The sequence below is a fragment of the Arachis stenosperma genome, chromosome 9, assembly GCF_014773155.1.
Source record: "Arachis stenosperma cultivar V10309 chromosome 9, arast.V10309.gnm1.PFL2, whole genome shotgun sequence".
NCBI classification, from domain to species: domain Eukaryota; kingdom Viridiplantae; phylum Streptophyta; class Magnoliopsida; order Fabales; family Fabaceae; genus Arachis; species Arachis stenosperma.
In genome coordinates this window covers 113,523,643-113,587,078 of record NC_080385.1, presented here as the reverse complement: position 1 = coordinate 113,587,078, position 63,436 = coordinate 113,523,643, and the positions used below count along the sequence as shown (strand labels likewise).

General features: G+C 39.4%; 1 protein-coding gene and 5 non-coding genes across 6 annotated transcripts; 3 read left to right on the top strand and 3 right to left on the bottom strand.

Annotated features, from left to right (window-relative positions):
* The first annotated feature begins 9,026 nt into the window (after window positions 1-9,026).
* LOC130953884 (small nucleolar RNA R71) lies at window positions 9,027-9,134 on the top strand. Its single transcript, XR_009076044.1, has one exon. It is a non-coding gene; the product is annotated as a small nucleolar RNA R71 (small nucleolar RNA).
* An 18,126-nt stretch (window positions 9,135-27,260) lies between these two features.
* Window positions 27,261-27,364, bottom strand: LOC130953421 (small nucleolar RNA R71). Its single transcript, XR_009075591.1, has one exon. It is a non-coding gene; the product is annotated as a small nucleolar RNA R71 (small nucleolar RNA).
* Window positions 27,365-37,777: 10,413 nt separating this feature from the next.
* On the top strand, window positions 37,778-38,587 carry LOC130949826 (uncharacterized). The gene has a single exon (XM_057878446.1). The coding sequence runs from the start codon at window positions 37,778-37,780 to the stop codon at window positions 38,585-38,587; it is 810 nt and encodes a 269-aa protein (XP_057734429.1).
* A 4,440-nt stretch (window positions 38,588-43,027) lies between these two features.
* LOC130953741 (small nucleolar RNA R71) lies at window positions 43,028-43,135 on the bottom strand. Its single transcript, XR_009075902.1, has one exon. It is a non-coding gene; the product is annotated as a small nucleolar RNA R71 (small nucleolar RNA).
* A 7,371-nt stretch (window positions 43,136-50,506) lies between these two features.
* LOC130953740 (small nucleolar RNA R71) lies at window positions 50,507-50,614 on the bottom strand. Its single transcript, XR_009075901.1, has one exon. It is a non-coding gene; the product is annotated as a small nucleolar RNA R71 (small nucleolar RNA).
* An 11,405-nt stretch (window positions 50,615-62,019) lies between these two features.
* Window positions 62,020-62,127, top strand: LOC130953969 (small nucleolar RNA R71). The gene has a single exon (XR_009076128.1). It is a non-coding gene; the product is annotated as a small nucleolar RNA R71 (small nucleolar RNA).
* The last annotated feature ends 1,309 nt before the right edge of the window (window positions 62,128-63,436 follow it).

The window sequence follows — 63,436 nt, the reverse complement described above, 5'->3', positions numbered from 1 at the left end:
ACAACTTGGACAGGCTCACCCAGGGGCTATCAGAAATAGGATAAATATCCCAGCCTCTAGTAATTTGGTGACCTCTTTCTGCCCACCTCCTTCATGGCAGGATTTAGCCTCCTCTGTGGTTGAACCACTGGTTTTGGCATTATCCTCCAATAGGATCTTGTGCATGCATCTAGCTGGGCTAATGCCCTTAAGATCACTTATGGACCACCCAAGAGCTGTCTTGTGAGTCCTTAGCACTTTAATCAGTGCTTCCTCTTCCTGTGGATTTAACGCAGAGCTTATAATCACTGGAAAAGTGTCACCCTCTCCCAGAAATGCATATTTCAGGGATGGTGGTAGTGGTTTGAGTTCAGGCTTAGGAGGCTTATCCTCCTCCTGAGGAATTTTCGAAAATTCCTTTGCCTCCTCTGGCTCTTCCTGATCAGTTTGAGCATCTTTGAAGATGTCCTCAAGCTCTGATTCTAGGCTTTCAGCCATATTGATCTCTTCTACCAGAGAGTCAATAATATCAGCGTCCATGCAGTCCTCTGGTGTGTCTAGATGCTGCATAGCTTTTACAGCATTCAACTTGAACTCATCCTCATTGACTCTCAGGGTTACTTCCCCTTTTTGTACATCAATGAGAGTTCGTCCAGTTGCTAGGAAAGGTCTTTCTAGAATGAGAGTTGCACTCTTGTGCTCCTCCATTTCCAGCACCACAAAGTCAGTTGGAAAGGCAAATGGCCCAACCTTTACAATCATGTCCTCTATTATGCCTGATGGGTGTTTAATGGAGCCATCAGCAAGTTGGAGGCATATCCTGGTTGGTTTGACTTCTCCAATCAACCCAAGCTTTCTGATAGTGGATGCAGGTATTAGATTGATGCTTGCTCCAAGATCACATAAAGCTATCTTGGTGCAAGTGCCTTCTAATGTGCATGGTATCAGAAAGCTTCCAGGATCTTGAAGCTTTTCTGGTAAGCTTTTTAGAATGACTGCACTGCATTCTTCAGTGAGAAACACTTTTTCAGTTTCTCTCCAATCCTTCTTATGACTTAAGATTTCCTTCATGAACTTAGCATAAGAAGGTATTTGCTTAAGTGCCTCTGCAAAAGGAATCTTTATTTCAAGAGTCCTTAGATAGTCTGCAAAGCGGGCAAATTGCTTATCCTGTTCCGCTTTGCGGAGTTTCTGAGGATAAGGCATCTTGGCTTGATATTCTTCAACCTTAGATGCTGCAGGTTTATTCCTTACAGAAGTGGTTGAAGAAGCCTTGTTAGAAGGATTATTATCAGCACTCTCAGGTGTCTGATTCTCCCTTGGCGTTTGGACGCCAGGATTGGGAGGAAAATGGGCGTTTAACGCCAACTTTTCCCCCTTTTCTGGCGTTTGAACGCCAGAACTGGGCAGGGAGTGGGCGTTAAACGCCAGCTTTCCTTCCCTTTCTGGAGTTTGAACGCCAATATTCCTCTCTGGGCTCTTACTGTCCTCAGAGGGATTTTGAACAGTGGGTTGGTTGTCCTCTGTCATTTGTTCCTTATTTGGCTTTTTGCTCTTTTGAACAGTGTTATTCAAGGTCTTTCCACTCCTCAATTGAACTGCTTGACATCCTTCTGTTATCTGTTTAGATATTTGCTGTTTTGCTTGATTCAACTGCAGCTCTATGTTCTTGTTAGCAACCTTAGTATCATGGAGCATTTCTTTAAATTCTGCTAACTGTTCTGTCATCAGGAGCAATTGTTGATTAAGCTCATTCATCTGTTCTTGAGGATTAGGATCAGTGACTAAGGCCATGACCTCCTCTTTTGGAACGAACTCATTGCTAGAATATAAGTATTGGTTTCTAGCAACAGTGTCTATAAGCTCTTGAGCTTCTTCAATTGTTTTCCTCATGTGTATAAATCCACCAGCTGAGTGGTCTAAAGACATCTGAGCTTTTTCTGTAAGCCCAGTAGAAAATGTCTAACTGTACCACTCTGAAAACATTTCAGAGGGACATTTCTTAGCATACCTCTATACCTCTCCCAGGCATTATAAAGGGATTCATTATCCTCTTGTTTAAAGCCTTGGATGTCCAGCCTTAGCTGTGTCATCCTTTTTGGAGGGTAAAAATGATTCAGGAATTTGTCTGATAACTGTTTCCATGTCTTTATGCTTGCTGTAGGTTGGTTATTTAACCACCTTTTAGCTTGATCTTTTACAGCAAATGGAAACAGTAATAGTCTATAGACATCCTGATCTACCTCTTTATCATGTACTGTGTCAGCAATTTGTAAGAACTGTGCCAGAAACTCTGTAGGTTCTTCCTGTGGAAGACCGGAATACTGGCAATTTTGCTGCACTATGATAATGAGTTGAGGGTTTAGCTCAAAACTGCTTGCTTTGATGGGAGGTATACAGATGCTACTCCCATATGCAGCTGTAATGGGGTTGGCATATGACCCCAGAGTCCTTTTGGACTGATTAATTCCACTTGAGTCCATAATGGACAAAAGGGAAATGATAATGATTGCAAAGAGATAAATTTTGTTTGTTTGTTTTTTTTTTTTTTAATTAACCGAAAAAAATAAAAATAAAATAAAACAAAAGGAAAATAAAATAGAATTCGAAAATTAAAAATAAAATAAGATCAAAGCAAATTGAGAACTGAATCAATTAGTTAATTAAAAAGATTTTGAAAACAGCAATTAAAAAGATATGATTGAAATTTTTTTATGAAAAAGATTTGATTTTTAAAAAGAGGAAAGAGAAAAACACAAAATGACACCAAACTTAAAATTTTAGAAAATCAAACACTAATTTTTTCGAAAATTTTAAAGAGAAAAACACAAAGGGGACACCAAACTTAGAATTTTTATGAATCAAAAAGGGACTAAGAACATGCAAAAACGAAAAATCAAGAGAAAAATAAAAGCATGCAAAAGACACCAAACTTAAAATATGAAACTAGACTCAAATAGAAGACTCTAAACCAACAAAAATAAAACAGTCCTAATCTAAGCAACAAGACAAGCCGTCAGTTGTCCAAACTCGAACAATCCCCGGCAACGGCGCCAAAAACTTGGTGCACGAAATTGCAATAACACTTTTGCAATCCCGCACAACTAACCAGCAAGTGCACTGGGTCGTCCAAGTAATACCTTGCGTGAGCAAGGGTCGATCCCACAGAGATTGTCGGCTTGAAGCAAGCTATGGTTATCTTGTAAATCTTAGTCAGGATATCAGAAATTATCAGGATTGATTGTGAAAAGCAAAAGAACATGAAATGGTTACTTGTATTGCAGTAATGGAGAATAGGTTGAGGTTTGGAGATGCTCCATCTTCCGAATCTCTGCTTTCCTACTGTCATCTTCATCAAACACGCAAGTCTCCTTCCATGGCAAGCTCATGTAGGGTTTCACCGTTGTCAATGGCTACCTCCCATCCTCGCAGTGAAAGCTAATGCACGCACTCTGTCACAGTACTGCCAATCACCGGTTTGGTTCCCTCCCCTACCGGAATAGAATCCCTCTTTTGCGTCTGTCACTAACGCCCAGTAGGTTGCAGGTTTGAAGCACGTCACAGTCATTCAATCATTGAGTCCTACTCAGAATACCACAGACAAGGTTTAGACCTTCCGGACTCTCTTGAATGCCGCCATCAGGTCCTGCCTATACCACGAAGATTCCAATTAAAGAACCCAAGAGATAACTACTCAATCTAAGATAGAACAGAGGTGGTTGTCAGGCACGTGTTCATAGTTGAGAATGATGATGATTGTCACGGATCATCACATTCATCCGGATTAAGAACAAGTGTTATCTTAGAATGGAAGCAAGCATGATTGAATAAGAAACAGTAGTAATTGCATTAATCCATCAAGACACAGCAGAGCTCCTCACCTCCAACCATGGGGTTTAGAGGCTCATACTGTGGAAAGAAACGTGTACAAAATGTTATGGGGTCATAAGGTACGGATACAATGTCAAAAGATCCTATAAGTAGTAAACTAGTGTCCTAAGGTTTACAGAATTGAGTAAATGACAGAAAAATCCACTTCCGGGCCCACCTGGTGTGTGCTTGGGCTGAGCAATGAAGGAATTTCGTGTAGAGACCTTTTCTGGAGTTAAACGCCAGCTTTCATGCCAGTTTGGGCGTTTAACTCCAAATTTTATGCCAGTTCCGGCATTTAACGCTGGAATTTCTGTAGGTGACTTTGAGCGCCGGTTTGGGCCATCAAATCTTGGGCAAAGTATGGACTATTATATATTGCTGGAAAGCCTAGGATGTCTACTTTCCAATGCCGTTGAGAGCGCGCCAATTGGGCTTCTGTAGCTCCAGAAAATCCACTTTGAGTGCAGGGAGGTCAGAATCCAACAGCATCTGCAGTCCTTTTCAGTCTCTGGATCAGATTTTTGCTCAGGACCCTCAATTTCAGTCAGAAAATACCTGAAATCACAGAAAAACACACAAATTCATAGTAAAGTCCAGAAAAGTGAATTTTAATTAAAAACTAATAAAAATATACTAAAAACTAACTAAAAGATACTAAAAACATACTAAAAACAATGCCAAAAAGCATACAAATTATCCGCTCATCAGCCTCTGAATAGTTTTGGCATCTCACTCTATCCTTTGAAATTCAGAATGATTGGCTTCTTTAGGAACTCAGAATCCAGATAGTGTTATTGATTCTCCTACCTAAGTATGATGATTCTTGAACACAGCTACTTATTGAGTCTTGGCTGTGGCCCAAAGCACTCTGTCTTCCAGTATTACCACCGGATACATACATGCCACAGACACATAATTGGGTGAACCTTTTCAGATTGTGACTCAGCTTTGCTAGAGTCCCCAACTAGAGGTGTCCAGGGTTCTTAAGCACACTCTTATTGCCTTGGATCACAACTTTATTTCTTTCTTTTTCTTTCTTTTTCTCTTTCTTTTTCGTCTTTTTTTTTCTCGCCTCTTTTTTTTTTTTATTCACTGCTTTTTCTTGCTTCAAGAATCATTTTTATGATTTTTCAGATCCTCAATAACATGTCTCCTTTTTCATCATTCTTTCAAGAGCCAACATTCATGAACCCCAAATTCAAAAGACATATGCACTGTTTAAGCATACATTCAGAGAACAAAAGTGTTGCCACCACATCAAAATAATTAAACTGTTTTAAAATTCAAAATTCATGCAATTCTTATCTTTTTCAATTAAGAACAATGTTTATTTAAGAAAGGTGATGGATTCATAGGACATTCATAACTTTAAGGCATAGACACTAAGACACTAATGATCATAAGACACAAACATAGATAAACATAAGCACTAAAATTCGAAAAACAAGAAAATAAAGAACAAGGAAATTAAAGAACGGGTCCACCTTAGTGATGGCGGCTTGTTCTTCCTCTTGAAGGTCTTATGGAGTGCTTGAGCTCCTCAATGTCTCTTCCTTGTCTTTGTTGATCCTCTCTCATGATTCTTTGATCTTCTCTAATTTCATGGAGGAGAATGGAGTGTTCTTGATGCTCCACCCTTAGTTGTCCCATGTTGGAACTCAATTCTCCTAGGGAGGTGTTTAGTTGCTCCCAATAGTCTTGTGGAGGAAAGTGCATCCCTTGAGGCATCTCAGGGATCTCATGATGAGAGGGGTCTCTTGTTTGCTCCATCCTCTTCTTAGTGATGGGCTTGTCCTCATCAATGGGGATGTCTCCCTCTATGTCAACTCCCACTGAATAACAGAGGTGACAAATGAGGTGAGGAAAGGCTAACCTTGCTAAGGTAGAGGACTTGTCCGCCACCTTATAGAGTTCTTGGGCTATAACCTCATGAACTTCCACTTCTTCTCCAATCATGATGCTATGGATCATGATGGCCCGGTCTAGAGTAACTTTGGACCGGTTGCTAGTGGGAATGATTGAGCGTTGGATAAACTCCAACCATCCTCTAGCCATGGGCTTGAGGTCATGCCTTCTCAATTGAACCGGCTTCCCTCTTGAATCTGTCTTCCATTGGGCGCCCTCTTCACAAATGTCTGTGAGGACTTGGTCTAACCTTTGATCAAAGTTGACCCTTCTAGTGTAAGGATGTTCATCTCCTTGCATCATAGGCAAGTTGAATGCCAACCTTACATTTTCCGGACTAAAATCCAAGTATTTCCCCCGAACCATAGTAAGCCAATTCTTTGGGTTCGGGTTCACACTTTGGTCATGGCTCTTGGTGATCCATGCATTGGCATAGAACTCTTGAACTATTAAGATTCCGACTTGTTGAATGGGGTTGGTAAGAACTTCCCAACCTCTTCTTCGGATCTCATGTCGGATCTCTGGATATTCACTCTTTTTGAGTGAAAAAGGGACCTCGGGGATCACCTTCTTCAAGGCCACAACTTCATAGAAGTGGTCTTGATGCACCCTTGAGATGAATCTCTCCATCTCCCATGACTCGGAGGTGGAAGCTTTTGCCTTCCCTTTCCTCTTTCTAGAGGTTTCTCCGGCCTTAGATGCCATAAATGGTTACGGAAAAACGAAAAAGCAACGCTTTTACCACACCAAACTTAAAAGGTTTGCTCGTCCTCGAGCAAAAGAAGAAAGAAGAGAGTAGAAGAAGAAGAAATGAGGAAGAAGGGAGTGGCTTTGTATTCGGCCAAAGAGGGGAAGAAGTGGTGTTTAGGTTGTGTGAAAATGAAGGGGTGAAGAAGGGTTTATATAGGAGAGGGGGGCTCATGGTTCGGTCATGTATGGTTGGGTTTGGGAGGGAAAGTGGTTTGAATTTGAATGGTGAGGTAGGTGGGGTTTTATGAAGGATGGATGTGAGTGGTGAATAGAAAGATGGGATTTGATAGGTGAAGGGTTTTTGGGGAAGAGGTGTTGAGGTGATTGGTGAATGGGTGAAGAAGAGAGAGAGTGGTGGGGTTGGTGGGGATCCTGTGGGGTCCACAGATCCTGAGGTGTCAAGGAAAAGTCATCCCTGCACCAAATGGCATGCAAAATCACGTTTTGAGCCAATTCTGGCATTAAACGCCGGGCTGGTGCCCATTTCTGGCGTTTAACGCCAGGTTCTTGCCCTTTCCTGGCGTTTAACGCCAGTCTGGTGCCTCTTTCTAGCGTTAAACACCCAGAATGGTGCCAGACTGGGCGTTAAACGCCCACCTGCTAGCCTTACTGGCATTTAAACGCCAGTAAGTTCTTCCTCCAGGGTGTGCTGTTTTTCTTCCTGTTTTTCATTCTGTTTTTGCTTTTTTAATTGATTTTGTGACTTCTTATGATCATCAACCTACAAAGAAAAATAAAATAACAAAAGAAAATAGATAAAATATAACATTGGGTTGCCTCCCAACAAGCGCTTCTTTAATGTCAGTAGCTTGACAGAGGGCTCTCATGGAGCCTCACAGATACTCAGAGCAATGTTGGAACCTCCCAACACCAAACTTAGAGTTTGAATGTGGGGGTTCAACACCAAACTTAGAGTTTGGTTGTGGCCTCCCAACACCAAACTTAGAATTTGACTGTGGGGGCTCTGCTTGACTCTGATTTGAGAGAAGCTCTTCATGCTTCCTCTCCATGGTGACAGAGGGATATCCTTGAGCCTTAAACACAAAGGATTCTTCATTCACTTGAATGATCAGTTCTCCTCCATCAACATCAATCACAGCCTTTGCTGTGGCTAGGAAGGGTCTGCCAAGGATGATAGATTCATCCATGCACTTCCCAGTCTCTAGGACTATGAAATCAGTAGGGATGTAATGGTCTTCAATCTTTACCAAAACATCCTCTACAAGTCCATGAGCTTGTTTTCTTGAGTTGTCTGCCATCTCTAATGAGATTCTTGCAGCTTGCACCTCAAAGATCCCTAGCTTCTCCATTACAGAGAGAGGCATGAGGTTTACACTTGACCCTAAGTCACACAGAGCCTTTTTGAAGGTCATGGTGCCTATGGTACAAGGTATGGAAAGCTTCCCAGGATCTTGTCTCTTTTGAGGTAATTTCTGCCTAGACAAGTCATCCAATTCTTTGGTGAGCAAAGGAGGTTCATCCTCCCAAGTCTCATTTCCAAATAACTTGTCATTTAGTTTCATGATTGCTCCAAGGTATTTAGCAACTTGCTCTTCAGTGACATACTCATCCTCTTCAGAGGAGGAATACTCATCAGAGCTCATGAAAGGCAGAAGTAAGTCCAATGGAATCTCTATGGTCTCATTTTGAGCCTCAGATTCCCATGGTTCCTCATTGGGGAACTCAGTGGAGGTCAGTGCACGCCCATTGAGGTCTTCCTCAGTGGCGTTCACTTCCTCTCCTTCCTCTCCAAATTCGGCCATGTTTATGGCCTTGCACTCTCCTTTTGGGTTTTCTTCTGTATTGCTTGGAAGAGTACTTGGAGGGAGTTCAGTAACTTTCTTGCTCAGCTGTCCCACTTGTGCCTCCAAATTCCTAATGGAGGATCTTGTTTCAGTCATGAAACTTTGAGTGGTTTTGATTAGATCAGAGACCATGGTTGCTAAGTCAGAGGGGTTCTGCTTAGAATTCTCTGTCTGTTGCTGAGAAGATGATGGAAAAGGCTTGCCATTGTTAAACCTGTTTCTTCCACCATTATTGTTGAAACCTTGTTGAGGTCTCTCTTGATTCTTCCATGAGAAATTTGGGTGATTTCTCCATGAAGAATTATAGGTGTTTCCATAGGGTTCTCCTAGGTAATTCACCTCTTCCATTGAAGGGTTCTCAGGATCATAAGCTTCTTCTTCAGATGAAGCATCCTTAGTACTGCTTGGTGCATTTTGCATTCCAGACAGACTTTGAGAAATCAAATTGACTTGTTGAGTCAATATCTTGTTCTGAGCCAGAATGGCATTCAGAGTATCAATCTCAAGAACTTCTTTCTTCTGATTAGTCCCATTGTTCACAGGATTCCTTTCAGAAGTGTACATGAATTGGTTATTTGCAACCATTTCAATTAGCTCTTGAGCTTCTGTAGGCGTCTTCTTCAGATGAAGAGATCCTCCAGCAGAGCTATCCAAAGACATCTTGGATAGTTCAGAGAGACCATCATAGAAAATACCTATGATGCTCCATTCAGAAAGCATGTCAGAAGGACATTTTCTGATCAATTGTTTGTATCTTTCCCAAGCTTCATAGAGGGATTCTCCATCCTTCTGTCTGAAGGTTTGGACTTCCACTCTAAGCTTACTCAATTTTTGAGGTGGAAAGAACTTTGCTAAGAAGGCATTGACTAGCTTTTCCCAAGAGTCCAGGCTTTCTTTAGGTTGTGAGTCCAACCATATCCTAGCTCTGTCTCTTACAGCAAAAGGGAATAGCATAAGTCTGTAGACCTCAGGGTCAACCCCATTAGTCTTGACAGTGTCACAGATTTGCAAGAATTCAGCTAAGAACTGATGAGGATCTTCCAATGGAAGTCCATGGAACTTGCAATTCTGTTGCATTAGAGAAACTAATTGAGGCTTAAGCTCAAAGTTGTTTGCTCCAATGGCAGGGATAGAGATGCTTCTCCCATAGAAGTCGGGAGTAGGTGCAGTAAAGTCATCCAGCACCTTCCTTGCATTGTTTGCATTGTTGTTATTTTCGGCTGCCATGGGTTCTTCTTCTTTGAAGATTTCTGTTAGGTCCTCTACAGAGAGTTGTGCCTTAGCTTCTCTTAGCTTTCGCTTCAAGGTCCTTTCAGGTTCAGGGTCAGCTTCAACAAGAATGCCTTTGTCTTTGCTCCTGCTCATATGAAAGAGAAGAGAACAAGAAAACGTGGAATCCTCTATGTCACAGTATAGAGATTCCTTGAGGTGTCAGAGGAAGAAGAAAAATAGAAAGAAGAAGGAGAAGAATTCAAACTTAATTAGATGGAGTTCGAATTGTGCATTGAGAAGGAGTGATACTCCATAAATAGAAGGATGTGAGAAGAGGGGAAGAGATTTTTTGAAAATTAATTAAAAAGATTTTTAAAAATATTTTGAAAAACTTTAATTTGATTTTCGAAAATCAAGAGTGAGAAAGAGATCAAGTAATTTTTGAAAAAGATTTTGAAATTAGAAATTAAAAAGATTTGATTGAAAACTATTTTGAAAAAGATGTGATTAAAAAGATATGATTGAAAAGTTATGGTTTTAAAAAGATGTGATTGAGAAGATATGATTTGAAAAAAAATTTTAAAAAGATTTGATTTTAAAAATTAATGACTTGCCTAACAAGAAAAGATATGATTCAAACATTAAACCTTTCTCAACAGAAAAGGCAACATACTTGAAATGTTCAATCAAATCATTAATTGTTAACAAGTATCTTTGAAAAAGGAAAGAAATTGATTTTGAAAACATTTGATTGAAAAGATTTGATTTGAAAAAGATTTGATTTTGAAAAACTTTGAAAACTTGAAAAAAATTTAATTTGAAAACAGAATCTTCCCTCTTGTGCCATCCTGGCGTTAAACGCCCAGAATGGTATCCATTCTGGCGTTTAACGCCCAAAATGCTACCTTTTTGGGCGTTAAACGCCCAACCAGGTACCCTGGCTGGCGTTTAAACGCCAGTCTGTCCTTCTTCACTGGGCGTTTTGAACGCCCAGCTTTTTCTGTGTAGTTCCTCTGTTGCATGTTCTGAATCTTCAGTTCCCTATACTATTGACTTGAAAATAGAACCAAGATCAAATAAACAATGCATGCAAGACAACAAACTTAAAATTAGACACTAGACTCAAACAAGAAACATAAAATATTTTTTTTTGGTTTTTATGATTTTGAAATTTTTTTGTGCTTTTTCGAAAATTATATGAAAATAGAAAATGAAGGTTTCAGAATTCTCAATTTGAATTCCAGGAATCATTGCAATGCTAGTCTAAGACTCCGGTCCAGGAATTAGACATGGCTTCACAGCCAGCCAAGCTTTCAAAGAAAGCTTCGGTCCAAAACACTAGACATGGCCAATGGCCAGCCAAGCCTTAGCAGATCATTGCTTCAATAGCAAGATTAAAAGAAATCAACAAGCTATTGTGATGATCAGTTGAAACCTCGGTCCAATAAGATTAGACATGGCTTCTCAGCCAGCCAGATTTCAACAGATCATCATGAAACTCTAGAATTCATTTTTAAGAACTCTGAAAAAAATACCTAATCTAAGCAACAAGATGAACCGTCAGTTGTCCATACACAAAACAATCCCCGGCAACGGCGCCAAAAACTTGGTGCACGAAATTGTGATCACTACAACTCAAATAATCCCTAGTAATGGCTCCAAAGACTTGGTGCTCAATACCATGGCATAAACACAACTTCGCACAACTAACCAGCAAGTGCACTGGGTCGTCCAAGTAATAAACCTTACGCGAGTAAGGGTCGATCCCACGGAGATTGTTGGTATGAAGCAAGCTATGGTCACCTTGTAAATCTTAGTCAGGTAGACTCAAATGGGTATAGATGATGAATGAAACATAAAGATAAAGATAGAGATACTTATGTATATCATTGGTGAGAGCTTCAGATAAGCGTATGAAGATGATGTCCCTTCCGTCTCTCTGCTTTCCTACTGTCTTCATCCAATCCTTCTTACTCCTTTCCATGGCAAGCTTATGCAAGGGTTTCACCGTTGTCAGTGGCTACCTCCCATCATCTCATTGGAAATGTTCAACGCACCCTGTCATGGCACGGCTATCCATCTGTCGGTTCTCGGTCAGGCCGGAATAGAATCCATTGATTCTTTTGCGTCTGTCACTAACGCCCCGCCTGCTAGGAGTTTGAAGCACGTCACAGTCATTCAATCATTGAATCCTACTCAGAATACCACAGACAAGGTTAGACCTTCCGGATTCTCTTGAATGCCGCCATCAGTTCTTGCCTATACCACGAAGACTCTGATCTCACGGAATGGCTGGCTCGTTTGTCAGGCGAGCACTCGGTTGTCAGGCGATCAACCATGCATCGTGTATCAGGAATCCAAGAGATAAACACTAGAGCCTTGTTTGCTTGTAGAACAGAAGTGGTTGTCAGTCACTTTGTTCATAAGTGAGAATGATGATGAGTGTCACGGATCATCACATTCATCAAGTTGAGGAACAAGTGATATCTTGGACAAAGAACAAGCGGAATTGAATAGAAGAACAATAGTAATTGCATTAATACTCGAGGTACAGCAGAGCTCCACACCTTAATCTATGGTGTGTAGAAACTCCACCATTGAAAATACATAAGAACAAGGTCTAGGCATGGCCGAATGGCCAGCCTCCCAAAGTGATCAAAAGATCTAAAGATCAAAAGATTCCAAAGATCAGATGATTCAAATACAATAGTAAAAGGTCCTACTTATAGAGAACTAGTAGCCTAGGGTGTACAGAGATGAGTAAATGACATAAAAATCCACTTCCGGGCCCACTTGGTGTGTGCTTGGACTGAGCAATGAAGCATTTTTCGTGTAGAGACTCTTCTTGGAGTTAAACGCCAGCTTTTGTGCCAGTTTGGGCGTTTAACTCCCATTTTGGTGCCAGTTCCGGCGTTTAACGCTGGGAAATCTGAAGGTGACTTTGAACGCCGGTTTGGGCCATCAAATCTTGGGCAAAGTATGAACTATCATATATTTCTGGAAAGCCCAGGATGTCTACTTTCCAACGCCGTTGAGAGCGCGCCAATTGGATTTCTGTAGCTCCAGAAAATCCACTTCGAGTGCAGGGAGGTCAGAATCCAACAGCATCTGCAGTCCTTTTCAGTCTCTGAATCAGATTTTTGCTCAGGTCCCTCAATTTCAGCCAGAAAATACCTGAAATCACAGAAAAACACACAAACTCATAGTAAAGTCCAGAAAAGTGAATTTTAACTAAAAACTAATAAAAATATCCTAAGAACTCAACTAAAACTACCAAAAGCATACTAAAAACAATGCCAAAAAGCGTACAAATTATCCGCTCATCAAGAGTCCGAAGACTCACTCCTCCAAATGTGTCCAGCCTAATAGATAGCTCCCTAATTCTATGAAACTAAGGCCTTTATATAGGCTCTCCTAAATTACAAACTTAAATGAAATTAAAAGAAAATTACAATGAAATGAAAATAAACTATTCTAGATGCTTCTTGTGGGCTTGGTTGAAGGTTGGGAGCTGCAAGAAGAAGTTGGCGTGTGGTTCCAAGTGCCGCTCCCACTTTATTTTACCCTTTGGAGTACGACCCACTTTGCAACATTGAAAGTATGGAGTTGGTTGGGCCTCAAAATGAATGTCCACTATAAAGAATTATATATGGTTGGAAAGCCCTGGATGTCAACTTTCCAACGCTATTTGAATCAACTCATTTGAAATTATGTAGCTCAAGTTATACCCATTTGAAGGTGACTAGGCCAGTTTGTCAAGTAGCCCGGCGTGCCACGCCCACTTCTGGCGTGCCACACCCCATATGTTGTGAAACTGGCGTGCCACGCCCAAAACTGGCATTCCACGCCTTCAATAATGCACCAAAATCTTTTCTCTGGCCATTTGAACTGGTGTGCCACGCCCAAAACTCCAAGTGGCACGCCCATTGTATGAAAGGGATTAGCGTGCCACGCCTTCGATATCAAGTGGCACGCCCAGGTTTTGCAATGCTAAACTAATGGCCTTTTTCACCTTCTGTTTTAATGTTCACCCTAGAGTGGTATATATCATTGGAAAGCTCTTGATGTCATCTTTCCAACGCTATCAAGATTACCTCATTTGGACCTCTACAACGCAAGTTATGTTCCTCTGCAGTGATGTATTTTTCTCCTTATGATTTCGGGGTCAATATCTTCCTTAATTCCATTGTCCATTATAAAGTGTTATATATGGTTGGAAAGCCCTGGATGTCTACTTTCTAATGGCACTAAAATCACCGCATTTGGAGTTGTGTAGCTCAAGATATTTTCATTTGAATCAGAGGATATCAGGCTGGCATATGCCCCGGCGTGTCACGCCACTTCTTGGCGTGCCACGGCCATAGTAGGGATCAAAATAACTCCTCTGGAACTTAGTACTGTTGTGCCACGCTTAAGACACCAAGTGGCATACCCTCTTTGAGATCTTGGCTTCATAAACTTGGCATGCCACGCCCATAGCACCAAGTGGCACGCCCATGTTGGAACTTCATTCTTTCAAGCTTGGTGTGCCACACCTAGAACCCAAGTGGCATGCCCATTGTTGAGAGTTAGTTCAAAATCTTGGCATGCCACACCCAGAGCTTTAAGTGGCATGCCCGGCTTCATTTGTTATTTTCTTCCCCTTTTGTTGCTCTTTTCACCTAAAATTCAGCACAAACCCATTTCAAAGCAATGTACCATAATATATATCATTTGTTCCATGAAATTGCATTGATTCAATAAGATTATGCTATTTTTGTAGTCCTTTTAGATAAGAAAAAGGGTACGTGATGCACAGTCATCACACACCCTTGTGTATACACCCACACCCTATTTTTCAACTAAATTCTTGTTTTTGACTGCTTCACCTTCCCAACAAGCTTGTAAACTTTTGGGACACCTATTTAAGACTTTTTAGCTTATTTTTGGAAGTTAAACATAGAGAAGGTCTTGGGTGGAATTATTTGGGTATTACCTTGAAAAGTTAGAGAATGGAGGTTTAGGTTTCTGGTGTATTGAGGATGAGTTTAGTTGAGAGAGAAGGAAGAGTAGTGAACTTGGTGATTACTGACAACGAATTGAGAAACTGATGAACTAATGAATTCGGAATGGAATTAAGAACTGATGATGGTAATTATGAGTTTGATGGATATTAAAAGAAAGTGTGCCAGGCATTATATCCTAGGAATGTTGAGAATTGATAATTGAAAGTGATTTAAGATGAGAATGGTGATGACTAGAGTTGATTTAAGGTCGATGGACTTGTTGGATGTGGATAGTGTGCCATGCACTATATCCTTAGAATGATAGTGTGCCAGGCACTATATCCTTGGAATGATTTATGATGAAATAAATGTTGTTGTTTTCCTTCTCTGCCGCAAGAGTGTGCCAGGCACTATATCCTTGGAATGAGCATGCAAGTGTCGCAAGCACTATATCCTCAGAACGATAGTGTGCCAGGCACTATATCCTCGGAACAAAAGCTTGCCAGGTGCTATATCCTCAGACGTGGTAGAAAGGCGACATCTGAAAGGATGTGTCGGGTTGGCATTCATAGACCGACAAGTGATATCACGAGCTAATAGGACACGCATTCATCATGTGCATTTACTATGTGTTTTGTTTGCTTTGCCTAATTGCATCTCTTGCTTGGATGAATAATATGCTTATTTGCTAGTTGTTTTACTTGCTATACATGTATATTACTTGTGTTTTACTTACTTGTATTATTTGTAATTGTCTGGTGCTAAGGAGGTTAGGTAGGCAGTGGTGATGGGATCGCACGGAGGTTAGGTTGGCGAAGGCTGTAGGATACATCAGTGTGATCAGTATTAGTTAGAATTCCCCTAAGTTTAGATAACCCAGTTTATGGTTTAAGTTATTTATTTATTTTATTCTAAGCTTGAAAATCCGTATGCGATGTGAAGTTCTAGGATTGCCTCGGCGTCCCGGAGCCTTACATCTTACATTATTGAGCACTGTTACCATAGTAAGAACTTTCGGTTCTCATACCATATTCTTTTGTTGTTTTTCATATGTAGGTCGCAACCCACCTCGGTGAGTTATTTTGGTGGTGACAGAGCGGAGGATCTCTACCTGTTTTAAAGTCTTTTGATCTCTTTTGTTTATTCTCTCATCTTTTATATTTTACTTTGGCCTAGAGGCTTATCTTGAGAGAAAAGCTTGTATAAGCTATTTTAACATTCAGATTTCTGTTTTGTTTGTCAATATAACTAGCCAGCTTAAACTCTGCAAGCCATGGCTAGATTCTTATGCTATTATACTCTTATATTTGGTTATATCACATCTATCTTGTGTTTTAAGTTAGTAGCTTCTTTAGTATATTTTGCGCTTTTTAAATCCTGTTTTTGCGCTATATCCTTCATCGGGCTTCCAAACTATATTAATTCTTTCTATATATTATATGTATAGGCTTTAGACTTGTCGTAACCTTTTATTAACATTTGCTTTACGATGCGAGGTAAAGCTTAGGATAATTAGGGTGTTACATATGGTAATAAGAGAGGATTAAAAATTAGCATTTCTAAGGCTTAGGAAGCATGTTTTGAACCATGAAGCATAATTAGGAAGGAATCATAAAAACATGCAATTTACATGAATAAGTGTGACAAGAGTTGACAAAATCCACTCAATTCAATCCAAAATAAATAATAAAATTGTAGTTTATCAACCTCCCTGCAGAATTTGTGATACTTGACACTAGAGAGGATAAGAACGACTCCATCATCCTAGGAATGCCCTTCCTAGCTACTTAGAAGGCCTTAATTGATGTCGAGAGAGGTAAGTTAATTCTGAGGTTATGGGAGGACCATATAATATTTACAATGCCCAAACCTTAATCTTTCTCAGATAAAGGAGATACTACCATACAGCACTTAGTGTTTTAACCTTCTCTATGAGTGGAAAGCCATATAGAGCCTACTGACATCAAACCTAAGTTTGGTGTTGGGCATTCACCACCCACAATTGAAGGAGTAGGTCTCAAGAAGAAAGTATCCAAGGGCTGGAGGAACAAAAAGGATTCTACTGAAGACTTCCCACTGGCATGTGAGTGGTCTTCACAAGAAGCCTAGTGATATTGCACACTGTGAACTGGATCCTATTTTTGGAGCATGTTGAATTAATTCATGAGAGCATAGGGAGGAAGTTCAGAATGAGGGGTAAAGATTTGAGCCCCTATGAACCTCCATAAAGGAGCTGTCCATCAAGCTAATGACGGTAAAGAAGCGCTTGTTGGGAGGCAACCCAACCATACGTATCCTATAGTTTACTTTTACATTTTTCTATGATATTTTAGTATATTTGAGTTTGATTTGATATTATTTTTTCTATTAATTTTCATAGTTTTCCTTATTTTTGTAACGTTTGTGATCGTGTATAACACTTAGAACAGGAATATGAAAGCGCAGGAGGAAAAATAGAAAACCCTGGAGGAGACCCCCTGCTAACATTGAACGCCAGGCTGGCTTTCAGCGCCAGAGGGGGGGATGTGGTGCACGAATCTAGCTCCACAGTATTCATACAGATAGACCGACAAGTATACTGGGTCGTCCAAGTAATACCTCAGGTGAATGAAGGTCGATCGAATGGGGAATGTTGGTTTGAGCAAGCAATGGATACCATGTAGATCTTAGTCAGACGGATAGAAAAGATGATTGTTATTGTGAAGAACACATAAAACAAATAAATAAATAAAACTTTACTAGATAGGTGTGAAATCAATGGTGTGAGAGTGGTTGAGGCTTCGGAGATGCTTTTTCCTTTTGGATCAACTTTTCTCACCATCTACTCCAACTTTTGATTGATTCGTTCCATGGCAGGCTGTATATAATTAACGCCGGATCAGCAGTCATTAATCTCCTTTGCTTCAGATCAAATGCTGGGTCAGCCGTCATTAATTTGAATGAAGGTGAAGCTTTAGCAGTCCATTTCCTTGGTGATCCTACTCAAAATTCCACAAGGTCGGATCTTTCAGATCAGAGAACGTTGCTTCTTGGATTCTAGCCTATACCATAAAGGCCCTAATCACCTCGAACCTCGAATGAACTGATGTATTGAGAAGTCCCCAAGGAAGCTGTGGATTAGCCATCTAAGAGATGTATAATCAAGCTTGTGGTTCAGTACTATCCAATCAAGGACTCACAAGAACACATGTGAATAGGGATGACGGTCAAATTACACTCCTAATTCATTAGTATGAAGAACAAAGATACATCTTAGAATAGAATCAAGCATAGATTGAAATAGAATAGTGATATTGTTAATCGATAAGAATTAGCGAGCTCCTAACCTTAACCTTAGGAGGTTAGAGACTCATACTGTACAGAAAATAGTGTTCGAAAACAAAGTGGGGGAAGAAGAAGATCCTAAACAAGGGTGATCTCCTCCTATATATACTAATCTGATAACTAAGAATTACAGAAATAAGATAAACTAGTCTTGTAGTGCGAAAATCCACTTTTCGGGCCCACTTGGTGAGTCTTTGGGCAGATCTTAAGGGAAGCTACAAGATAAGTCTCCCTTTTGGGCATCCAACGCCAGCTTTGGACTCCTTAATGGGCGTGGATGCCAGCTGCTCCCCTGTGGGCATTGGACGCTAGGAATGGGGCTGGTGGCTGGCGTTGAATGCCTGTTTTGGGCCTTCACTTTCAAAGCAAAGTGTAGACTATTATATATTTCTGGAAAGTATTGAATGTTATATTTTTATAGCCATTGAGAGTGTGCTATTTGAACATCTGTAGCTCCAGAAATGCTCCTTTGAGTGCATGGAGGTCAGATCCTGACAGCATCTGCAGTCCTTTCTCTCTCTGAATCAGACTTTACCAAAACTCCTCAATTTTAGCCAGAAAATACCGGAAATCATCATAAAAGACACAAAATCAAACTAAAATCTAAAAATATGAATTTTTCACTAAAACCTATGAATATATAATAAAACATAAACAAAACATAATAAAAACTATATGAAAATGATGCCAAAAAGCGTATAAAATATCCGCTCATCAGGATACAAAGTTGGGCGTTAAGTGTCCAGTTGAGAGCAGTTTCATGCCATGTTTTAATCCCCCTAAGGCGATCAATGCCCATGCATTAAACACATGAAAAAAAAATAAAAGGGGATCCCCTTGGTGGCGTTGGACGCCAGCCCGGCTCTGAACGACTAGGGGGGAGGCAGCATGCTGAAATTCAAATTTTGAAGTCTTTGGCCAATGGATAACACCCAACCACCAACTACTTCACCATTTCCTCACTCTTATCCATTCTCTCTCCTCTTTCACGTACTTTTCCATCCACATTCATCCATCACATCACCCATCAATTCTCTTGATTCTCTCACCCCACCTTGCACTCCACCTAATCACCTCTCATTAATCCCATCTATCTCTCTTTCCAACAACCCCATTCAACTTCAAACTTTCCCATCCATTCCCTTCCCAAAACCGAACCCACCCCACCCACTTTCTATAAATACCCTTCTCTTCATCCACTTTTACCACACCTTCACTACTTCTCCTCTCTTACATACTCTTCACTATACACATTCACTTTCTTCATTTTCCCCCTTTTTCACCCTAAAGGCCGAAGCATACACCCCACCCCCTCTATCTCTTTCTTCTATTTTCTTGTCTTTTTCTTTTCTTATCTTTCTATTTGCTCGGGAACGAGCAAAATTTTTAAGTTTGGTGTTGGGCACTCTACTTTTTTCTTCTTATATTTTACCTCCATGGCACCAAAATCCTGAGGTTACAGTTGATCGGGTAGTAATGATTCACTACATTATGCTTGGAAATGAGTTGGAGGTGCATGAGGTGATCCCACAGGAGCTTTACCGAGTAGTTGACAAGCACTCCACCTCTGCTAGGCTAGCATTCCCTCATCTCATTCACTGTTTATGTGCAGCATCTGGAGCTCACATAGAGGGAGATACCTTAATCGAGAAGGAGAGACCAATCACAAGGAAGGGTATGGAGCACGCTAGTGAGCCCGTGCAAGGACTGTAGCAAGAGGTAGTTCTACCACCTCCACAGGATATTCTATATATGTCTCAAGGGATGTACTTTCCTCCCTGTGACTACTGGGATCAGTTGACCACATCCTTAGGGGAGCTAACATCATCAGTTGATCAACTTAGGCTGGAGCATCAGGACCAGTCTGCTCTTCTCCATCAGATGATAAAAGATCAAAGGAGATTGATGGAGGAGCAGAAAAGGCAGGGGCATAACATTGAGGAGCTTAAACGCTCTAGAGGATTTCCCGGAGGGTGCACTAGCCGCTATCACTGAGGTGGTCTAGTTTCATTCTCCCTATCTTTATTTTATCTCTATTTTTCTAGTATTTTCATTATGTTATCTGTTTTCTATTCTAGTTGCATGATCACTCTTAGGATTTTTTTGCTTTCTAGTAGTAGTTTATTTTTCATTTTTCAAGATATCTTATATATTACACATCAAGCTTAAAAGGAAAAATCAATTGAAAAAGAAGTAGTAAAATACATAAGATCTTGAGTTATATTATAAGTTATTCTGATTACTTTGATGTGGTGGCCTTATCTCTATTTTTTGAATGTCTGATTTAACTGTGCATATTTGATATTGGAGTTGAGTATATTGGTTCTTGAGGAATAAGAGTTTAGAGAAATATTATTGATTCTCTCAATTAAAGAAAAAGATTGATTCTAGAAACAAAAGAAACAGCAAAAAGAAAATTCAAAATAAAAGATAAATAAAAAGAAAAAGGTCCAAGGCTTTGAGCATCAATGGTTAGGAGGGTCAAAACTGATCTAAAAGCTCAAAAGAGTGGTTATCCCTAACCATATGCTTATGGTGTGAAAGTGTCAAGTCACCCTTGAGACTGAACACTTAATGTCGTGACCAAGGCTGTATATAAGGCTGTATATAAGTATGACTAAGGCTCTGAGCACCACTGTCTGTGAATAAAAGCAAAACAAAAGTCGAACCTAAAAGGTTCCCCTAATTAAGTGCTTGTGGTGTTTATGTATCAACTTAAGCTTGAAAACAAAACAATTAGGATCACGGCTAGGCTCAAAGGTGCAAAGCAACAAAGAAAAGAAAAGCTATGTTCAAGAATCAACAACAGCCTAAAAGAAGAGAATCAATAATACTATCCGAGTTCCAGTTCTGAAGGACATCGATATTTCTGAACTTCAAAGGATAGTGAGATGGCAAAGCTATTCAGGAATAGAGTGTCAATATCTCCATTCAGTAATTAGACCTGAGCTTGATTGACAACTCGAATCCTGTGTGTTTTCTCTTCCTTGGTCCTGTATTATTTTTGGTTGCTTGAGAACAAGCAATAGTTTAAGTTTGGTTTTGTGATCCATGAGCATCTTATACCCTTTTTCTAACCACTTTTATATTGATTTTAATTATATTTTAATTGCTTTTATTTGATTTTAGTGAAAAATTCACCTTTGGATGCTACTTTGAGTTTCTCTTGGGTTTTATTGATTTAGGTAAAATTCGGAGCAGTTTGGAGAAGGTCGGAGCAAGAAAGGAAAATGCTGGCAGCTCCTCCCTAGGCGTTGAACGCCAAACCTAGCGTTCAACACCTGCAGGGGGAAAGAGATCAGAACATGCTCTCCCTTTCTGGCGTTCAACGCCCCATCTTGGCGCTGAATGCCAGCCTGTATACTAGTTACACACTAATTGGGCCTCCAAGTGGATTTAGCACCTCTTAGGCTCATCTTATCTTATCCTTGTAATTTTTATTTTAAAATAATATCTTTTAGGTTTAGCATTTATTATTAGGTTATTATTTAAAGGAGAAGATCAATTAGGTTTAGATCTCTCCTTTCTTCTGAACTTTTTCAGAAACCTGTTTACTCTGTAAGTTATGGGCAACTAAACCTCCTGGTTAAGGTTAGGAGCTCTATTTATTTCTTTGATTAGAACTATTATTCTTCTATTTTAATTAATGTTTGATTCAATTCTAAGGTGTTATTTTCATTCTTAATCTTATGAATCTGGGTGGAACGAGAGTATGAACCTTATTCTATAGGAGCTCTTGTGATTCTCGAGAGAGCTATCTCTCTTAGGGTACAACTTGAAAACACTCCTCCTAAATTGCTAATTAAATGAACTAATTGGCATATATAAGTGACATAAAATCCTGTTAGCTTCGGGTAATTAGGGTTTTTGTGGCGCTAAACTAGTTTTTTGAACTTAACCCTCTGATCTAAATTGAGTGACCATGAGAGTGGCATTTGATGAGGATCAGAGGAGATTATATTGCTAAGAGATTAGAGTTTAATCACATATGGTTTTCCATAGAATGAATCATTCATTATTAAAATAGTTGGTAAGATGTTTTAATCCGGAAAAGTAAACATCTTCGAGACCTTAACTGTTTTCTCATTATCGTTTTACACCAAACCTGTTTATTTTCTTTATTTACTTGCTTTTACTACTTATACATTTTTACACCTACAAACAACCTTTACTGTTTGCCTGACTAAGTCCAACAGGATCACTATTGCTTGCTCAGTCCGACAATCCTCATGGGATCGACCCTCACTCACCTGAGGTATTACTTGGATGACCTGGTGCACTTGTCGGTTAAGTTGTGTGAGTTTAATTTTGCGCACCATAGATACATATAAATTAGATTCATTCTCGTCACGATAGCTAACTAACACAATGTCATCAGCTCGAACATTTAGAATCTGTGCAAATGTAGACCATCCTCTTATTAAATAAGCTTCATGATCCGCTATCCATGTAATTCGGCAAGGTATATAATAGGCACACTGAGAAAGTAAATTAACATTTATTATCATTAATGGCATTGTATTGATGCACTAGAATACTGGTAGTTTCTAAAAAAAATCACAATATGTTATAAAATTATTTTTATTACGAAAAGCTTAAAAGAAGAAAATTTAAAAACAATATCAATATTTAAAATTGCATCTTCAAGCTTTACACAATTCTAGATAAACTAAACCTAAATTGAGAAAATTCAATCTCATTGTATGCTCACTTCGAGGATTTTTTGTATACGTAGAAAGCATGATGGGGATGTAATTTAAACTTTGCCTATAAAGATCCTTGGAAGCAATCACTACAAGAAAATGCTGAGTACCATCAGATTTAGCGTTGGACAGTAGCAATGGTTTTACCAGCGAGAAAGGCATGAAATTTGTCAGGTTAAATTATTACCGACGGATAATTAGAGAAAAAAAAGGCGCGTAAGTTAGTACCGGATTTACCATCAGATAAATCCACCGATAAAACTATTTAGTGAAAATGCTGCATTTTGGGGACCTACAATGATTTACCTCAGAAAAATCTTATGGTAATTTTGCCCTAAATTCGAATCACAAATGGTCTTCCCCTTCATTTTGAATCTGAGTCTCTCTTTCTCTATCCTCTCTTCTCCTACTCTCTTTAACCCTCTCCCTCCTTGCTGCTCCGTTTAAAAAGAATACTTGGCCGAACGCAAAGGAACCAAGGAAAAAGAAAATCAAATGTGGCTATATATATATATATATATATATATATATATATATATATATATATATATATATATATATATATAAACATGGCACCTAACCCCTCCTTAATCATCACCTTCACTTATTCATTTTATTCACGGAACCATTTGCAAACAAAGAAAGTGAAAGGAATCGAGAGTAAGGAAGAGAGAACCTCCATGACCATGAAGTTTTCGGCTTCGATTTATTGCGATTTGTAACTCCAATAAAAAATCTAATCCGGTAAAAGTGTTCGTATTCTCCTCCTCTACACATTGGTGTTATTTTTGTCCGGTAGAAGTTGACGGTGACATAGCTTCTCTTCCCTTTGAATTCGGCCAATTGGTGTTTGATGAGCGGATAATTTATACGCTTTTTGGCATTGTTTTTAGGTAGTTTTTAGTAAGTTCAAGCTACTTTTAGGGATGTTTTCCTTAATTTTTATGTTAAATTCACATTTCTGGACTTTACTATGAGTTTGTGTGTTTTTCTGTAATTTCAGGTAAATTCTGACCGAAATTGAGGGACTTGAGCAAAACTCTGAAAAAGGCTGATAAAAGGACTGCTGATGCTGTTGGAATCTGACCTCCCTGCACTCGAAATGGATTTTCTGAAGCTACAGAACTCTAAATGGCGCGTTCTCAACGACGTTGGAAAATAGACATCCAGGGCTTTCCAGCAATATATAATAGTCCATACTTTATTCGAAGAATGACGACGTAACTTGGCGTTGAACGCCAAGTTCATGCTGCTGTCTGGAGTTAAACGCCAGAAAAACGTCATGATCCGGATTTGAACGCCCAAAACACGTCATAACTCAAAGTTCAACTCCAAGAGAAGCCTCAGCTCGTGGATTGATCAAGCTCAGCCCAAGCACACACCAAGTGGGCCCCGGAAGTGGATTTATGCATCATTTACTTACTCATGTAAACCCTAGTAGCTAGTCTAGTATATATAGGACATTTATCTATTGTATTAGACATCTTTTGACAGTTTAATCTCTTTGAATACTCGGTCACTTGATCATGGAGAGGGCTGGCCATTCGGCCATGCCTGAACCTCTTTCACTTATGTATTTTCAACGGTGGAGTTTCTGCACACCATAGATTAAGGGTGTGGAGCTCTGCTGTACCGCAAGTATTAATGAAGTTCTATTTTCTTTTATTCAAATCTCTCTTATTCTTATTCCAAGATATTCATTCGCACCCAAGAACATGATGAATGTGATGAGTAAATAACCCTCATTATTATTCTCACTCATGAACGCGTGTGATTGACAACCACTTCCGTTCTACATGCAACCGAGCTTGAATGTGTATCTCTTAGATTCCCCAACAGAATCTTCGTGGTATAAGCTAGATAGATGGCGGCATTTATGAGGATCCGGAAAGTCTCACCTTGTCTGTGGTATTCTGAGTAGGATCCTGGGAATCCGGAAAGTCTCACCTTGTCTGTGGTATTCCGAGTAGGATTCCGGTAATGAATGACTGTGACGTGCTTCAAACTTGCAAGTGCTGGGCGTTAGTGACAGACGCAAAAGAATCAAGGGATTCTATTCCAGTAGGCGCGGGAACCAACCAGTGATTAGCCGTACTGTGACAGAGTGCGTGAGCATTAGTTTTCACTGCGAGGATGGGATGTAGCCATCAACCATGGGTGATGCCTCCAGACGATTAGCCGTGCGACTGACAACCGCATAGGATTATTTTCCCGAGAGGATTGAAAGTAGCCACCGCTGATGGTGAACCCCTATACACAGCTTGCCATGGAAAGGAGTAAGAAGGATTGAGTAGAAGCAGTGGGAAGGCAGACGTCCGTGAGCCTTACAGCACCTCCATACACTTATCTGAAATTCTCACCAATGAATCTACATAAGTATTTCTATCCTTTTTATTATTTATTTCCTATTTTATTCCAATAATCACAATTACCCTTTAATCTGCCTAAATGAGATTTACAAGGTGACCATAGCTTGCTTCATACCAACAATCTCTGTGGATTCGACCCTTACTCACGTAAGGTTTATTACTTGGACGACCCAGTACACTTGCTGGTTAGTTGAACGGAGTTGTGAAATCAGCTGCTGCCCCTTAGAAGCCTTCATCTCAAAATAATTAGAACATGGATCACAATTTCGTCCACCAAGTTTTTGGCGCCGTTGCCGGGGATTGTTCGAGTATGGACAACTGACGGTTCATCTTGTTGCTCAGATTAGGTAATTTTCTTTTCAAAAATCTTTTACAAAATTTTTCTTTTATTTTTCGTTTTTCTAAAGTATATTTTCGAAAAAATTTAATAAAAATCCAAAAAAATTAGAAAATAATAAAAATAAAAAATATTTTGTGTTTCTTGTTTGAGTCTTGAGTTAATTTTTAAGTTTGGTGTCAATTGCATGATTTAAAATTTTTCTTGCATTTTTTTTCGAAAATCCCATGCATTCATAGTGTTCTTCATGATCTTCAAGTTGTTCTTGACAAGTCTTCTTGTTTGATCTTGATGATTTCTTGTTTTGTATTGTTTGTTGTTTTTCATGTGCATTTTTTTGCATTCATATTTTCCATGCATTAAAGATTTCTAAGTTTGGTGTCTTGCATATTTTCTTTGCATCAAAAAAATTTTTCAAAATTATGTTCTTGATGTTCATCAGGATCTTCAAAGTGTTCTTGGTGTTCATCTTGACATTCATAGCATTCTTGCATGCATTCATGGTTTTGATCTAAAAATTTCATGCATTGAGTAATTTTGTTGTTTTTCTCTCTCATAAATTAAAAATTCAAAAATCAAAAATATATCTTTTCCTTATTTCCCTCCAAATTTTCGAAATTTTGGGTTGACTTGGTCAAAAATTTTCAAAATTAGTTGTTTCTTACAAGTCAAGTCAAAATTTCAATTTTAAAAATCTTATCTTTTCAAAATCTTTTTCAAAAATCATATCTTTTTCATTTTTTTTTTCTATTTTTCGAAAATTTCAAAAATATTTTTCAAATTATTTTCAAAATCTTTTTCTTATCTTTACATCTTATTTTCGAAAATTCACTAATAATTAATGTGATTGGTTCAAAAATTTGAAGTTTGTTACTTTCTTGTTAAGAAAGGTTCAATCTTTAAGTTCTAGAATCTTATCTTGTAGTTTCTTGTTAGTGAAGTAAATAATTTTAGAATTTTTGAATTAAATCTTTTTATCTTTTATTTTATCTTTTTCAAAAAAAATTTTATCTTTTTCAAAATTTGATTTCAAACTATCTTATTTAACTTGCTATCTTCTTATCTTTTTCAATTTTGATTTCAAATCTTTTTCAATCAACTAACTAACTTCTTGTTTGTTTCTTATCTTCTTCAAAACCACCTAACTACTTTTCTCTCTCTAATTTTCGAAAATATCTCTTCCCTTTTTCAACAATTCTTTTCAATTAATTAATTGTTTCATGTTTAAATTTTAATTATAATTTATTTCTAATTTTCGAAAATCACTAACTCTTTTTCAAAATTATTTCCGAATTTTCTCTTATCTTTTCTTCTTCTATTTAATTATTTAATTACTAACACTTCTCTTCACCTCTCTTCATCCATAAAACCGAATCCATTCTTCATTCTTCTACCCCCTTTCTTTTTCTACTAACATAAAGGAATCTCTATACTGTGATATAGAGGATTCCTCTCTCTTTTCTTGTTTTCTTCTCTTTCATATGAGCAGGAACAGGGAAAAAGGCACTCTTGTTGAAATAGATCCAGAACCTGAAAGGACTCTGAAGAGAAAATTAAAAGAAGCTAAATTACAACAATCCAGAAGAAACCTTCTAGAAATTTTCGAACAAGAGAAAGAGATGGCAGACGGAAATAATAATAATAATGCAAGGAGAATGCTTGGTGACTTCACAAAGCCAACGTCCAAGTTTGATGGAAGAAGCATCTCTATTCCTGCCATTGGAGCCAATAACTTTGAGCTTAAGCCTCAACTAGTTGCTTTAATGCAACAAAACTGCAAGTTTTATGGACTTCCATCTGAAGATCCTTATCAGTTTTTAACTGAATTCTTGCAGATCTGTGAGACTGTAAAGACGAATGGAGTTGATCCTGAAGTCTACAGACTCATGCTTTTCCCTTTTGCTGTAAGAGACAGAGCTAGAGTATGGTTGGATTCACAACCCAAGGATAGCCTGGACTCATGGGATAAGCTGGTCACTACCTTCTTGGATAAATTTTTTCCTCCTCAAAAGCTGAGCAAGCTGAGAGTAGATGTTCAAACCTTCAAACAAAAAGATGGTGAATCCCTCTATGAAGCTTGGGAAAGATACAAGCAGCTGACCAAAAGATGTCCATCTGACATGTTTTCAGAATGGACCATATTAGATATATTCTATTATGGTCTCTCTGAATTTTCGAAAATGTCATTGGACCATTCTGCAGGTGGATCTATTCACCTGAAGAAAACGCCTGAAGAGGCTCAAGAACTCATTGACATGGTTGCAAACAACCAGTTTATGTACACCTCTGAGAGGAATTCCGTGAACAATGGGGTACCTCAGAAGAAAGGAGTTCTTGAAATTGATGCTCTGAATGCCATATTGGCTCAGAACAAAATGTTGACTCAACAGGTCAACATAATCTCTCAAAATCTGAATGGATTGCAACATGCATCCAACAGTACTAGAGAGGCAGCTTCTGAAGAAGCTTATGATCCTGAAAACCCTGCCATGGCAGAGGTTAACTACATGGGTGAACCTTATGGAAACACCTATAACTCATCATGGAGAAATCATCCAAATTTCTCCTGGAAGGATCAACAAAAACCTCAACAAGGTTTTAACAATGGTGGACGTACTAGGCTAAATAATAGCAAGCCATATCCATCATCTTCTCAGCAACAGACAGAGAACTCTGAACAAAATACTTCTAATTTAGCCAATATAGTCTCTGATCTGTCAAAGGCCACTTTCAGTTTCATGAATGAAACAAGATCCTCCATTAGAAATTTGGAGGCACAAGTGGGTCAGCTGAGTAAGAAAGTCATTGAAACTCCTCCCAGTATTCTCCCAAGCAATACAGAAGAAAATCCAAAAGGAGAGTGCAAGGCCATTGACATAGTCAATATGGCCGAATGCACAAAGGAGGAGGAGGACAAAAATCCTAGTGAGGAAGACCTCCTGGGACGTTCCTCAAGCAAGAAGGAGTTTCCTATTAAGGATCCTGAGGAATCTGAGGCTCATCTAGAGACCATAGAGATTCCTTTAAATCTCCTTCTGCCATTCATGAGCTCTGAAGAATATTCATCCTCTGAAGAGAATGAAGATGTGACTGGAGAGCAAGTTGCTCAATACTTAGGAGCTATCATGAAACTGAATGCCAAGCTGTTTGGTAATGAGACTTTGGAAAGTGAACCTCCCTTGCTCATTAGTGAACTAGATACTTGGATTCAGAGAACTCTACCTCAAAAGAAACAAGATCCTGGCAAGTTCTTAATACCTTGCACCATTGGCACCATGAGCTTTGAAAAAGCTCTATGTGATCTTGGGTCAGGGATAAATCTTATGCCACTCTCTGTAATGGAGAAGCTGGGAATCATTGAGGTACAACCTGCCTTGTTCTCATTACAATTGGCAGATAAGTCCATAAGACAAGCTTATGGAATAGTGGAGGACGTGCTAGTAAGGGTTGAAGGCCTTTACATCCCTACTGATTTCATAATCCTAGACACTAGGAAGGAAGATGATGAATGCATCATCCTAGGAAGACCTTTCCTAGCCACAGCAGGAGCTGTGATAGATGTCAACAGAGGTGAGTTAGTCCTTCAATTGAATGGGGACTACCTTGTGTTTCAGGCACATGACCATCCCTCTGTGACAAAAGAGAGTAAGCTTGAAGAGCTTCTCTCAGTTCAGAGTCAAGACGAACCCACACAGTCAAACTCTAAGTTTGGTGTTGTGAGGCCACAACCAAACTCTAAGTTTGGTGTTCAAACCCCATATCCAAACTCTAAGTTTGGTGTTGCGACTACACTTAAATTGACCTGATCACCTTGTGGCTCCATGAGAGCCACTGTCAAGCTATTGACATTAAAGAAGCGCTTGTTGGGAGGCAACCCAATTTTATTTATCTAATTTTATTTTATTTTGTTTCTTTGTTATTTTTGTGTTTAATTAGGTACATGATCATGAGGAGTCACGAAAAAAATCAAAAAAATTAAAAACAGAGTCAAAAACAGAAGAAAAAAATTTTCACCCTAGAGGTAGCGCAGACTGGCGTTCAACGCCAGTAAGGTGCATCTGGCTGGCGTTCAACGCCAGAACAGAGCACCATTCTGGCGTTGAACGCCCAAAACAAGCAACAACCTGGCGTTAAACGCCAGGATGGTGCACAGAGAGGACAACCTGGCGCTGAACGCCAGGAACAAGCATGAAACTGGCGTTCAACGCCAGAAACATGCATTACATGGGCGTTGAACGCCCAAGACGTGCACCAATGGGCGTTTAAACGCCAGAATGATGCATGAAGGCATTTTACATGCCTATTTGGTGCAGGGATGGAATTCCTTGACACCTCAGGATCTGTGGACCCCACAGGATCACCTCAGGATCTGTGAACCCCACAGGATCCCCACTTACCATATTCCCACCTTACCTCCTAATCCTAGTTTTTGTGATGACTATTCCCCATGTCACAATTCCCAACATTCTTCACCACCTACATCTATCCACTCTTCCCCATACACCCCACCTACCTTTACAATTCAACTTCTCTTTCCCACTCAATCCCACCCATATAGCCGAATCCATCTCCCCTTACTCTCCTCCATTTTCTTCTTCTTCTTCTTCTTCTTCTCTTCTTTCTTCTCTTGCTCGAGGGCGAGCAATATTTTAAGTTTGGTGTGGTAAAAGCATAACTTTTTTGCTTTTCCATTACCATTAATGGCACCTAAAGCCAGAGAAACCTCAAAGGGAAGACAAAAAGCTTCCACCTCTGAGTCATGGGAGATGGAAAGACTAAATATAAGCCGTCATAGCTCAGTGGTAGAACATGTGGCTGCAAATCAAGAGATCCCTGAGATACCTCAGGGGATAAGTCGTCCTCCACACAAATATTGGAAGCAACTAAGGGGAGGAACACAAAAATTACTAGGAATCATTCAACAGAAGCAAGGAAGAGACATAGAGGAGCTCAAAGAGCACCATTGGTTCTTCAAAAAGGCGCCACTCTCACTCAGGTGGATTCTTTCCTTGTTTTTTATTTCTTTCTGTTTTTGGTTTTTAATTATTATGTTTATCTATGTTTTGTGTCTTTATTCCATGATCATTAGTGTGTAACCATGCCTTAAAGCTATGAATAAGTTCCATTAATCCTTCACCTCTCTTAAATGAAAAATGTTTTAATTCAAAAGAACAAGAAGTACATAGATTTCGAATTTATTATTGAATTTAATTTAATTATATTGATGTGGTGACAATACTTTTTGTTTTCTGAATGAATGATTGAACAGTGCATATGTCTTTGGATATTGTTGTTTATGAGTGTTAAAATTGTTGGTTCTTGAAAGAATGATGAACAAAGAGAAATGTTATTGATGATCTGAAAAATTCATGAAATTGATTCTTGAAGCAAGAAAAAGCAGTGAAAAAAAAAATGGCTAAAAAGAGTATATAGAAAAAGAAGGAGCAGTAGAAAAAGCCAATAGCCCTTAAAACCAAAAGGCAAGGGTAAAAAGGATCCAAGGCTTTGAGCATCAATGGATAAGAGGGCCCAAGGAAATTAAATCCAGACCTAAGCGGCTAAATCAAGCTGTCCCTAACCATGTGCTTGTGTCATGAAGGTCCAAGTGAAAAGCTTGAGACTGAGTGGTTAAAGTCGTGATCCAAGGCAAAAGAGTGTGCTTAAGAGCTCTGGATACCACTAACTGGGGACTTTAGCAAAGCTAAGTCACAATCTGAAAAGGTTCACCCAGTTATGTGTCTGTGGCATTTATGTATCCGGTGGTAATACTGGAAAACAAAGTGCTTAGGGCCACGGCCAAGACTCATAAGTAGCTGTGTTCAAGAATCAACATGCTTAACTAGGAAAGTCAATAACACTATCCCAAATTCTAAGTTCTCCAGAGACGCCAATCCCTCTAAACTACAAAGGAAAAAGTGAGATGCCAAAACTGTTCAGGAGCAAAAAGCTACAAGTCCCACTCATTTAATTATAATTAATATTCATTGATATTTCTGAATTTATAGTATATTCTCTTCTTTTTATCCTATTTGATTTTCAGTTGCTTGGGGACAAGCAACAATTTAAGTTTGGTGTTGTGATGAGCGGATAATTTATACGCTTTTTGGCATTGTTTTTAGGTAGTTTTTAGTAAGTTCAAGCTACTTTTAGGGATGTTTTCCTTAATTTTTATGTTAAATTCACATTTCTGGACTTTACTATGAGTTTGTGTGTTTTTCTGTGATTTCAGGTAAATTCTGACCGAAATTGAGGGACTTGAGCAAAACTCTGAAAAAGGCTGATAAAAGGACTGCTGATGCTGTTGGAATCTGACCTCCCTGCACTCGAAATGGATTTTCTGGAGCTACAGAACTCTAAATGGCGCGCTCTCAACGGCGTTGGAAAGTAGACATCCAGGGCTTTCCAGCAATATATAATAGTCCATACTTTATTCGAAGAATGACGACGTAACTTGGCGTTGAACGCCAAGTTCATGCTGCTGTCTGGAGTTAAACGCCAGAAAAACGTCATGATCCGGAGTTGAACGCCCAAAACACGTCATAACTCAAAGTTCAACTCCAAGAGAAGCCTCAGCTCGTGGATTGATCAAGCTCAGCCCAAGCACACACCAAGTGGGCCCCGGAAGTGGATTTATGCATTATTTACTTACTCATGTAAACCCTAGTAGCTAGTCTAGTATATATAGGACATTTATCTATTGTATTAGACATCTTTTGACAGTTTAATCTCTTTGAATACTCGGTCACTTGATCATGGAGAGGGCTGGCCATTCGGCCATGCCTGAACCTCTTTCACTTATGTATTTTCAACGGTGGAGTTTCTGCACACCATAGATTAAGGGTGTGGAGCTCTGCTGTACCTCAAGTATTAATGAAGTTCTATTTTCTTTTATTCAAATCTCTCTTATTCTTATTCCAAGATATTCATTCGCACCCAAGAACATGATGAATGTGATGAGTAAATAACCCTCATTATTATTCTCACTCATGAACGCGCGTGATTGACAACCACTTCCGTTCTACATGCAACAGAGCTTGAATGTGTATCTCTTAGATTCTCCAACAGAATCTTCGTGGTATAAGCTAGATAGATGGCGGCATTTATGAGGATCCGGAAAGTCTCACCTTGTCTGTGGTATTCCGAGTAGGATCCTGGGAATCCGGAAAGTCTCACCTTGTCTGTGGTATTCCGAGTAGGATTCCGGTAATGAATGACTGTGACGTGCTTCAAACTTGCAAGTGCTGGGCGTTAGTGACAGACGCAAAAGAATCAAGGGATTCTATTCCAGTAGGCGCGGGAACCAACCAGTGATTAGCCGTACTGTGACAGAGTGCGTGAGCATTAGTTTTCACTGCGAGGATGGGATGTAGCCATCAACCATGGGTGATGCCTCCAGACGATTAGCCGTGCGACTGACAACCGCATAGGATTATTTTCCCGAGAGGATTGAAAGTAGCCACCGCTGATGGTGAACCCCTATACACAGCTTGCCATGGAAAGGAGTAAGAAGGATTGAGTAGAAGCAGTGGGAAGGCAGACGTCCGTGAGCCTTACAGCACCTCCATACACTTATCTGAAATTCTCACCAATGAATCTACATAAGTATTTCTATCCTTTTTATTATTTATTTCCTATTTTATTCCAATAATCACAATTACCCTTTAATCTGCCTAAATGAGATTTACAAGGTGACCATAGCTTTCTTCATACCAACAATCTCTGTGGATTCGACCCTTACTCACGTAAGGTTTATTACTTGGACGACCCAGTACACTTGCTGGTTAGTTGAACGGAGTTGTGAAATCAGCTGCTGCCCCTTAGAAGCCTTCATCTCAAAATAATTAGAACATGGATCACAATTTCGTCCACCAGTGTTCTAGGAGGCACAGACGATTTCTAAGGTTTTCTTCTTCAACAGCCCAATCAGAAAGCTTCTCCAGGGTTTCCATTATTTTGATTTCTTACGGAGGTAGGATTTGGTAACTTTATAATAATTTTTATGATTGTTTTAATGATTTTGGGACTATTGTGATATGGTATTTTAAGAAAATTAATGAGATTTGGTAGTTGAAAGATTAAATTAAAAGTTGAGAAAAACTGGTAACCGAAAGATTCGAAAAGGGATTAAAATACAAGTAATATTTTGAAAGGGAAGGGCTAAGGGTTTCAGTTTTTGTATAAGAGGAAGATTAATATTTAAACTTTATTTTTGAAGGGCAACATTGTATTTGTATATAATCGAGGTAAAATTTGTAATTAAATAAATTACAGGGGTAAAATGAGTATTTTATAAAAGTTCAGTGTTATTTTTATAAATATAAAAATAAGTGAGGATTTCAAATATAATTTTATAAAATATTAAGGTTAAAACTAGATTATTAAAAAGTTCGTGGTTTAAAAAGTAATTAATAAGACTTTAAAAACTAAGGTTTTATAAACTAAGTTTTAAGAAAAGATATATATATATATATATATATATATATTATTTATTATTTAAAATATCTTATATATATCATTGTTATTATTATTTTATTAAGAATATTATCTAATAAAGATATTATTAATATTATCATAAGTAAGAGAAGAGCAATCCGAGTGATCTTAAAAGCTTTAGAGAACGCAGACTTAATTAAAGTACTTTATAATTCTTTTCCATAAGATACATATGGAAAGGAGAGAAAATAATGCGATGATAAATTATATTATGGAATGAAAGGAAAGAAAAGAAAATAAGAAGAGAAGAAAAGGAAAGAAAAATACTAAAGAACCTTTGTCACAGGAGATCAAAGAGCAAAAGATTAAAAATATCTAAAGAACTTCTGCCATAGGGGAGCAGAGAACAGAAAAGAAAAGAAAAAAAAGAAAGAACGAGCTGAGATGATTAATGACAAGTCATCTTATACTAGCTTTTCTAGCATTTTTCACTAGTTTCAGTAGGTTTTATGCACTTTCTTGCATTGTAAGTAAGTAATTTGGAGTGGATTTTCATGGTTTTGTTGAATCAATCAACCATCCTTTATTTGACACTAAATAATGAGGTTTAAGCTAGAATTAGTTGGTTTTTGAATGATTTATAAACCTTGTGAATTTGGTGATGCTTTGATTGGTTGTTTTAATTTCTTGTAGGTGAAGAAAAGAAAGAAACAAGGAAAGTGTGGCCTAAGAAAACAAAAGCGTGGCGCATCAACCAAAGCAAGGCATAACACTCACTAATTGAGCGTAGCGCTCTCTATTTGAGCGCTAGAGAGGGGCATACCAAAGCCAAGGGAACAAAGGGCATGGCGCTGCATTGGTTAATCAAACGAAGCGCTCAAAAGAACCAATATTCACAAGGCAAAACTCATAGCGCTCAGTTAACTTACTTAACTTTATCGTGGGGCTTAGCAAAGAAAAACGAGGCGCAACAACAAGGAGTGAAGCCATCAAGTTTCGAAACCAAGCACATAAGAACATAGAAGAAACGCTACAAGCAAGGAAATTGGCCAAAATGAAATGGCCAGGATTCGAACCATGCACCTAGCGCATGAAAGAAATGGCGCTGCGTTCAATTCCTTCACTGAGCACCACTCTACCAAAAGAAATGTGCACCAAATTCACTTCACCAAGGCTCGAACAACGGAGATTTCTCCACAACAAAGGGGCGTTGCATGAAGTTCTCTCATTGAGCTCTACTTTGCATTGCTTGGCACAAGGAAAATTGGCTCCAAAATGAGAGAAACAAGACGCGAAGTGGGAGCCCATTCTAAATCAAAGGCACTGCGTTGTGTTAGTTGACTGAGCGCTACTTTGCTGCATCCAATGGGCTTGGGCAACAGACAAATTGGAAGCACACAAGGGAAAAGGAGCGCTGCGCTTTCTCTTTTAACTAAGCGCTCCCCTGGAAGGTGTCCCATGAGTCCAATTTCAATTAAATGCCACCTTGGATCCAATTCTTCACCAATTTGAAAAGCCCACTCCAAAGTCTGAAAGTTAAAATTTAGAAAGTGTATAAATAGGAGTTAGTTTGATTTAGAGAGGACCTTCTTTTCATTTTTAGTTTTACTTTTAGCTCATTTTAATTTTCACTTAAATTTGGGAAACTGGGATTGAGATCGGAGTTTTCTTTTTCATTGTTCTTGCTTCTGTAACTTTTACTTTCTATTTTGAATTTTGGATTTAGATTGAAGGAATTTTGTTTCAATGCTTGATCTGAAATTCATCTTTGTCCTCTTCTGCACAATTATGATCATTGAAGAATTGGATCTGAGTTTTATTCACTGCTTTCATCTATATTTCTTCTGAAATTCATTTTTTGTTTGATCAAGGAAGGAATTGAGATCTAGATCTAGCTATTAGTCTCATTGATCTCCCGAGATCTTCAATTTCACTTTTGGATTTCACAAATAAGCTAAGTTTCTTTCTGTCTTGTTTTTCAAGCAATTTTCCATTTCTGTTTAGATCTGTTGCACTTACTTCATCTTCTACTTCTCTGCTTGATTTCTCTTTACATCTTCTTGCTTTATTTTGAATCCTAACTCCCCAAATCCCTTTAATCTTTCAGAAATTTAAGTTTCACAGCAATTTAGATTTAGTAGTTTACATTTCTTGCACTTTAAGCTTCAGCCATTTACATTTCTTGCAATCTAAGTTTCAGTCATTTACATTACTTGCACTTTAAGATTTAGCTCTTTTACTTCTCCTGCTCGTTAATTTACTGCCGATTCTCCCTCTCCCTTTACTTTCATGCAATTTAGCTTCTGTTAATTACAACTCACTCAAATCATCAACTATTTGCTTAACTAAATCAACCATCTAACTAAAATTGCTCAATCCATCAATCCCTGTGGGATCAACCTCACTCATGTGAGTAATTACTACTTGATGCGACCCAGTACACTTGCCGGTGAGTTTTGTGTGGAATCATTTTGCTACCCTTCAAGTTTTTGCCGCCGTTGCCGGGGATTGACTAGATTGACAATGATTAAGTAAGGTGGCGGTCTAGATTAAGCACTTTCTCTTTGTTTTTCTTTATTATCTTGATTTTTAACAAGCGCACTAACTGTTTGAATTTTTGCTAACCTTAACCTCACTCTAGCAGTAGAGTGAGTTGCTCTTATTTTCTGGTTTTCTGTGTTTCTTGTGTTTTATTTGTATGACAGAGTCAAAGAGGGAAACCCCTACCCTCTGTGAGACTGACAAAAGAACTCTCAGGAGATTAAGAAGAGAAGCAAGAGGAAAAAGTGTTGTTGGTGTAGAAGCATCTGAGGAAGAATACCAAGAAATGGAGGAAAATCCAACAAATCCACCAGTAGGAGTAGCCAACAACAATGGTCAACCTCAGAAGAGAGTCTTGGCTTCCTACACCTTTGCTAATCCAAGGCATTGTGGGAGTAGCATCCTTACCCCAAATGTTAATGCAAACAACTTTGAATTGAAGCCACAACTCATCACCTTGGTACAAAACAATTGTTCCTATGGAGGAGGGCCACTTGAAGATCCAAACCAACACTTATCCACTTTTCTGAGGATTTGTGGCACTGTCAAAACCAATGGAGTGTATCCTGACATTTACAAGCTGTTGTTATTTCCCTTTTCCCTCAGAGACAAAGTTAGTCAATGGTTGGAGTCATTTCTAAGAGATAGCATCAACAATTGGGAAGATCTAGTAAACATGTTCTTAGCCAAGTTCTATCCTCCTCAAAGGATCATTAGACTCAAAACAGAGGTCCAAATATTCACTCAGATGGATGGAGAATCATTCTATGAGGCTTGGGAGAGATACAAGACCTTGATCAAAAAGTGTCCCCTTGAAATGTTCAATGAATGGGACATACTTCAGAATTTTTATGAAGGCTTGACCTTGAAAGCTTAAGAAGCACTAGATCACTTAGTAGGAGGTTCTTTATAATTGACGAAGACAGCAGAGGAGGCCCAAAATCTCATTGATATGGTGGAAAATAATCAATATTTCTTTGCTCATCAAAGGCAATGCCAACCAACACAGAAAAAGGGTGTACTGAAGTTGGAGGGAGTGGACACTATTCTAGCTCACAACAAGGTGATGCACCAGAAAATTCAGCAACAATTTGAGCAAATGGCTAAGAGGATTGATAGCCTGCAAGTTGCATCAGTGAATGTCATAAGCCAACCACTAACTGGGTGGGGACAAAGTGAAGAAACTTCTGAAGATCAGCAGCAGGAACAAGTAAACTATATGCATAACCAAGGAGCAGGACAAAATGAAGTTTATGGTGACACCTACAATCCATCCTGGAAGAACCATCTAAATCTCAGATGGGGAGATAATCACAATCAAAACCAGCAGCCATGGAAAAGAAATTCAAGCCAAAACAACTAAAAAAACAACCAGAACCACAACCAGCAGAACACTAACCACAATCCATATAGAAAACCCCAAAACAATCACCCCAATTCCAGCTATTATCCACCTAATAACCCAGCCACTAACCAAAATAATTATCATTCACCCTCAACATCTCACAATCAGCCACAGGTACCACAAGATACTCAAAGGATCTCAAACCTAGAGATACTGATGGAAAAGATGATGAAGCAGCAGGAATTAACAAGCAAAAATCATGAAGGTTCAATGAGAAACTTAGAAAGGCAAATTGGACAATTGTCCAAGCAAGCTGTGATTGAAAGGCCAACAAGCTCACTCCCAAGTGATACCATTCCAAATCCCAAGGAAGAATGCAAGGTTATACAACTAAGGAGTGGAAAAATTTTGGTGAATGACAGAGAAGCTAACAAGAAACCCATGGAGAATGACAAAAAGCCAGCTGAGAAAAATGAGGCCGGCAACAAAGAAGAGGTGACAGCAAGCAAGCAAGCTCAAGAGAAGCCTAAAGAGAAAGATGAGCAACTACAAGAATCAAGGAAAGGGAAGAAAGTAATGGAGGAACCATCTCAAAGACAGAAGCAGTTGGAAAAGACTTCCACACCTCCTTTACCATACCCTCAAAGATTCAACAAGGAGATCAAGGATCAGCACTTCCCCAAATTCCTTAATGTCTTCAAGAAGTTGGAGATTCATATCCCCTTGGCTGAAGCATTAGAGCAAATGCCTCTATATGCAAAGTTCATGAAGGAGCTCATTAACAAAAAGAGAAGTTCGTATGAGAAGGAGACCATTACGCTCACTGAAGAATGCAGTGCTGTAATGCAAAGGGGTATCCCACCAAAGCTCAAAGATCCAGGAAGCTTTATGGTTTCATGCACCATAGGCAAGATGACATTAGAAAAAGCTCTCTGTGATCTAGGTGCTAGTATCAATTTGATGCCCTTCTTAATGATGAGAAAGCTTGCCATAGAAGAAATCAAACCTACCAAGATGTCACTGTGATGGCTGACAGATCAATCAAGACACCCAATGGAGTTATGGAAAATCTATTAGTTAAAGTTGGAGAATTTATCTTGGATACAGAAGAGGAAGGCAACAACTCAATTATCTTGGGAAGACCGTTTCTAGCCACAGCAAGAGCTATTATCGATGTGGAAAAGGGAGAAATGATCTTCAGGGTGCACAATAAGCAAACGGTCATCAATGTTTTCAAATCAATGCAACATCCCCCTGAGCAAGAGAACTGCATGAGAGTGGATAGTATAGAAGGATTGGTAGAAGAAATATTAGAAGCCAATTGTCATGAGCAACAGGAAAAAGAAGTGGAGGGGGAGCTACTGGAAGATGACAACCAGGAGGAATAAAAAGAGGGAGTGATAGAAATCTCCATTGAAGACAAGGAAAAGGAGAAGCCAAAACAAGAGTTAAAGCCTCTTCCCCCTCACCTCACATACGTGTTCCTTGGAGAAGTAGAGACCCTGCCAGTGATCATAAACTCCTCTTTGAACATGGAAGAAGAGACAAAGTTGATTGAAGTATTAAAAGCTCACAAAACAGCCTTAGGTTGGACAATTGAGGATATCAAAGGCATCAACCCTGCCATTTGTATGCATAAAATTCTATTGGAGGAAGATTCAAAACCTGTGGTTCAACCTCAAAGAAGACTAAATCCAACCATGAAGGAGGTGGTTCAAAAAGAAGTGATGAAGTGGTGCACTGATGAGCGGATAATTTGTACGCTTTTTGGCATAAATTTTAGTATGTTTTTGGTAGTTTTAGTTGAGTTCTTAGTATATTTTTATTAGTTTTTAATTAAAATTCACTTTTCTGGACTTTACTATGAGTTTGTGTGTTTTTCTGTGATTTCAGGTATTTTCTGGCTGAAATTGAGGGATCTGAGCAAAAATCTGATCCAGAGACTGAAAAGGACTGCAGATGCTGTTGGATTCTGACCTCCCTGCACTTGAAGTGGATTTTCTGGAGCTACAGAAGCCCAATTGGCGCGCTCTCAACGGCGTTGGAAAGTAGACATCCTGGGCTTTCCAGAAATATATGATAGTCCATACTTTGCCCAAGATTTGATGGCCCAAACCGGCGCTCAAAGTCACCTACAGAAATTCCAGCGTTAAACGCCGGAACTGGCACCTAATTGGGAGTTAAACGCCCAAACTGGCATAAAAGCTGGCGTTTAACTCCAGAAAACGTCTCTACACATAAAAGCTTCAATGCTCAGCCCAAGCACACACCAAGTGGGCCCGGAAGTGGATTTTTATGTCATTTACTCATCTTTGTACACCCTAGGCTACTAGTTTTCTATAAGTAGGACCTTTTACTGTTGTATTATCCATCTTTGGACATCTAGTTCTTAGATCATTTGGGGGCTGGCCTCACGGCCATGCCTAGACCTTGTTCTTATGTATTTTCAACGGTGGAGTTTCTACACACCATAGATTAAGGTGTGGAGCTCTGCTGTACCTCGAGTATTAATGCAATTACTATTGTTCTTCTATTCAATTCCGCTTGTTCTTGTTCTAAGATATCACTTGTTCTTCAACTTGATGAATGTGATGATCCGTGACACTCATCATCATTCTCACTCATGAACAAGGTGACTGACAACCATTCTTGTTCTACAAGCAATCAAGGCTTAGTGAATATCTCTTGGATTCTTTAATCGGAATCTTCGTGGTATAGGCAGGACCTGATGGCGGCATTCAAGAGAATCCGGAAGGTCTAAACCTTGTCTGTGGTATTCTGAGTAGGATTCAATGATTGAATGACTGTGACGTGCTTCAAACCTGTAACCTACTGGGCGTTAGTGACAGACGCAAAAGAGGGATTCTATTCCGGTAGGGGAGGGAACCAAACCGGTGATTGGCCGCACTGTGACAGAGTGTATGAGCATTAGCTTTCACTGCGAGGATGGGAGGTAGCCATTGACAACGGTGAAACCCTACACGAGCTTGCCATGGAAAGGAGTAAGAAGGATTGGATGAAGACAGTAAGAAAGCAGAGAGACGGAAGGGAAGGCATCTTCATGCGCTTGTCTGAAGCTCTTACACCAATGATATACATAAGTATCTCTATCTTTATCCTTTATATTATTTTCGTTCATCATCTATACCCATTTGAGTCTGCCTGACTGAGATTTGCAAGATGACCATAGCTTGCTTCATACCACCAATCTCCGTGGGATCGACCCTTACTCGCGTAAGGTTTATTACTTGGACGACCCAGTGCACTTGCTGGTTAGTTGTGCGAAGCTGTGTTTATGCCATGGTATTGAGCACCAAGTCTTTGGAGCCATTACTAGGGATTGTTTATGTTTTGAAAAGTATTGATCACAATTTTGTGCACCAAGTTTTTGGCGCCGTTGCCGGGGATTGTTCTTGTGTATGGACAACTGACGGTTCATCTTGTTGCTTAGATTAGGTATTTTTCTTCAGAGTTCTTAAGAATGAATTCTAGTGTTTCAAGGTGATGTTCTCATCATCACCAAAGCTGATTGATCCTCATCAATTTAGCTCTTGAATGCAATGTCCTGCTGAAGCTTGGCTAGCTATGTCTAATTCCTTTAGACTAAAGCTTTAGACTAACATTGCATGATTCCTGGAATTCTCATTAAGAATTTTGATACCTTTATTTTCCTTTTCACTTAATTTTCGAAAATCACAAAAAAAATTAGAAAATCATAAAAACCAAAAATATTTCTTGTTTGAGTCTAGAGTCTCATCTTAAGATTAGTGTCAATTGCATGTTCTTACTGCATTCATGCATGTGTCTTCATTGATCTTCAAGTTGTTCTTGATGATTTCCTTGTTTTGATCTTTGAATTCTATTGACTTGAGTATTTTGTTGTTTCTCATATGCATTCTCATCTTGTTAGTGTCAATAGTATACAAACTGCTAAGTTTGGTGTCTTGCATGCATTGTTATTTGATTTTAGTTGCATTTTGATTATTCCTTATTATTAAAAATCCAAAAATATTTTTAATTTGTGTCTTTTCAAGTCAATAATACAGAGAATTGAAGATTCAGAACATACTGCAGAGGAATCACACAGAAAAAGCTGGGCATTCAAAAATACCCAGTGAAGAAGACAGACTGGCGTTTAAACGCCAGCCAGGGTGCCTGGCTGGACGTTTAACGCCCAAAAGGGTATAGTTTTGGGCGTTAAACGCCAGAATGTGCACCATTCTGGGCGTTTAACGCCAGGATGGCAAAGGGGGAAGATTTTGTTTTCAAAATCAATTTTTTTCAAGTTTTCAAAGTTTTTCAAAATCAAATCTTTTTCAAATCATATATTTTCAATCAAATGTTTTCAAAATCAATTTCTTTCCTTTTTCAAAGATACTTACTAACAATTAATGATTTGATTGAACATTTTTTGCCTTTTCTGTTGAGGAAGGTTTTATGTTTAAATCATATCTTTTCTTGTTAGGAAAGTCATTAATTTTTAAAATCATATCTTTTAAAATTGTTTTCAAATCATATCTTTTAAAATTGTTTTCAAATCATATCTTTTAAAAATTGTTTTCAAATCATATCTTTCTAATCACATCTTTTTCAAAATAAGTTTTCAATCATATCTTTTTGATTTCTAATTTCAAATCTTTTTCAAAAATCACTTGATTCTTTTTCTATTCTTAGTTTTTGAGAATCAATTAGTGTTTTTCAAAATGTTTTCAAAATCTTTTACTTAATTTTCGAAAATTACTTCCCTCCTTCTCACATCCTTCTATTTTTGGACTAACACTATTCCTTAATGCAAAATTCGAACTCCATCTTCTTTGATAAGTTCGAATTTTCTACTTCTGTCTTCTACTTTTCTTTTCCTCTGACACCTCAAGGAATCTCTATACTGTGACATAGAGGATTCCATATTTTCTTGTCTCTCATATGAGCAGGAACAAAGACAAAGGCATTCTTGTTGAAGCTAACCCTGAACCCGAAAGGACCTTGAAGAGAAAGCTAAGAGAAGCCAAAGCACAACTCTCTTTAGAGGACCTAACCGAATTCTTCAAAGAAGAAGAACTCATGGCAGCCGAAAATAACAACAATGCAAACAATGCAAGGAAGGTGCTGGGTGACTTTACTGCACCTACTCCTGACTTCTATGGGAGAAGCATCTCTATCCCTGCCATTGGAGCAAACAACTTTGAGCTTAAGCCTCAATTAGTTTCTCTAATGCAACAGAATTGCAAGTTCCATGGACTTCCAATGGAAGATCCTCATCAGTTCTTAGCTGAATTCTTGCAAATCTGTGACACAGTCAAGACTAATGGGGTTGACCCTGAGGTCTATAGACTGATGCTATTCCCTTTTGCTGTAAGAGACAGAGCTAGGATATGGTTGGACTCTCAACCTAAAGAAAGCCTGGACTCTTGGGAAAAGCTAGTCAATGCCTTCTTGGCAAAATTCTTTCCACCTCAAAAATTGAGTAAGCTTAGAGTGGAAGTCCAAACCTTCAGACAGAAGGATGGAGAATCCCTCTATGAAGCTTGGGAAAGATACAAACAATTAATCAGAAAATGTCCTTCTGACATGCTTTCTGAATGGAGCATCATAGGTATTTTCTATGATGGTCTCTCTGAACTGTCCAAGATGTCCTTGGATAGCTCTGCTGGAGGATCTCTTCATCTGAAGAAGACGCCTACAGAGGCTCAAGAGCTAATTAAAATGGTTGCAAATAACCAATTCATGTACACTTCTGAAAGGAATCCTGTAAACAATGGGACTAGTCAGAAGAAAGGAGTTCTTGAGATTGACACTCTGAACGCCATTTTGGCTCAGAATAAAATATTGACTCAACAAGTCAATTTGATTTCTCAAAGTCTGTCTGGAATGTAGAATGCACCAAGCAGTACTAAGGATGCTTCATCTGAGGAAGAAGCCTATGATCCTGAGAACCCTTCAATGGAAGAGGTGAATTACCTAGGAGAACCCTATGGTAACACCTATAATTCTTCATGGAGAAATCACCCAAATCTCTCATGGTAGAATCAAGAGAGACCTCAACAAGGTTTCAATAATAATGGTGGAAGAAACAGGTTTAACAATGGCAAACCTTTTCCATCATCTTCTCAGCAACAGACAGAGAATCCTAAGCAGAACCCCTCTGACTTGGCAACCATGGTCTCTGATCTAATCAAAACCACTCAAAGTTTCATGACTGAAACAAGATCCTCCATTAGAAATTTGGAGGCACAAGTGGGACAGCTGAGTAAGAAAATTACTGAACTCCCTCCAAGTACTCTTCCAAGCAAAATAGAAGAAAATCCAAAAGGAGAATGCAAAGCCATCAATGTGGCCGAATTTGGAGAGGAAGGGGAGGAAGTGAACGCCACTGAGGAAGACCTCAATGGGCGTGCACTAGCCTCCAATGAGTTCCCCAATGAGGAACCATGGGAATCTGAGACTCAAAATGAGACCATAGAGATTCCATTGGACCTACTTCTGCCTTTCATGAGCTCTGATGAGTATTCTTCCTCTGAAGAAGACGAGTATGTCACTGAGGAGCAAGTTGCTAAATACCTTGGAGCAATCATGAAGCTAAATGACAAGTTATTTGGAAATGAGACTTGGGAGGATGAACCTCCTTTGCTCACCAAAGAACTGGATGACTTGTCTAGGCAGAAATTACCTCAAAAGAGACAAGATCCTGGGAAGTTTTCCATACCTTGTACCATAGGCACCATGACCTTCAAGAAGGCTCTGTGTGACTTAGGGTCAAGTGTGAACCTCATGCCTCTCTCAGTAATGGAGAAGCTAGGGATCTTTGAGGTACAAGCTGCAAGAATCTCACTAGAGATGGCAGACAACTCAAGAAAACAAGCTTATGGACTTGTAGAGAATGTCTTGGTTAAGATTGAAAACCATTACATCCCTACTGATTTCATAGTCCTAGAGACTGGGAAGTGCATGGATGAAACCATCATCCTTGGCAGACCTTTCCTAGCCACAGCAAAGGCTGTGATTGATGTTGATAGAGGTGAACTGATCATTCAAGTGAATGGACAATCCTTTGTGTTTAAGGCTCAAGGATATCCCTCTGTCATCATGGAGAAGAAGCATGAAGAGCTTCTCTCAAATCAGAGTCAAGAAGAGCCCCCACAATCAAACTCTAAGTTTGGTGTTGGGAGGCCACAACCAAACTCTAAGTTTGGTGTTGAACCCCCACATTCAAACTCTAAGTTTGGTGTTGGGAGGTTCCAACATTGCTCTGAGTATCTGTGAGGCTCCATGAGAGCCCTCTGTCAAGCTACTGACATTAAAGAAGCGCTTGTTGGGAGGCAACCCAATGATTATATTTTATATATTTTCTTTTGTTATTTTATGTTTTTTTGTAGGTTGATGATCATGAGAAGTCACAAAATCCATTGAAAAAGCAAAAACAGAATGAAAAACAGGAAGAAAAACAGCACACTCTGGAGGAAGAACTCACTGGCGTTTAAACGGCAGTGAGGCTAGCAGTTGGGCGTTTAACGCCCAGTCTGGCACCATTCTGGGCGTTTAACGCCAGAAAGGGGCACCAGACTGGCGTTAAACGCCAGAAAAGGGCTAGAACCTGGCGTTAAACGCCAGGAATGGGCATCAGCCCGGCGTTTAACGCCAGAAATGGGTCAAAACGTGATTTTTGATGCCATTTGGTGCAGGGATGACTTTTCCTTGACACCACAGGATCTGTGGACCCCACAGGATCCCCATCAACCCCACCACTCTCTCTTCTTCTTCACCCATTCACCAATCACCTCAACATCTCTTTCTCTTCACCACTCACATCCATCCTTCATAAACCACCACTTCTCCCCATACATGGCCGAACACAAAGCCATCCCCTTCTTCCTCTTTTCTTCTTCTTCTACTCTCTTCTTTCTTCTTTTGCTCGAGGACGAGCAAACCTTTTAAGTTTGGTGTGGTAAAAGCATTGCTTTTTGTTTTTCCATAACCATTTATGGCATCCAAAGCCGGTTTAACTGAGAAGGCATGACCTCAAGCCCATCACCAAGAAAAGGATGGAGCAAACAAGAGACCCCTCTCATCAAGAGATCCCTGAGATACCTCAAGGGATGCACTTTCCTCCACAAGACTATTGGGAGCAACTAAACACCTCCCAAGGAGAATTGAGTTCCAACATGGGACAACTAAGGGTGGAGCACCAAGAACATTCCATCCTCCTCCATGAAATTAGAGAAGATCAAAGAATCATGAGAGAGGAGCAACAAAGACAAGGAAGAGACATTGAGGAGCTCAAGCACTCCATAGGATTTTCAAGAGGAAGAACAAGCCGCCATAACTAAGGTGGACCCGTTCTTTAATCTCCTTGTTCTTTATTTTCTGTTTTTCGAAATTTTCATGCTTATGTTTATCCATGTTTGTGTCTTATGATCATTAGTGTCTTAGTGTCTATGCCTTAAAGCTATGAATATGAATCCATCACCTTTCTTAAATGAAAACTGTTTTTATCACAAAAGAACAAGAAGTACAGGATTTCAAATTCATCTTTAAAACTAGCTTAATTAGTTTGATGTGGTGGCAATACTTTTGTTTTCTGAATGTATGCTTAAACAGTGCATATGTCTTTTGAATTTGTTGTTCATGAATATTAAAATTGTTGGCTCTTGAAAGAATGATGAAAAAGGAGACATGTTACTGAGGATCTGAAAAATCATACAAATGATTCTTGAAGCAAGAAAAAGCAGTGAATACAAAAAAAAAGAGAAGAAAGAGAAAAACGAAAAAAAAAAGAAAAAGAAAAGAAAAAGAAAGAAATAAAGTTGTGATCCAAGGCAAAAAGAGTGTGCTTAAGAACCCTGGACACCTCTAATTGGGGACTTTAGCAAAGCTGAGTCACAATCTGAAAAGGTTCACCCAATTATGTGTCTGTGGCATGTATGTATCCGGTGGTAATACTGGAAGACAGAGTGCTTTGGGCCACGGCCAAGACTCAATAAGTAGCTGTGTTCAAGAATCATCATACTTAACTAGGAGAATCAATAACACTATCTGGATTCTAAGTTCCTAAAGAAGCCAATCATTCTGAACCTCAGAGGAAAAAGTGAGATGCCAAAACTGTTTGGAGGCAAAAAGCTACTAGTCCCGCTCATCTAATTTGGAGCTATGTTTCATTGATAGTTTGGAGTCTATAGTATATTCTCTTCTTTTTATCCTATTTGATTTTCAGTTGCTTGAGGACAAGCAACAATTTAAGTTTGGTGTTGTGATGAGCGGATAATTTGTACGCTTTTTGGCATAAATTTTAGTATGTTTTTGGTAGTTTTAGTTGAGTTCTTAGTATATTTTTATTAGTTTTTAATTAAAATTCACTTTTCTGGACTTTACTATGAGTTTGTGTGTTTTTCTGTGATTTCAGGTATTTTCTGGCTGAAATGAGGGATCTGAGCAAAAATCTGATCCAGAGACTGAAAAGGACTGCAGATGCTGTTGGATTCTGACCTCCCTGCACTCGAAGTGGATTTTCTGGAGCTACAGAAGCCTAATTGGCGCGCTCTCAACGGCGTTGGAAAGTAGACATCCTGGGCTTTCCAGCAATATATGATAGTCCATACTTTGCCCAAGATTTGATGGCCCAAACCGGCGCTCAAAGTCACCTACAGAAATTCCAGCGTTAAACGCCGGAACTGGCACCTAATTGGGAGTTAAACGCCCAAACTGGCATAAAAGCTGGCGTTTAACTCCAGAAAACGTCTCTACACATAAAAGCTTCAATGCTCAGCCCAAGCACACACCAAGTGGGCCCGGAAGTGGATTTTTATGTCATTTACTCATCTTTGTACACCCTAGGCTACTAGTTTTCTATAAGTAGGACCTTTACTGTTGTATTATCCATCTTGGACATCTAGTTCTTAGATCATTTGGGGGCTGGCCTCACGGCCATGCCTAGACCTTGTTCTTATGTATTTTCAACGGTGGAGTTTCTACACACCATAGATTAAGGTGTGGAGCTCTGCTGTACCTCGAGTATTAATGCAATTACTATTGTTCTTCTATTCAATTCCGCTTGTTCTTCTTCTAAGATATCACTTGTTCTTCAACTTGATGAATGTGATGATCCGGGACACTCATCATCATTCTCACTCATGAACAAGGTGACTGACAACCATTCTTGTTCTACAAGCAATCAAGGCTTAGTGAATATCTCTTGGATTCTTTAATCGGAATCTTCGTGGTATAGGCAGGACCTGATGGCGGCATTCAAGAGAATCCGGAAGGTCTAAACCTTGTCTGTGGTATTCTGAGTAGGATTCAATGATTGAATGACTGTGACGTGCTTCAAACCTGTAAGCTACTGGGCGTTAGTGACAGACGCAAAAGAGGGATTCTATTCCGGTAGGGGAGGGAACCAAACCGGTGATTGGCCGCACTGTGACAGAGTGTATGAGCATTAGCTTTCACTGCGAGGATGGGAGGTAGCCATGACAACGTGAAACCCTACACGAGCTTGCCATGGAAAGGAGTAAGAAGGATTGGATGAAGACAGTAAGAAAGCAGAGAGACGGAAGGGAAGGCATCTTCATGCGCTTGTCTGAAGCTCTTACACCAATGATATACATAAGTATCTCTATCTTTATCCTTTATATTATTTTCGTTCATCATCTATACCCATTTGAGTCTGCCTGACTGAGATTTGCAAGATGACCATAGCTTACTTCATACCACCAATCTCCGTGGGATCGACCCTTACTCGCGTAAGGTTTATTACTTGGACGACCCAGTGCACTTGCTGGTTAGTTGTGCGAAGCTGTGTTTATGCCATGGTATTGAGCACCAAGTCTTTGGAGCCATTACTAGGGATTGTTTATGTTTTGAAAAGTATTGATCACAATTTCGTGCACCAAGTTTTTGGCGCCGTTGCCGGGGATGTTCTTGTGTATGGACAACTGACGGTTCATCTGTTGCTTAGATTAGGTATTTTCTTCAGAGTTCTTAAGAATGAATTCTAGTGTTTCAAGATGATGTTCTCATCATCACCAAAGCTGATTGATCCTCATCAATTTAGCTCTTGAATGCAATGTCCTGCTGAAGCTTGGCTAGCTATGTTAATTCCTTTAGACTAAAGCTTTAGACTAACATTGCATGATTCCTGGAATTCTCATTAAGAATTTGATACCTTATTTTCCTTTTCACTTAATTTCGAAAATCACAAAAAAAAATTAGAAAATCATAAAACCAAAAATATTTCTTGTTTGAGTCTAGAGTCTCATCTTAAGATTAGTGTCAATGCATGGTTCTTACTGCATTCATGCATGTGTCTTCATTGATCTTCAAGTTGTTCTTGATGATTTCCTTGTTTTGATCTTTGAATTCTATTGACTTGAGTATTTTGTTGTTTCTCATATGCATTCTCATCTTGTTAGTGTCATAGTATACAAACTGCTAAGTTTGGTGTCTTGCATGCATTGTTATTTGATTTTAGTTGCATTTTGATTATTCCTTATTATTAAAAATCCAAAAAATATTTTAATTTGTGTCTTTTCAAGTCAATAATACAGAGAATTGAAGATTCAGAACATACTGCAGAGGAATCACACAGAAAAAGCTGGGCATTCAAAAATGCCCAGTGAAGAAGACAGACTGGCGTTTAAACGCCAGCCAGGGTGCCTGGCTGGACGTTAACGCCCAAAAGGGTATAGTTTTGGGCGTTAAACGCCAGAATGTGCACCATTCTGGGCGTTTAACGCCAGGATGGCAAAGGGGGAAGATTTGTTTTCAAAATCAATTTTTTTCAAGTTTTCAAAGTTTTTCAAAATCAAATCTTTTTCAAATCATATATTTTCAATCAAATGTTTTCAAAATCAATTTCTTTCCTTTTTCAAAGATACTTACTAACAATTAATGATTTGATTGAACATTTTTTGCCTTTTCTGTTGAGGAAGGTTTTATGTTTAAATCATATCTTTTCTTGTTAGGCAAGTCATTAATTTTTAAAATCATATCTTTTAAAATTGTTTTCAAATCATATCTTTAAAATTGTTTTCAAATCATATCTTTTAAAAATGTTTTCAAATCATCTTTTTAATCACATCTTTTTCAAAATAAGTTTTCAATCATATCTTTTTGATTTCTAATTTCAAATCTTTTTCAAAAATCACTTGATTCTTTTTCTATTCTTAGTTATGAGAATCAATTAGTGTTTTTTCAAAATGTTTTCAAAATCTTTTACTTAATTTTCAAAAATTACTTCCTCCTTCTCACATCCTTCTATTTTTGGACTAACACTATTCCTTAATGCAAAATTCGAACTCCATCTTCTTTGATAAGTTCGAATTTTCTACTTCTGTCTTTACTTTTCTTTTCCTCTGACACCTCAAGGAATCTCTATACTGTGACATAGAGGATCCATATTTCTTGTCTCTCATATGAGCAGGAACAAAGACAAAGGCATTCTTGTTGAAGCTAACCTGAACCCGAAAGGACCTTGAAGAGAAAGCTAAGAGAAGCCAAAGCACAACTCTCTTTAGAGGACCTAACCGAATTCTTCAAAGAAGAAGAACTCATGGCAGCCGAAAATAACACAATGCAAACAATGCAAGGAAGGTGCTGGGTGACTTTACTGCACCTACTCCTGACTTCTATGGGAGAAGCATCTCTATCCCTGCCATTGGAGCAAACAACTTTGAGCTTAAGCCTCAATTAGTTTCTCTAATGCAACAGAATTGCAAGTTCCATGGACTTCCAATGGAAGATCCTCATCAGTTCTTAGCTGAATTCTTGCAAATCTGTGACACAGTCAAGACTAATGGGGTTGACCCTGAGGTCTATAGACTGATGCTATTCCCTTTTGCTGTAAGAGACAGAGCTAGGATATGGTTGGACTCTCAACCTAAAGAAAGCCTGGACTCTTGGGAAAAGCTAGTCAATGCCTTCTTGGCAAAATTCTTTCCACCTCAAAAATTGAGTAAGCTTAGAGTGGAAGTCCAAACCTTCAGACAGAAGGATGGAGAATCCCTCTATGAAGCTTGGGAAAGATACAAACAATTAATCAGAAAATGTCCTTCTGACATGCTTTCTGAATGGAGCATCATAGGTATTTTCTATGATGGTCTCTCTGAACTGTCCAAGATGTCCTTGGATAGCTCTGCTGGAGGATCTCTTCATCTGAAGAAGACGCCTACAGAGGCTCAAGAGCTAATTAAAATGGTTGCAAATAACCAATTCATGTACACTTCTGAAAGGAATCCTGTAAACAATGGGACTAGTCAGAAGAAAGGAGTTCTTGAGATTGACACTCTGAACGCCATTTTGGCTCAGAATAAAATATTGACTCAACAAGTCAATTTGATTTCTCAAAGTCTGTCTGGAATGTAGAATGCACCAAGCAGTACTAAGGATGCTTCATCTGAGGAAGAAGCCTATGATCCTGAGAACCCTTCAATGGAAGAGGTGAATTACCTAGGAGAACCCTATGGTAACACCTATAATTCTTCATGGAGAAATCACCCAAATCTCTCATGGTAGAATCAAGAGAGACCTCAACAAGGTTTCAATAATAATGGTGGAAGAAACAGGTTTAACAATGGCAAACCTTTTCCATCATCTTCTCAGCAACAGACAGAGAATCCTAAGCAGAACCCCTCTGACTTGGCAACCATGGTCTCTGATCTAATCAAAACCACTCAAAGTTTCATGACTGAAACAAGATCCTCCATTAGAAATTTGGAGGCACAAGTGGGACAGCTGAGTAAGAAAATTACTGAACTCCCTCCAAGTACTCTTCCAAGTAAAACAGAAGAAAATCCAAAAGGAGAATGCAAAGCCATCAATGTGGCCGAATTTGGAGAGGAAGGGGAGGAAGTGAACGCCACTGAGGAAGACCTCAATGGGCGTGCACTAGCCTCCAATGAGTTCCCCAATGAGGAACCATGGGAATCTGAGACTCAAAATGAGACCATAGAGATTCCATTGGACCTACTTCTGCCTTTCATGAGCTCTGATGAGTATTCTTCCTCTGAAGAAGAAGCAATCATGAAGCTAAATGACAAGTTATTGGAAATGAGACTTGGGAGGATGAACCTCCTTTGCTCACCAAAGAACTGGTGACTTGTCTAGGCAGAAATTACCTCAAAAGAGACAAGATCTGGGAAGTTTTCCATACCTTGTACCATAGGCACCATGACCTTCAAGAAGGCTCTGTGACTTAGGGTCAAGTGGAACCTCATGCCTCTCTCAGTAATGGAGAAGCTAGGGATCTTTGAGTACAAGCTGCAAGAATCTCACTAGAGATGGCAGCAACTCAAGAAAACAAGCTTATGGACTTGTAGAGAATGTCTTGGTTAAGATTGAAAACCATTACATCCTACTGATTTCATAGTCCTAGAGACTGGGAAGTGCATGGATGAAACCATCATCCTTGGCAGACCTTCCTAGCCACAGCAAAGGCTGTGATTGATGTTGATAGAGGTGAATGATCATTCAAGTGAATGGACAATCCTTTGTGTTTAAGGCTCAAGGATATCCCTCTGTCATCATGGAGAAGAAGCATGAAGAGCTTCTCTCAAATCAGAGTCAAGAAGAGCCCCCACAATCAAACTCTAAGTTTGGTGTTGGGAGGCCACAACCAAACTCTAAGTTTGGTGTTGAACCCCCACATTCAAACTCTAAGTTTGGTGTTGGGAGGTTCCAACATTGCTCTGAGTATCTGTGAGGTCCATGAGAGCCTCTGTCAAGCTACTGACATAAAGAAGCACTTGTTGGGAGGCAACCAATGATTATATTTATATATTTCTTTTGTTATTTATGTTTTTTTGTAGGTTGATGATCATGAGAAGTCACAAAATCCATGAAAAAGCAAAAACAGAATGAAAAACAGGAAGAAAAACAGCACTCTGGAGGAAGAACTCACTGGCGTTTAAACGGCAGTGAGGCTAGCAGTTGGGCGTTTAACGCCCAGTCTGGCACCATTCTGGCGTTTTAACGCCAGAAAGGGGCACCAGATTGGCGTTTAAATGCTAGAAAAGGGCTAGAACCTGGCGTTTAAACGCAGGAATGGGCATAGCCCGGCGTTTAACGCAGAAATGGGTCAAAACGTGATTTTTGATGCCATTTGGTGCAGGGATGACTTTTCCTTGACACCACAGGATCTGTGGACCCACAGGATCCCCATCAACCCACACTCTCTCTTCTTCTTCACCATCACCAATCACCTCAACATCTCTTTCTTTCACCACTCACATCCATCCTTCATAAACACCACTTCTCCGAGGACGAGCAAACCTTTTAAGTTTGGTGTGGTAAAAGCATTGCTTTTTGTTTTTCCATAACCATTTATGGCATCCAAAGCCGGTTTAACTGAGAAGGCATGACCTCAAGCCCATCACCAAGAAAAGGATGGAGCAAACAAGAGACCCTCTCATCAAGAGATCCCTGAGATACCTCAAGGGATGCACTTTCCTCCACAAGACTATTGGGAGCAACTAAACACCTCCCAAGGAGAATTGAGTTCCAACATGGGACAACTAAGGGTGGAGCACCAAAACATTCCATCCTCCTCCATGAAATTAGAGAAGATCAAAGAATCATGAGAGAGGAGCAACAAAGACAAGGAAGAGACATTGAGGAGCTCAAGCACTCCATAGGATTTTCAAGAGAAGAACAAGCCGCCATAACTAAGGTGGACCCGTCTTTAATCTCCTTGTTCTTTATTTTCTGTTTTCGAAATTTTCATGCTTATGTTTATCCATGTTTGTGTCTATGATCATTAGTGTCTTAGTGTCTATGCCTTAAAGCTATGAATATGAATCCATCACCTTTCTTAAATGAAAACTGTTTTATCACAAAAGAACAAGAAGTACAGGATTTCAAATTCATCTTTAAAACTAGCTTAATTAGTTTGATGTGGTGGCAATACTTTGTTTTGAATGTATGCTTAAACAGTGCATATGTCTTTTGAATTTGTTGTTCATGAATATTAAAATTGTTGCTCTTGAAAGAATGATGAAAAAGGAGACATGTTACTGAGGATCTGAAAAATCATACAAATGATTCTTGAAGCAAGAAAAAGCAGTGAATACAAAAAAAAAGAGAAGAAAGAGAAAAACGAAAAAAAAAAAGAAAAAGAAAAGAAAAAGAAAGAAATAAAGTTGTGATCCAAGGCAAAAAGAGTGTGCTTAAGAACCCTGGACACCTCTAATTGGGGACTTTAGCAAAGCTGAGTCACAATCTGAAAAGGTTCACCCAATATGTGTCTGTGGCATGTATGTATCCGGTGGTAATACTGGAAGACAGAGTGCTTTGGGCCACGGCCAAGACTCAATAAGTAGCTGTGTTCAAGAATCATCATACTTAACTAGGAGAATCAATAACACTATCTGGATTCTAAGTTCCTAAAGAAGCCAATCATTCTGAACCTCAGAGGAAAAAGTGAGATGCCAAAACTGTTTGGAGGCAAAAAGCTACTAGTCCCGCTCATCTAATTTGGAGCTATGTTTCATTGATAGTTTGGAGTCTATAGTATATTCTCTTCTTTTTATCCTATTTGATTTTCAGTTGCTTGAGGACAAGCAACAATTTAAGTTTGGTGTTGTGATGAGCGGATAATTTGTACGCTTTTTGGCATAAATTTTAGTATGTTTTTGGTAGTTTTAGTTGAGTTCTTAGTATATTTTTATTAGTTTTTAATTAAAATTCACTTTTCTGGACTTTACTATGAGTTTGTGTGTTTTTCTGTGATTTCAGGTATTTTCTGGCTGAAATTGAGGGATCTGAGCAAAAATCTGATCCAGAGACTGAAAAGGACTGCAGATGCTGTTGGATTCTGACCTCCCTGCACTCGAAGTGGATTTTCTGGAGCTACAGAAGCCCAATTGGCGCGCTCTCAACGGCGTTGGAAAGTAGACATCCTGGGCTTTCCAGCAATATATGATAGTCCATACTTTGCCCAAGATTTGATGGCCCAAACCGGCGCTCAAAGTCACCTACAGAAATTCCAGCGTTAAACGCCGGAACTGGCACCTAATTGGGAGTTAAACGCCCAAACTGGCATAAAAGCTGGCGTTTAACTCCAGAAAACGTCTCTACACATAAAAGCTTCAATGCTCAGCCCAAGCACACACCAAGTGGGCCCGGAAGTGGATTTTTATGTCATTTACTCATCTTTGTACACCCTAGGCTACTAGTTTTCTATAAGTAGGACCTTTTACTATTGTATTATCCATCTTTGGACATCTAGTTCTTAGATCATTTGGGGGCTGGCCTCACGGCCATGCCTAGACCTTGTTCTTATGTATTTTCAACGGTGGAGTTTCTACACACCATAGATTAAGGTGTGGAGCTCTGCTGTACCTCGAGTATTAATGCAATTACTATTGTTCTTCTATTCAATTCCGCTTGTTCTTGTTCTAAGATATCACTTGTTCTTCAACTTGATGAATGTGATGATCCGTGACACATCATCATTCTCACTCATGAACAAGGTGACTGACAACCATTCTTGTTCTACAAGCAATCAAGGCTTAGTGAATATCTCTTGGATTCTTTAATCGGAATCTTCGTGTATAGGCAGGACCTGATGGCGGCATTCAAGAGAATCCGGAAGGTCTAAACCTTGTCTGTGGTATTCTGAGTAGGATTCAATGATTGAATGACTGTGACGTGCTTCAAACCTGTAAGCTACTGGGCGTTAGTGACAGACGCAAAAGAGGGATTCTATTCCGGTAGGGGAGGGAACCAAACCGGTGATTGGCCGCACTGTGACAGAGTGTATGAGCATTAGCTTTCACTGCGAGGATGGGAGGTAGCCACTGACAACGGTGAAACCCTACACGAGCTTGCCATGGAAAGGAGTAAGAAGGATTGGATGAAGACAGTAGGAAAGCAGAGAGACGGAAGGGAAGGCATCTTCATGCGCTTGTCTGAAGCTCTTACACCAATGATATACATAAGTATCTCTATCTTTATCCTTTATATTATTTTCGTTCATCATCTATACCCATTTGAGTCTGCCTGACTGAGATTTGCAAGATGACCATAGCTTACTTCATACCACCAATCTCCGTGGGATCGACCCTTACTCGCGTAAGGTTTATTACTTGGACGACCCAGTGCACTTGCTGGTTAGTTGTGCGAAGCTGTGTTTATGCCATGGTATTGAGCACCAAGTCTTTGGAGCCATTACTAGGGATTGTTTATGTTTTGAAAAGTATTGATCACAATTTCGTGCACCATGCACGAAATTGTGATCAATACTTTTCAAAACACAAACAATCCCTAGTAATGGCTCCAAAGACTTGGTGCTCAATACCATGGCATAAACACAACTTCGCACAACTAACTAGCAAGTGCACTGGGTCGTCCAAGTAATAAACCTTACGCGAGTAAGGGTCGATCCCACGGAGATTGGTGGTATGAAGCAAGCTATGGTCATCTTGTAAATCTCAGTCAGGCAGACTCAAATGGATATGGTGATGAACGAGAATAATATAGAAGATAAAGATAGAGATACTTATATATATCATTGGTGTAAGAGCTTCAGACAAGCGTATGAAGATGCCTTCCCTTCCGTCTCTCTGCTTTCCTACTGTCTTCATCCAATCCTTCTTACTCCTTTCCATGGCAAGCTCGTGTAGGGTTTCACCGTTGTCAGTGGCTACCTCCCATCCTCGCAGTGAAAGCTAATGCTCATACACTCTGTCACAGTGCGGCCAATCACCGGTTTGGTTCCCTCCCCTACCGGAATAGAATCCCTCTTTTGCGTCTGTCACTAACGCCCAGTAGCTTACAGGTTTGAAGCACGTCACAGTCATTCAATCATTGAATCCTACTCAGAATACCACAGACAAAGTTAGACCTTCCGGATTCTCTTGAATGCCGCCATCAGTTCTTGCCTATACCACGAAGACTCTGATCTCACGGAATGGCTGGCTCGTTTGTCAGGCGAGCACTCGGTCGGTCAGGCGATCAACCATGCAATCAGAAATCCAAGAGATATTCACTAAGCCTCAGATGCTTGTAGAATAAGAATGGTTGTCAGTCACCTTATTCATAGGTGAGAATGATGATGAGTGTCAATCATCACCTTCATCAGATTGAAGAACAAGTGATATCTTGGACAAAGAACAAGCGGAATTGAATAGAAGAACAATAGTAATTGCATTAATACTCGAGGTACAGCAGAGCTCCACACCTTAATCTATGGTGTGTAGAAACTCCACCGTTGAAAATACATAAGAACAAGGTCTAGGCATGGCCGTGAGGCCAGCCCCCAAATGATCTAAGAACTAGATGTCCAAAGATGGATAATACAATAGTAAAAGGTCCTACTTATAGAAAACTAGTAGCCTAGGGTGTACAAAGATGAGTAAATGACATAAAAATCCACTTCCGGGCCCACTTGGTGTGTGCTTGGGCTGAGCATTGAAGCTTTTATGTGTAGAGACGTTTTCTGGAGTTAAACGCCAGCTTTTATGCCAGTTTGGGCGTTTAACTCCCAATTAGGTGCCAGTTCCGGCGTTTAACGCTGGAATTTCTGTAGGTGACTTTGAGCGCCGGTTTGGGCCATCAAATCTTGGGCAAAGTATGGACTATCATATATTGCTGGAAAGCCCAGGATGTCTACTTTCCAACGCCGTTGAGAGCGCGCCAATTGGGCTTCTGTAGCTCCAGAAAATCCACTTCGAGTGCAGGGAGGTCAGAATCCAACAGCATCTGCAGTCCTTTTCAGTCTCTGGATCAGATTTTTGCTCAGATCCCTCAATTTCAGCCAGAAAATACCTGAAATCACAGAAAAACACACAAACTCATAGTAAAGTCCAGAAAAGTGAATTTTAACTAAAAACTAATAAAAATATACTAAGAACTCAACTAAAACTACTAAAAACATACTAAAAGCAATGCCAAAAAGTGTATAAATTATCCGCTCATCACAACACCAAACTTAAATTGTTGCTTGTCCTCAAGCAACTGAAGATCAAATAAGATAAAAAGAGGAGAATATGCAATGAACTCCAAAAACATCTATGAAGATCAGTATTAATTAGATGAGCGGGGCTTTTAGCTTTTTGCCTCTGAATAGTTTTGGCATCTCACTTTATCCTTTGGAACTCAGAATGATTGGCTTCTTTAGGAACTCAGAATCCAGATAGTGTTATTGATTCTCCTAGTTAAGTATGATGATTCTTGAACACAGCTACTTTTATTGAGTCTTGGCTGTGGCCCAAAGCACTCTGTCTTCCAGTATTACCACCGGATACATACATGCCACAGACACATAATTGGGTGAACCTTTTCAGATTGTGACTCAGCTTTGCTAAAGTCCCCAACTAGAGGTGTCCAGGGTTCTTAAGCACACTCTTTTTGCCTTGGATCACAACTTTGTTTCTTTCTTTTCATCAATTTTTTTTTCGGAATTTTTTTTTTCGCTTGCTTCTCTTTTTTTTTTTGCTTCTCTTTTTTTTTTTGTATTCACTGCTTTTTCTTGCTTCAAGAATCATTTTTTTATGATTTTTCAGATCCTCAGTACATGTCTCCTTTTTCATCATTCTTTCAAGAGCCAATCATGAACCACAATTCAAAGACATATGCCTGTCAAGCATACATTCGAGAACAAAAGTGTTGCCACACATCAAAATAATTAAACTGTTATAAAATTCAAAATTCATGCATTCTTTTCTTTTCAATTTAAGCACGTTTTTATCAAGAGAGGTGATGGATTCACAGGACATTCATAACTTTAAGGCATAGACACTAATGATCACAAGACACAAACATAGATAAACATAAGCACTAAAATTCGAAAACAGAAGAATAAGCAACAAGAAATCAAGGAATGGGTCCACCTTAGTGATGGCGCTCTTCCTTCCTCTTGAAGGTCCTATGGAGTGCTTGAGCTCCTCATGTCTCTCCCTGTCTTTGTTGCTCCTCTCTCATGATTCTTTGATCTTCTCTTATTTCATGGAGGAATGGAGTGTTCTTGATGCTCCACCTTAGTTGTCCCATGTTGGAACTTAATTCTCCTAGGGAGGGTGTTAGTTGCTCCCAATAGTTTTGCGGAGGAAAGTGCATCCCTTGAGGCATCTCAGGATCTCATGATGAGAGGGGTCTCTTGTGTGCTCCATCCTTTTCTTGGTAATGGCTTATCCTCATTAATGGTGATGTCTCCTCTATGTCAACTCCAAACTGAATACAGAGGTGACAAATGAGGTGAGGAAAGGCTAACCTTGCCAAGGTAGAGGACTTATCCGCCACCTTGTAGAGTTCTTGGGCTATAACCTCATGAACTTCCACTTCTTCTCCAATCATGATGCTATGGATCATGATGGCCCGGTCTAAAGTAACTTCGGACCGGTTGCTAGTGGGAATGATTGAGCGTTGGATAAACTCCAACCATCCTCTAGCCACGGGCTTGAGGTCATGCCTTCTCAATTGAACCGGCTTGCCTCTTGAATCTCTCTTCCATTGTGCGCCCTCTTCACATATGATTGTGAGGACTTGGTCCAACCTTTGATCAAAGTTGACCCTTCTAGTGTAAGGATGTTCATCTCCATGCATCATAGGCAAGTTGAACGCCACCCTCACACTTTCCGGACTAAAATCCAAGTATTTTCCCCGAATCATTGTGAGATAATTCTTTGGATCCGGGTTCACACTTTGATCATGGTTCTTGGTGATCCATGCATTGGCATAGAACTCTTGAACCATCAAGATTCCGACTTGTTGAATGGGGTTGGTGAGCACTTCCCAACCTCTTCTTCGGATCTCATGTCGGATCTCCGGATATTCACCCTTTTTGAGTGAAAAGGGGACCTCGGGGATCACCTTCTTCAAGGCCACAACTTCATAGAAGTGGTCTTGATGCACCCTTGAGATGAATCTATCCATCTCCCATGACTCGGAGGTGGAAGCTTTTGCCTTCCCTTTCCTCTTTCTAGAGGTTTCTCCGGCCTTGGATGCCATAAATGGTTATGGAAAAACGAAAAAGCGACGCTTTTACCACACCAAACTTAAAATGTTTGCTCGTCCTCGAGCAAAAAGAAAGAAGAGAGTAGAAGAGAAGAAAAGAGAAGAGGGAGATGGTGGTGTATTCGGCCAAAGAGGGGGAGAAGTGGTGTTTAGGTTGTGTGAAAATGAAGGAATGAAGAAGGTATTTATAGGAGGGAGGGGAGATGAGGTTTGGCCATTATAGGTGGGTTTGGGAGGGAAAGTGGTTTGAATTTGAAGGGTGAGGTTGGTGGGTTTTATGAAGGATGGATGTGAGTGGTGAAGAAAGATGGGATTTTGATAGGTGAAGGGTTTTTGGGGAAGAGGTATTGAGGTGATTGGTGAATGGGGGAAGAAGAGAGAGTGGTGGTGGGGTTGGGGGGATCCTGTGGGGTCCACAGATCCTGTGGTGTCAAGGAAAAGTCATCCCTGCAATGGCATCAAAAATCACGTTTTGACCCATTTCTGGCGTTAAACACCGGGCTGATGCCCATTCCTGGCGTTTAACGCCAGGTTTTAGCCCTTTTCTGGCGTTTAACGCCAGTCTGGTGCCCCTTTCTGGCGTTAAACGCCCAGAATGGTGCCAGACTGGGCGTTAAACGCCCAACTGCTAGGCTTGCTGGCGTTTGAACGCCAGCAGCATCTTCCTCCAGGGTGTTGTTGTTTCTTCCTATTTTTCATTCTGTTTTTTGCTTTTTCAATGGATTTTGTGACTTCTTATGATCATCAACCTACAAAAAACATAAAATAACAAAAGAAACTATAAAATATAATCATTGGGTTGCCTCCCAACAAGCGCTTCTTTAATGTCAGTAGCTTGACAGAGGGCTCTCATGGAGCCTCACAGATACTCAGAGCAATGTTGGAACCTCCCAACACCAAACTTAGAGTTTGAATGTGGGGGTTCAACACCAAACTTAGAGTTTGGTTGTGGCCTCCCAACACCAAACTTAGAGTTTGAATGTGGGGGCTCTTCTTGACTCTGATTTGAGAGAAGCTCTTCATGCTTCATCTCTATGGTGACAGAGGGATATCCTTGAGCCTTAAACACAAAGGATTCTTCATTCACTTGAATGATCAGTTCACCTCCATCCACATCAATCACAGCCTTTGCTGTGGCTAGGAAGGGTCTGCCAAGGATGATGGTTTCATCCATGCACTTCCCAATCTCTAGGACTATGAAATCAGTAGGTATGTAATGCTCTACAAGTCCATAAGCTTGTTTTCTTGAGTTGTCTGCCATCTCTAGTGAGATTTTTGCAGCTTGTACCTCAAAGATCCTTAGCTTCTCCATTACAGAGAGAGGCATGAGGTTTACACTTGACCCTAAGTCACACAGGGCCTTCTTGAAGGTCATGGTGCCTATGGTACAAGGTATGGAAAACTTCCCAGGATCTTGTCTCTTTTGAGGTAATTTCTGCCTAGACAAGTCATCCAGTTCTTTGGTGAGCAAAGGAGGTTCATCCTCCCAAGTCTCATTTCCAAATAACTTGTCATTTAGCTTCATGATTGCTCCAAGGTATTTAGCAACTTGCTCTTCAGTGACGTACTCATCCTCTTCAGAGGAAGAATACTCATCAGAGCTCATGAAAGGCAGAAGTAAGTCCAATGGAATCTCTATGGTCTCATTTTGAGCCTCAGATTCCCATGGTTCCTCATTGGGGGACTCATTGGAGGCTAGTGCACGCCCATTGAGGTCTTCCTCAGTGGCGTTCACTTCCTCCCCTTCCTCTCCAAATTCGGCCACATTGATGGCTTTGCATTCTCCTTTTGGATTTTCTTCTGTGTTGCTTGGGAGAGTACTTGGAGGGAGTTCAGTAACTTTCTTGCTCAGCTGTCCCACTTGTCCTTCCAAATTCCTAATGGAAGACCTTGTTTCAGTCATGAAACTTTGAGTGGTTTTGATTAGATCAGAGACCATGGTTGCTAAGTCAGAGGGGTTCTGCTTAGGATTCTCTGTCTGTTGCTGAGAAGATGATGGAAAAGGCTTGCCATTGTTAAACCTATTTCTTCCACCATTATTATTGAAACCTTGTTGAGGTCTCTCTTGATTCTTCCATGAGAGATTTGGGTGATTTCTCCATGAAGAATTATAGGTGTTACCATAGGGTTCTCCTAGGTAATTCACCTCTTCCATTGAAGGGTTCTCAGGATCATAGGCTTCTTCCTCAGATGAAGCCTCCTTAGTACTGCTTGGTGCATTTTGCATTCCAGACAGACTTTGAGAAATCAAATTGACTTGTTGAGTCAATATTTTATTCTGAGCCAAAATGGCGTTCAGAGTGTCAATCTCAAGAACTCCTTTCTTCTGACTAGTCCCATTGTTCACAGGATTCCTTTCAGAAGTGTACATGAATTGGTTATTTGCAACCATTTCAATTAGCTCTTGAGCCTCTGTAGGCGTCTTCTTCAGATGAAGAGATCCTCCAGCAGAGCTATCCAAAGACATTGGACAGTTCAGAGAGACCATCATAGAAGATACCTATGATGCTCCATTCAGAAAGCATGTCAGAAGGACATTTTCTGATTAATTGTTTGTATCTTTCCCAAGCTTCATAGAGGGATTCGCCATCCTTCTGTCTGAAGGTTTGGACTTCCACTCTAAGCTTACTCCATCTTTGTGGTGGAAAGAACTTTGCCAAGAAGGCATTGACTAGCTTTTCCCAAGAGTCCAGGCTTTCTTTAGGTTGAGAGTCCAACCATATCCTAGCTCTGTCTCTTACAGCAAAAGGGAATAGCATCAGCCTATAGACCTCAGGGTCTACCCCATTAGTCTTGACTGTGTCACAGATTTGCAAGAATTCAACTAAGAACTGATGAGGATCTTCCATTGGAAGTCCATGGAACTTGCAATTCTGTTGCATTAGAGAAACTAATTGAGGTTTAAGCTCAAAGTTGTTTGCTCCAATGGCAGGGATAGAGATGCTTCTCCCATAAAAATCAGGAGTAGGTGCAGTAAAGTCACCCAGCACCTTCCTTGCATTGTTAGTATTGTTGTTATTTTCGGCTGCCATGAGTTCTTCTTCTTTGAAGAATTCGGTCAGGTCCTCTAAAGAGAGTTGTGCTTTGGCTTCTCTTTCTCTTCAAGGTCCTTTCGGGTTCAGGGTCAGCTTCAACAAGAATGCCTTTGTCTCTGCTCCTGCTCATATGAAAGAGAAGAGAACAAGAAGATATGGAATCCTCTATGTCACAGTATAGAGATTCCTTGAGGTGTCAGAGGAAAAGAGAAATAGAAAGAAGAAGGAGAAGAAAAATTCGAACTTTACTTAGATAAGGTTCGAATTGTGCATTGAGAAGGAGTAGTACTCCATAAATAGAAGGATGTGAGAAGGAGGGAAGTAACTTTTTTCGAAAATTAATTAAAAAGATTTTGAAAACATTTTGAAAAACACTTAATTGATTTTTGAAAATAAAAGTGAGAAAGAAATTAAGTGATTTTTGAAAAAGATTTTGAAATTAGAAATTAAAAAGATTTGATTGAAAACTATTTTGAAAAAGATGTGGTTAAGAAGGTATGATTGAAAAGATTTGATTTGAAAATAATTTTAAAAGATATGATTTGAAAACAATTTTAAAAAAGATTTGATTTTAAAAATAAATAACTTGCCTAACAAGAAAAGATATGATTCAAACATTAAACCTTTCTCAACAGAAAAGGCAACAATCTTGTGATGTTCAATCAAATCATTAATTGTTAGTAAGTATCTTTGAAAAAGGAAAGAAATTAATTTTGAAACATTTGATTGAAAAGATATGATTTGAAAAAGATTTGATTTTGAAAAACTTTGAAAACTTGAAAAAAAATTTGAAACAAAATCTTCCCCCTTTGCCATCCTGGCGTTAAACGCCCAGAATGGTATCCATTCTGGCGTTTAACGCCCAAAATGCACCCTTTTTGGGCGTTAAACGCCCAACCAG

Excerpts from the sequence above, each read along its gene's own strand:
- LOC130949826 (XM_057878446.1), top strand. The coding sequence starts at position 37,778 with ATGGAAAAGATGATGAAGCAGCAGGAATTAACAAGCAAAAATCATGAA.